This window comes from Panicum virgatum, chromosome 4K (genome assembly GCF_016808335.1).
Source record: "Panicum virgatum strain AP13 chromosome 4K, P.virgatum_v5, whole genome shotgun sequence".
In the NCBI taxonomy this organism is placed as follows: domain Eukaryota; kingdom Viridiplantae; phylum Streptophyta; class Magnoliopsida; order Poales; family Poaceae; genus Panicum; species Panicum virgatum.
Genome location: NC_053139.1, coordinates 24478771 through 24548202, shown reverse-complemented (window position 1 = coordinate 24548202; position 69432 = coordinate 24478771). Strand labels below are relative to the sequence as shown.

At 44.6% G+C, this 69432-nt stretch overlaps 1 protein-coding gene and 1 pseudogene across 1 annotated transcript; one reads left to right on the top strand and one right to left on the bottom strand.

Annotated features, from left to right (window-relative positions):
• Positions 1-23685: 23685 nt before the first annotated feature.
• On the top strand, positions 23686-27670 carry LOC120703541 (annotated as a pseudogene).
• A 20869-nt stretch (positions 27671-48539) lies between these two features.
• LOC120703540 (ATP synthase protein MI25-like) lies at positions 48540-49667 on the bottom strand. Its single transcript, XM_039987656.1, has one exon. The coding sequence runs from the start codon at positions 49430-49432 to the stop codon at positions 48812-48814; it is 621 nt and encodes a 206-aa protein (XP_039843590.1). The 5' UTR covers positions 49433-49667; the 3' UTR covers positions 48540-48811.
• Positions 49668-69432: the final 19765 nt, after the last annotated feature.

Below are 69432 nucleotides of genomic sequence, written 5' to 3'. Positions count from 1 at the left end.
CATAATAGATTCATTTGGATCGTCACCACCGAGTACATACCATCGACGACTCCAACTAGCTCATGAACTCCACCATGACACAACCACGCAGGGAGGCCATGGTGGCTAGGGGCGGCCTAAGCCATCTCCTAGACTTGCGGCGGCCGTCTTCTCCCTCCGGTCTTGGCCCTAGGTTTTCGTCAAGTTCTGGGTGGATGGATCCTGCGAGTTGAATATGGTGCGAGCTATTTATGAGCCGAGGAAGCCACCAGTCGAAGGGGAGGCCGAATCACCTCGGAAACGGGCTAGGCCGGCTGGCTCATGGACCTAGGCCGGCCGGCCTACCCTATTTTGGGCCCGCATCGGTCTCATCTTTGGAGTGTAGACTCCTCGCATCTTCTAGAGTTTATGTCCTTCACGATTGCACCCCTTTGGACGTCATTATCTTGGAGATATCTTCGAGGAAATGATAGGATAGGGAATCCTTCCTTAAATCTTCATTTGCTTTGCTTAATCCCGAAGTATCTTGATCTCATCTTCGTGGGCTTGGTCCTTTGGGCTCTCTTGGAGGATGGATGTGCATGAATGAGCTTCGAATCTACATGGGCTTTGGTCCTTCCTTTGGGCTTTGGACTTTGTATTTCTCTGTGTTAGCGCTCGATCACAGGCCTCGTCATTTCATGCTCCAAAATAGGCCAAAAACCTGCAAAAATGAAGTTCCTCCAAAATATATGTGCAAATATGAAAATGACCAATAATTAGGCCGGGGTTAGGACGGTTAGTGATTTTGATATTAGATTCATGCCATTATCAAGGATAAACAAGCGATAAAATCGGTACTTAAGGAGCACCAACACTGGGCTCTAGAGCTTCAGCAGGGTGAGGCGAAGCTCGTGGTGGCCTTGGTTTGGGTAATGAGGGGCGGGATTGGGCCGGCCACGGTGAGCTCGAGCTCGCCGGCAATGGCGGGCAGCGGAGGGAGGAGAAAAGCGGCTCGCGAGCGAGGGTGAGGCCTGGGTTCTATTTATAGGCTGAGAGGACTTCGTTTGCTTCGCTTGGGAGGCAATGTAGGCGCCGGGGGAGGTCGGGACCGGGACGGCCGATCGCCGGTGGCGCTGGCGGAGCGAGGGGTGCCTCCGCGACGGCGGCCAGGCGGCGTGGCGTCCTCCCAGCTGTTCTGGGACGCATGGAGGCACGAGGGAAGACAGGGCGGACGCGGGATGGCAAAACCGGGGGCGCTACGGTGTCCACTTGGCCAAAAACGGGCTCGCGCGGCGCACGGCGCGACCGGCGGCGTACGGTCGCCGGTTGAGAGGGAGAGGAGAGAGAGATAGACTCAGTGGCAGTCTTGTAAATATTTCGAAGTTCTGATTTCAGTTTTCTATTTTCAATTTTTCTCCCTCTTCTTTGCATCAAATGAAAAACTATTGAATACCAATATTACTCAGTTTTTCGAGAGCTACAACTTTCGTTTTAGGCACCTTTTCATTTGAGCAAAGGTTTGTGGGTTAATTTAAAAGATTCCAAAACTACACAAAAGGCTTCAATTTGATTTGTTTAATTGGGCTGAATTTGGGCCCACCTCCAATTGAGCACATGTCACTAATTGTACCAGAATTTTGTGTACTTTATTTTGGTGAGTTTATTTGTACATGAAATATAGTTAGATTTTGCTCTATTTGCCCTCAAATTGTGAAACCACTGTTCGAATTTGAATTTAAATTGCCTTTTGTTGCTTTTAATAAATATTTGCTCTCACATTAGCTCTCTCCTTTGTTCTAGTTTTGTCCACTAATGACTTTTGAACACCTAGGGTGTCACAACCTACCCCCCTTAAAAAGAATCTCATCCCGAGATTGGATAAACAAACGGAGACGGATATGAAGGTACCTGGGGTAGGTGGAAGAAAATCCGGATAGTGTTGATTGAGATAACTTTCAGTCTCCCATGTAGCTTCCTCTTCAGTGTGATGGTTCCACTGAATTTTATACATTTTGACCATCCTTCGATGAGTACTCCTTTCTTTTTGATCAAGGATCTTGATAGGATGCTCCTCATAAGGAAGATCGGGTTCCACGAAGATCTCTTGCTGTTCAATAATTTCCGTAGGAACTCGGACGCATTTCTTGAGTTGAGATACATGAAACATGTTATGGATGGCGGCTAGTTGCGAAGGAAGTCGCAGTCGATAAGCCACTGGTCCACATTTTTCGATGATCTCATAAGGTCCGATATAGCGAGGAGCTAATTTGCCTTTGATTCCAAAGCGTTGAATGCCTTTGGTTGGAGAAACCCGTAGGTAGACATGATCACCCACATTAAATTGCAAAGGCTTCCTCCTTTTATCAAAATAGCTCTTCTGCCTCGACTGAGCTGCCTTTAAATTTTCTTGTATCACTTTAACTTGTTCCTCAGCCTCGACCACTAAATCAGGTCTGAATATTCAACGCTCGCCTGTTTGTGACCAACTCAAAGGAGTTCGACACCTGCGACCGTACAAGGCTTCGAAAGGTGCCATTTTCAAACTGGCTTGATATTTGTTGTTATACGAGAATTCTGCCAGAGGTAAGCATTTTTCCCAATTCTTGCCATAATGAATGACACAAGATCTAAGCATATCTTCAAGAATTTGGTTTACTCTCTCAGTTTGACCGTCAGTCTGAGGATGATAAGTAGAGCTTCGGATCAATTTGGTTCCAAGAGCTTCCTGAAGTTGTTCCCAACAACGTGCAATAAACTGAGCACCACGATCAGAAATAATCGTTTTGGGTACCCCATGTAGGCATACGATACGGTCAAGATAAATCTTGGCATATCTATTGGCTCTATAGGTAGTATGTACCGGAATAAAATGAGCTGTTTTTGTGAGCCGATCAACAATAACCCAAATAGAATCATGATGCTGCGAGGTATTGGATAAGCCCACAATGAAATCCATGCTGATGTCATCCCATTTCCATAATGGAATAGGCAGAGGTTGGAGAGTTCCAGCAACTTTCAAATGACTGGCTTTCACCCTCTGACAAGTGTCACACTCTGCAACATATTTAGCAATTTCTCTTTTCATTCTTGTCCACCAAAAATTTTGCCAAAGATCTTGGTACATTTTGGTGCTACCAGGATGGATTGAAAATTTGGAGAGATGTGCTTCATCAAGAATTTGCTTTCTGAGTTCTTGATTTTTAGGAACGACCAAGCGACTTTCAAACCACAAAATCCCTTTGTGATCTACACGGAAACATTTGTATTTCTGTTCACCTTCTAACACTTTCTGTTTGATAATCCCAACACCTTTATCATGTACTTGTGCCATGATGACTCGGTCATAAAGGGTTGGTTCAATGGAGATATGATTCAAAGTCCCTTTAGGAATAATCTCCAGATTTAGCTTCTGCATTTCAGCACATAATGTCTCGTTGTATGATTCAACTGAGAGGCAGTTACAATGAACTTTTCGGCTGAGAGCATCAGCTACAACATTGGCTTTGCCGGGATGATAATGAACTTCAAGATCATAATCTTTGATTAATTCCAGCCATCTTCTTTGCCTCATATTCATATTACTCTGAGTGAAAATATATTTGAGACTTTTATGGTCTGTGTAGATGTTGCAATGAGTGCCCATAAGATAGTGTCTCCAAATCTTGAGAGCATGAATAACCACTGCTAGTTCAATATCATGAGTTGGATAATTGATTTCATGAGGTCTGAGAGCTTGGGAAGCATATGCAATAACCTGATTTTCTTGCATGAGAACACAGCCAAGACCAGTACCCGATGCATCACAATAAACATCGTACGACTTACTGTTGTCAGGTTGAGCCAAAACTGGTGCTGTGGTCAGATGTGCTCTTAAGGTGTGGAATGCTTCATCACATTTCACATCCCAATTATATTTCACACCTTTCTTCCATAGCTCAGTCATTGGTTTAGCAATCCTGGAAAAGTCCGGAATGAATTCTGTGGTAATATCCCGCTAAACCAAGAAAACTGCGGATTTGATGAACGGAAGTAGGAGGTTTCCAGTCCATCACTTCTTGCACTTTGCTGGGAACTACTGATATGCCTTCGCTGGAAATAGTGTGCCCCAAAAATTTCACACTGCTTAGCCAAAACTCACATTTTGAGAATTTAGCATATAGTTGATGGTCCCGTAGACGTTGAAGAACAATACGCAAATGCTGCTCATGTTCCTTTTCATTCTTGGAGTAGATCAAGATATCATCAATGAAAACCACAACAAATTTATCGAGTTCTGGCATGAATACCGAGTTCATGAGATACATGAAGTAGGCAGGAGCATTTGTGAGACCGAACGACATGACTAGATATTCATATAACCCATATCTTGTCGGGAAAGCGGTCTTCGGAATATCACAAGGTCTGATCTTAATTTGATGATAACCCGAACGAAGATCGATCTTGGAAAAGATCTTGGCTCCAGCCAATTGATCAAACAATACATCAATACGAGGAATAGGATATTTATTTTTTATAGTAACTGCATTGAGAGGCCGGTAATCAACACACAACCTCAAGCTATCATCTTTCTTCCTCACAAACAAGGCTGGGCAACCCCATGGTGAAGAGCTTGGGCGAATATAACCCTTGTCTAGGAGTTCTTGCAATTGGATTTTCAGCTCAGCTAATTCTTTGGGTGGCATTCGGTACGGCCTTTTTGATATAGGAGCGGTACCGGGCTGAAGTTCAATGACAAATTCTATGTCCCGATCTAGTGGCATTCCAGGCAAGTCATTCGGAAAAACATAGGCATACTCACAAACTAGTGGAATATCTTCGATACGGACATCTTTCATGGCATATGCACAAGAGTTGATGCATTCTTGATGAGGTAAATACAGTACTGAGTTGCCATAGGTGGGAGGATTTAGTTCAATAGCCCGGGAAGAGATATCCAACACTGCCCCATGTCTATTCATCCATTCTATTCCCAGAATAACATCCATTCCTTCTAATGCTAGCAGGATTAAATCAGTTGGGAAAATTTTGCTACCCAATTTAAGTGGTACACCTCTAATGATTTGATTAGATGCAATTTTACCACTAGGAGTGGATATCATGTATGATCTTTTGGTGTGACAAAAATCTAATCCAGCTTTTGCTCCGAATTTAGCACTAATGAAACTATGAGATGCACTAGAATCAAATAAGATAACTACGGGGTGATGGTTGATAGAAAATGTACCCGACATCACCGGTGCGCCCTCAGGGAGATCAGCCAAGCTGGTGGAGTTAACTCTGCCCTGCCTGACTTGCATAGTTTGTTTCTTGCCCTTATTTTGATCATTCTTGCCCTGGGGGCATGCATTTGCAAAGTGGCTCGGGCTGCACACTTGAAACAGCGGTTGTTGTTGTTGGGGCGAGATGATTGCTGCATGTTTGGCCTTGGGCCATTTTGCTACTGCTGAAAAGGTGCTAAGCGATTCTGCTGCTGCTGCTGCTGAGGAGGCCTGATAACCCAACGCCCTTGCTGAGGGGCCTTCTGAGAGGGTGTAGCTGGAGTGTTCTGCACTAAACGATACCTCGGTGGCTGAGCACTCGAGGGTCCAACTGGGGCCTTCCTCTTCTTTTCAGCTTTATGAGCCATGATACAATCTTCCTGAGTAATTCCCATGTTCACTAGCTCATAATAAGAATCAACTCGAACAAGATTAAGACGTTCCTTCAACTTAGTATTGAGTCCCCCGATGGAAGCGATCACGCTTCTTAGCGTCGGTATCAGCATGATAACCCGCATATTGGCACAACTGATTGAAAGCCTGAGCATATTGCATCACTGTGCGAGTACCTTGAGTTAAGGCCAAGAACTCATTCAACTTTCTATCCATAAGACCTTCAGGAATATGACGAGCTCTGAAAGCAATTTTAAACTCATTCCAAGTGACAATATGATCAGCAGGAAGCATGCCATTGTAGTGATCCCACCACAAACGTGCTGAGCCACGAAGCTGTTGTGCGGTGAAGCGGGCTTTGTTAGCCTCAGAGCATGGCACTATCAACAAGTCAAACTTGGACTCGATTGTATTAATCCAAGTGTAAGCATCAAGGGGTTCCTCCGTCCTATTGAACAAAGGAGGGTGTGTCCCAAAGAAATCCGGGTACGTTGCTGACTGAGGTTGGTTGTCATTGCGTCCGCCTCGCTGCTGCTGCTGCCCTTGGACAATTTGGCGAAGCAGCTCGGTCTGTGCAGCAAGGACCTCTGCAAGGCCGGGTGGCGGAGGTGGCGGTGGCGGTGCACCAATACTACTTGCTTGGAAACCACCCGGGGTTCCACGAGTACTGCCCACCATCTGAAATATAAAAGTTCAAGCATCAGCGATATGATTCATATAGCCTCCAAGATACAATGAACAAGTATGAAACACAATAGAACTCAATACATGCTTTGAAAACAGTTTGTGCAGTGTCAGCCGTTACGGAAAAATTCATAACTTCTGTTTGATTCATCAAAACGGTCTGAAATTTCATAAACAGCTAGATAATTTCACGTTCTACAACTTTGGTATTCAACGCGAAGTCTGATTCAGGAGTTAAGATGGTCGAAAAATTCAGTTTCCACTTCTCTGGAATTCCAGTTTTTCAGAAAATGGAGCGGCGATATCTTGACTATAACTTGGGCTATACAAGTCGGATAAGTCTGAAATTTTATAAGAAGATAGTTCACAATATTTGGAATAACTTTGGTATTCATAACTTGGTCCAGATTTGCAGGTAAACATAGATAGAATGATAAGATAGCGAATCAGATTGCTGAAAATTGCTAGACAGATTCTGGATATTGCAAAGAATAATATGTATCTGCTAAAGTTTTCATCTAAAAATTCTAAATTTTTTCCAGAAGGTGCCTAAGATAATTTTTCACAACTTTCCTAGTCAATCGGAAAGTCTAAATCAGAGCGTAAGATGATCCTAACCTTAAGCTATTGACTGTCTGTCAACCCAGAAAACAGAACTTCCAGAGAGCTAGTATTTTGTGCACCAGATCCTAACCACTTGTGTAAAACTTCTCAAAATTTTACTGTAGTTACTTGGTTCAGTTATAAACAACTTTCATGTTGAACGTTTTCTCAGGAAGTGCCTCTATTTTTGTCGAAAAATTTAATTAGTCAGACTGCTACAACTAGACAGAAAAACAGGTATTTCCAAACTCATCAGGTTCTCTACTGCAGATTGCTCTAAAAATTCCCAAATTTTAAAGCATAAAGGAAACTTGTTTTGCTAAAATTCTTCTCACTGTCTCAACTTCATATGAGTTTGTTTTCCAGATCTAAAAATTCAAGTTCTTCAGTTTACAGCAGAATATGCTTTCTCATCTAGAAGATCCTTATGGAATTTTCTTTCCAATTGAATCATTGGAGTTTTCCTTTTTTATTTCGATTTCGAATTTGGAATGCATGTACGTCCTATTCGTCCTCACAACTTGAAAGAATTGCCAAATACTTTTGGTCTTACGCTTTGACTCGGTGGCATACGTATTATGACTCTCACTATTTAACTAGCCAATTAACCAGCCGTCCTAAGTTTATTGGTTCGTGGTTAGCGTACCTACAGAAAAATTGACAGAATATATATCGATGAACCTTTCGTGCCAGCACTCAACAAAGTGTTCCCATTCATTACCGATCACTATAGAACCGGCATCCATACAATTCCCGCCGTATGGACAACGTTAACATACGCTACGAAAGCAGCGTATTTACAAGATATCGTCGTAGACGGGGAATTTATTTCCATTCGAAACCATTACTCCTAAAATAAGCAACTGATGGTTGGTATATTGGCAGCAGCTCAAATAGGCCACTGCTTGAGCTCAGCGTTCGGTTCGCATCACCGACGGGAAGGTCAGACTCCCTCAGCTGACTGAGCAATCATACCTTCACGGCGACGATGTCGTTACAGAATTTAAATACTGAATTTAAATGTTGAAAAGTAAGTGCTGGAAGTTAGCCATACTATATAAGCCACCTTTAACATTCCCTTAAATCCCTAGGGCTTTACGTTCTAGACTCTTCCTTAAGAAACCAACGCATTTTTGCAAACTTAACATTTTGAAGTCAAATTTTAAAGATTTCTTGTTAGAAAACCTTGTCGTAGTCTCTGGTAAACTGCTTATTTAGCTCTAATACCAGCTGTGGCGGAACCACACAAAATAACTTGGATTAGTGCACTAACCATCGTTGCAAAGGCAACTCTGATCCAACTCGCACGTACCTCGGTAGTTCCTCGAGTAAAATTTTGATTAAAGCCACGAAAAACCGGGATCGAATAAGCAAACCTCACATGAAGGCGAGTCCAGAGAGTACAACAACAAGCATTTCATACATTACAGAGTCTTGCAGCGGAATTTAAAATTATTACAGACCAGTTCTGAAAGTAAAGACAACAGTACTACAGAAGTCTTATCTACAACAGTTCATCAGAGTTTATTATTGCAATGGAAGAATAAAAACATGGTAGCTAACGATAAAATGAAGTCACGATGAAGCCCGTACGAGACATCAATGTATAGAGTTAGCATTGGTCGGGGAAGCAACCCACTCCACAGACCAACCCGGAGGTAAAGCAGTTAAATCAGCAAACCTATCTTCAAAAGTAATACCTGAAAACAAAGCCACAAGCAAGGTTGAGTATACTAATACTCAGCAAGACTTAACCATCAAGGGATATAACTTAGTCCACTTAACTAGACATGCAAGGCTTTTTGGCTAGAGGGGTTTATTTTGCCGAAAAAGCGACTAAGAGTAGATCCTTAATTTCAGATTTTAACTTTTCCATATTCTAGTTCAATTAACCATTCTAGATAAGCATTTATTTCTAAACAAGCATGGTAGTGAAAAACATTAATCATACAACAGTATTATCATCATCAACATATTCCACTTGTTACTCTATGTAGCAGAAGTGTTAAGCAGTCTCATTGTCCGTGAGCGGCGGAACGATTCGAATCGAGTTTATTAACCTAGCCAGGGGAACCTAACACACACATATGGGAACCAAGTCACCCACACAACTTTTCCCTTTCTTTCCAGTCCGTGGATCTGGGTCATCCCCCTCGGCTACAGAGTAAGTCTACTCTAGTAGCCGTGTGGCGCGACCACCCTGGACAAGTTCAGAAGAGGATGAATGATCGTTCCACTCGCCGGTCCAATCAGGTACTAGAGCTTACCGATTACCATATTCCTCGGCATGTGGTCAGTACTTTCAAATGCTTAACAACCACTACCACACACTGTGACCTTATCCATTTTTCTCTCTACGACGGGGTCCCATGATCCCGTCCATAAGCCTTATATTTGCAGTATGTGGTAAAACAGTCAGATCCTATAATCTCGCGAGTAGAAAGACCACTCGACTTTTACCTATCCTAGTTAGCAGAGCATCTAGTCGAACTTAACCTCTAGTATCCAAAACATCGGTACCTAGGATCATGCATCTATGGTTTCAACCAACGCCTGAACGTAAATGCACAATAAATAATAGTACAATATAGATTGCATAGATTAAAAATATAGGCATTAGATGCACCGGGGCTTGCCTTCCCGGGTACTGCTAGCCTTGGGCTCTTCCGAACTTTGGTTCGGGTCTTGGATTAGTTCAAGCGCGTTCACTTGTGCATCAGCGATGTCAGCCTCGTGCGTTGGCACCAACTCGTAGGTACCTTCAGCGAGATTGGCAGTTTCTATATGAATGCAACAATGAATTTTGTTACAACATGATACAAACACATTTATTTCCTTCACTATAAAGTTGTAGTCCAACAAAAGATGGTTTGTTGTTGTGATCTTAGTTAACTTTATTTACTGGGCAATTGTTTATAGAGTAGTAATTATATTTACTTTACTTCATAAAGTGAACTGGGTGGTAGTTTTTAATGCGAATTAAAATACATGAAGTAATTTGACTATTTTAACTCGTAAGCTATGAACAGTTTCTGCAGCTACAAAATTTATACAAGGTAGTACATCTAATCAGCAACTTGAAGTAAAAATTTCAGCTAAAAACAGTAAGGCATGAATCCATAAAATACTCAACACAGATCATGTTTAAAAGAAGATGAATTTCCACAGATCAAACTATAACAGTTATGAAGCACAATTTGTTACAGAGAAGTCTACAAATGGTCCTAAATATAATGTAATTATTATAGAATTTTTCTAGTAATACAACAGAAGTAATAAATTTGAAAAAATTAAACCACATATAGTAAAACTAATTAGTACGGAAAGTTCTATAGTTTTTCTGGATCTTAAATTTTGCAGACATGCGTATGTGACCAGGGTGAAGTTACATTAATTTTTCCAGATTTTTCTAAGCAAGTAAACTATTTATCATAATTAAAGCCTACTTAACAAGCATCAAATCAAATATATAGTTAAACAGATCTAAAATTTCTCAAACTTGCGCAACAGTAAATTTTTAGTGACATGCACACAAGAAAAAAGTTTTATACACAGAACCTCAATATTTCTACCAGTATTAATACATGAGCAATACTAGTAGATCTAGGAATCTTGGAATTTTGACTTAGTTATTGATGTCAAAATGGGTTCAAATTTTTACCAGACCCTAGTAACAGTATGACAAACATTTTTCCCAAAAATCACATAAAGTTACTCAGTATAACTCCTAGAACATCCATATCCCATTTAATCTAATCTTTTTCCTAGATTAAAAATTATACCGATTATGAAGATGTGCATGTAACAAACTTTGTATCCCTTGTTGCAAGGATTCCAAAACATTTTAGTTTGCATTTTTCTAATTTTTCTACGATTTCCTAGGCATTTTTGAAGTTCACTGATTTCATTTCTAAAGTTCATGTACATTTTTCGCTCAGACCCCTAGAAAAGATTGCAAGCAATGCAATCCGGCCCCTGGAACAGGGCCGGCGGCGACGGCGGCCAAATCCGACCGGCGGCGAGGGCTAGGGGGCGGATGGGCAAGAGGAACTCGAGAGCTACCTGCGGGTACCTCGGGTTGGGGCTGGGACGGCTCGAAGCGGTGGGGCCACGGCTAGCGGCGGCGGTTCGGGGGTCTGCTCGCCGGCGGCGACGCTCCGTCGAGTTTTGGAGGGGTTGGCCGGGCTCTAGAGCTTCAGCAGGGGGAGGCGAAGCTCGTGGTGGCCTTTGGTTTGGGCAATGTGGGGCGGGATTGGTCCGGCCACGGAGAGCTTGAGCTCGCCGGCAATGGCGGGTGGCAGAGGGAGGAGAAAAGCGGTTCGCGCATGAGGGTGAGGCCTGGGTTCTATTTATAGGCTGAGAGGACTTCGTTTGCTTCGCTTGGGAGGCAATGTAGGTGCCGGGGGAGGTCGGGACCGGGACGGCCGATCGCCGGTGGCGCTGGCGGAGCGAGGGGTGCCTCTGCGACGGCGGCCAGGCGGCGTGGCGTCCTCCCAACTGTTCTGGGACGCATGGAGGCGCGAGGGAAGGACAGGGCGGACGCGGGATGGCAAAACCGGGTGCGATACGGGGTCCACTTGGCCGAAACCAGCCTCGCACGACGCACGGCGCGACCGGCGGCGTACGGTCGCCGGTTGAGAGGGAGAGGAGAGAGAGATAGACTCAGTGGCAGTCTTGTAAATATTTCGAAGTTCTTATTTCAGTTTTCTATTTTCAAGTTTTTTCCCTCTTCTTTGCCTCAAATGAAAAACTGTTGAATACCAATATTGCTCAGTTTTTCGAGAGCTACAACTTTCGTTTTAGGCACCTTTTCATTTGAGCAAAGGTTTGTGAGTTAATTTAAAAGATTCCAAAACTACACAAAAGGCTTCAATTTGATTTGTTTACTTGGGCTGAATTTGGGCCCACCTCCAATTGAGCACATGTCACTAATTGTACCAGGATTTTGTGTACTTTATTTTGGTGAGTTTATTTGTACATGAAATATAGTTAGGTTTTGCTCTATTTGCCCTCAAATTGTGAAACCACTGTTCGAATTTGAATTTAAATTACCTTTTGTTACTTTTAATAAATGTTTGCTCTCACATTAGCTCTCATTTGTTCTAGTTTTGTCCATTAATGTCTTTTGAACACCTAGGGTGTCACAGGATCCGCCGGGGACGAAGCGGCGGCGCAGCGAGGACGACGCAGATGGCGGCCGGGGACGAGGATCGACGGCCGGGACGGTACGGACAGCGGCCGGGCGAGGATGGCGCCGACGACGGAGCTGTGGCATGGCGGCGGGGACGAGTGACGATGCGGACGGGATGGGGCATGGCGGCGTCCGGTGCTGGGAAGGGAAGAGCGACGTTGGGGAGGGGCGACGCGATTTGGGGCGGTGGGTGATGGGTGGTGGGTAGGGGCGATGAATTTTGAATCAGCACGGGTGTGAGCGACGTACGATCGGGGAGGGGCAACAGACGAAGGACGAAGTACTACTGAAAAAATGTCACCCTTAGCATCTTTTTAGTAGTAGAGATTTACCGGTCATGAGGTGTTTAGAGGATAACATATGACCGGATTGATAGGATAAAAAGTCGTACTATCAAGAGGGGTCATTGTGCCCATGCTTGACTGTTCTTTAGTGCCATATTTGCTCAAACTTATGTTGCATGCATAAGGGTTAACTTCATTTGAAAAATGGCAAGATCGGTTTGAAAATGAGTGCTGAATGCTGGGGGCGGACGGTCCGCCCCTCCTTGGTTTGTCTGGATAGAAACTCTTGTTTCTGTGTTGTGCCGAAGTATATAAGGGCGGACGGTCCGGCCCTCACAGGTGGACGGTCCACCCCCTAATAGTCCAGTTTGGACAGAAACATCACATCTCTAGTGGCTCGCAAAAATTGACTGGCGGACGGTCCGCTCAGTGGGTGCGGACGGTCCGCCCCTCATTTTCTATTTTGTCTAGAGATGTTGTCTCTCTGAGTTGTTAGAGCTTTTGAACGGTGGACAGTCCGCACCTAAGGTGCGGACAGTCCACGAAGTGCTGTAACGGTAGACTCTGACATGTAATAGTTGCGAATCTAGCCATGGGTTTTGAATGGTGGACAGTCCAGTTTGTTTAAAGCGGACATTCCGCAAATCCTCTGTTTCCACGTGTTTTGAGTGTAACAGCTAGATCCCAAGGGGTACTCTATATATATCACATACCCGGCCGTGGGGGAGCTCTTTTGACCTCTTGGAAAGCTTTTCTAACATACTTGAGCTAGTTTCCCCCTCTCTTACACACTCTTTACTTAGGAATTGCATTCTTGTGAGTGTGAGAGCATCCTAGTGTATTGCATCAAGAGTTTGAGCTTTGTGGCACTAGAGAATCTTCAAGCAAGCGTCCTTGACTTGTTACTCTTGGGAGTTGCCGCTCCCTAGACGGCTTGAAGAAGGTGATTTCGTGGAGCCCTTCAAAGAGATTGTGGAGGAGCCCCGAAATTGGTTGTGAGAGGTCTTTGTGCTCAACTCGCTGGTGTGGTGCAGAGCAACTCTAGTGGAATCGAGGTTTTGGAGAGGTTCATTGATTCAAGCCAGCTCAAGATCAAGGGGAGCCTTGATAGAGGAGCGGTTGATTCTTTGAATCCACCCCAACGTGGATTAGGGGTGACTGGCAAGTCATCGACACCACGAGAAAAATTCTTGTGTCAAGCTCGGTTATCTCTTGGCTCTTTTTGATTCTTGCAATTTACTTTGAGCAATTTACTTTCCTAGTGCTTAAATTGTCTCTTGTCATCCTAGGTTGCAAACCCAACTAGTGATAGGATATGCTAGACATAGGAGCTCACTTGTTTTACTAATTAAATTTCTCTATTATTTGTGTTTGAACTTAAAAACCGTCTATTCACCCCCCCTCTAGTCGGTGTTCTTGAACCTACAAGTGGTATCAGAGCTAAGTACTCAATTAATAAGGATTTAATCATCTCGGAGTAGGGACAATGACTAGTGAAAATGAAATTCACGTTGGAAAGCCACCATTCTTTGATGGAAATAACTATGATTATTGGAAGGTTAGAATGATGTCCTATCTCAAGGCTTTGAGTAGAAAAATGTGGACAATTGTGATGGATGGATATGTTATTCTTGATGAGAAGAATTTGACACCTCGTGATGAAGAGAATGGCATACTCAATAATCAAGCCGTGAATGTGCTATTTAGTGCTCTTAATGTTAGTGAGTTCAACCGGGTCAAGAATCTTAAGGTTGCAAATGAAATATGGAAGAAACTTATGGAAATTCATGAGGGTACATCAAGTGTGGAAGATGCAAAATTATATGTGCTCAAGGAAAAATTTAGTGAGTTTGCCATGAAGAAAGAAGAAGGTGTGCCTGAGATATTTAACCGGTTGAATGATATTGTGAATGAGCTCAAGGGTCTTGGATTTGAGGTGCCGGATGATGATTTCTCTCACAAGTTCCTTAAATGTCTTCCAGAGGGATATGATTGTTGATGCAAAAATCAACACACTAAGCCTGAGAGCACCGTTCGCCAAGCTCAGACTGCAACTCCTTCGAACCAGGGCGTGCCAGTCAATTTGACCTGTAAATTGACAAGAAATTGGCAAACGTTAAATTCGAGAGCGTGTCGGCTGGATTTATGAATATCTCTCACACAGTATATCGGCAAACCCTGCCGATACAGAAGACAACAAAAATGGTCGAAACGACCGATACGATCGGCAGACTCAACCAATGCAGAAAACGACAAATCGGCTAGATCAACCGATGTACACGTGGAACGATGTGAAGGCTATCAATGCATAACCTAAACAAAGTTACTCGAATAACGACACTTGGAATAGATCTAATCGGCTTTGTGAATATTCTAACAATATAATAAGATTAATAACCGATCTAATCGTTGCTCCAAGTTGGATAAATTTGATAAAAGCTAAAACAATAGGAAAAACCTATAGATCTAGTAAATATCGGTAGATTGTGAATAAATCTTGATGAGACTACAGCGATGTGCTTGAAGTCAAAACCTAGATAAAATTCGATAACTTTTGGATAGATCTTAACGAAGCAACAATGATGCGCCTGTAAACTAAAGCTTAGATTTACTCGGTAAACGAAAACTCACAAGCAAATCAAATCGCTCGAATGTGAAGCGTCCTTGATCAGCTCGAAAGAACTCGCAGAAAAGAAAATAGCGAAGTCGCCAATAAGAAAGTAAATTGCAGAGAAATTGTAAAGGTTTGTTTGATTTGGTGTGTACCAACCTTTCTTAGGTCCCATACAACTGCTATTTATACCCCTAAACTAAACGACTCCTGGCCGATTACGGCAAATACATAACTTGACGCAAAAGAAAAAACTTTCTAAATAAAACAAACCGAACTAAAATAGGACTCCACCGGAATCTAAGCAAATCTGGATATCCCTCCGGCTAAAGGAATCCCCATCGGCAACGGCATCATCGGCCAATCTTCATATCAGATACGCTGATATCTTCCAAATCGGCAACCTTTCTCCATTCCATCGTTCATCTTGATGCATGTCAAAAAATGGCGTCAACACATGCCCCCCAGTTTCGGAGTAATATATCTTTTTTCTTCGAAACTTACTCCAGTCATGATTACCTTTCTGAACCAACGCCTCAAACAGTGTTCAAACCAGTTCTCATACCCCGTGCAGGCGGCGCGTCAAATTTCCATTATGCCCCTCAAGGCAAACAATATAAATATCCCATTCCATTATTCCATCTTCTTCTCCGTCGGCACTCCTTAAGCATTTTCCTTCTTTCTCTCTCCTCAAGAACAAATCCGTTCCACCATCCCCAAGATTCCAAGCGGGCTGCTTCCTCCAGCGGCAGGAACTCATCCCCTTTCTGCACCAAGAACTCATCCTCCTCCAGCAATGGCGTCTTTCTCCGAGAAGTACACTTTCTATGGTAGAACCGTCGGCCCAACATCCAACACCTTAAAAATGGCAGAGACACTAGCAGATGGCAACCAGATCCTGCTTGGGAAACATCTCCTTGGATCAGTATATTACCAACTGCATCAGGTGTTAGTTAAACTCAGAGCTGATCAGCCGACTGGCAACCTTGGAGGGCCGTGGTGGTTCATTCAGCTGTGGTTGAACATGTACATACACAGAACCATGGGTATGAATCTGCGACAGATATCCTTTCCATCAGAAAATTTTGCAGAAGGGGAAACACTCCGGACTCACCGATGCACCTCCTTTGGCGAAACAACATTAACGACAGCAAATGATCCTCAAGCTTTCGGTGTGACCGATTTCTTCAGATGCTTCTACAATGGCTTTTCTGAAGAATCCATCATCTAGTTTGCCTACTTCGATGAAAACCATAGCTTTGAGTACCTAATAAAGTTTCAGCTCGACATCTGGAGAAATGACGAGTACACAATCAACAGCTTGAGAGAATTCCTCGCCCCAAGAATTCTACCTGCCAACTTCATTTTGGGACGAGGTTAGCATGGCTTTGAGTTCTACTATCCATCGGAGGTACCACGACAGCTAGGGTTTGGCCAAGTACCGATCCAACTTTTCTTTGCCGGTAAGGTTCAGGCCAAAGATGCTATCAAGAGTGCTTTAGCCTACAATCGCTTAAAGAATCTAGAGCCCAATGCAAGTGCTATCAACTTGGGTGATTGGCAAATTGCCCCCTTCACAACAATCCCTTTCAAACACTGGTGATCAGAATGGCAAGAGCACTTGTTCTGCGTATCGGCAAGCATTTACTGCAAAAACTTCGATGCCGATTACCAAGAACCTAAGAAGGAGGTATATAACTCCAAACTTTCCAATAGTCAATCATTCATTTTCCTTCTGATTGATATTAAAAAATTATTTGATTGGTTCCTAGCACAGCTCCCCCAACCATCAGTAAGAGCAACCGACCGATCGCATATGCTCCTCCATCGGAGAATTCCTTCATCGGTCATGGCGCCCCAACCTTGGATGATATCTGAGCTGGGAAGAAACGCAAAGCCTCCAGTACCAAGACAACATCGCACAAGGTACTTATCCAAGGTTCTTCAAGCCAACAGATTGACTCATCGGCAACACGATCATCGGCACAGGCTACCGATCCACCAATCGTAGAGATCTTGGATTCTCCATCAACAGGTAACTCACTCATCCTTGACGCCAAGCTGGAATAGATTTAGCATTTCCATACTTAATTTTAACTACACTGTTAGCTGAAGAACTCACCGAGAACGTGCACGATATCGCTGGTGACCGAGCTGTGAGTACAGAAGAAAAAGAAATCCAAGACAAGACACCACTATCTTCCTCTTCAACTCAGGTAACTGTACTCCAGCAACACTTTTCTTCTTGTAAATCACCTTTAAATTACCGAAATCTGTCAATTATTTTCAGATCAAGATGTTGTCTCCTGCATCCAAAAGGGCAAGACCGACTGTATTAACTTCTTAGGTAAAAATTCCGATCTTTCATTTCGCGATCCGTTATTCGATTCTAATAATTATTTTCAGGATACTACTTCCAAGCAAGCATTGGTTGGAACTTCCGATCAGTCAATTACTTTACTCCCTGATGCTCCTGATGCCGGGACCAACATTATTCTGCCGATAACTGCACCACTACCCCCTCCTAGTTCAAATTTTGATGAGATAAACTTGAAACAAGTAAGAATTGCTTTTAGCCGATTTCATAATACTCTAAAATTCCCATCGGCTAACTTTATTTTTTCTTGTAGGCACAAGATACTCCAGACAACAGTATGTTTTCTTTTCAAATTGGAGTCGCCTCACAAGAAGAAGAAGTGCAATCGGCTGAATTGGCTGCAATGTCAGAAAATGTTAGAACCAAGCTTCAAGAGATTCTTCAATTCTTGAATCGAACCATCGGTCAATTGGTTCAGGATGCTGAGCCTATTTGTGCCATTCTGAAAACTTTGAAAGGCCAGCTCCTGGAACCGATCGAGGAAGCATTGATCCCCGCAGCCTTCATCGAGAGTCATCGGGTGCAAGTCCTCAAGGCTCAGAAATGCCTTGCCGATCACCTCCAGCAAGAGCAAATCATCAAGCAGAGAGATGACCTCAAGGGCCTTGTAGATTCAACCCGTAGTGAGATTGATTCGTTAAACCAATCTCAAGCCGGTCTGGAAAAAACCAAAGGCGAACTGGAAGCCAAGCGGGACCTCCTTGTCCAGGAACTCAACCAAATCAACCAGGAGATTGCTATCATAGACAATGACTTGTCCCAAATTCAACCAGCAATCGGGAAGCTTAAAGGTGAGAAACAGGAACGAGCCCGCCAAGCTTATCAGCTTCACAAGAGCCTCCAGCCGATTCCTGGTTCGGCCGATGATGACAACAAAGCAATTCAGGAAGCTGATGAAATTCGCCTGTGTGCGATCAACGTAATCCAAGACTCTCTTGGGTTACTGTAATAGGTTTTAGACACACTCTTGATTCGTGATGTAAACACTCTGGCTTCACCGTGATGCAAACTGTGGTGTGAACAATATTCTGCTGTGTATATGTAAGCATCGACTTCCCAAAATAATGGCTTCTCCTTGTTCGTATTTTTCTTATTGCTCTAAGGTCGATGCATATCGCATCGGTCATATAGTAACCGATGTATTTAAGTTACGATCGGTATTCTAATCTGTTTCTGCATATCTTTTGCACTAAAGGCGATACTTCTCAAATCGGCTACAGCTCATAACCCAACCGATGCAATTATTCATCGGCTATGCGTCTACCCAAATACTAGGGTAATATTTCTTCAAATACTTCCCATTAAGGGCTCTAGAATATTCTTCTCCCTCGAGTGTTTCCAAAATATAAGCATTACCAGGAGCACACCGATTTATTTTGTACGGTCTTTCCCAAGTTGGTGACCACTTGCCGAATTTTGAATCTTTAGACCATATCGGCAGGATTAATTTCCACACTAAATCTCCCGGGGCAAAATTCTTAACCTTCACCTTTTTATCATACCATCTGGCCACTCTAGCTTTGTTCACTTCAACATTTATAAGAGCATTTAACCGATGACCAGCTAAATCTTCCAAGCCATCTTTCATCAGAGCTGAGTACTCATCGGTTGTTAGTTGATCTTGAAATGTCACACGCCTAGAGCCCATTTTCAATTCCCAAAGAAGAACAGCTTCATGCCCATACACCAATTGATATGGAGACACCTTGGTAGCACCATGACAAGCCATCCGATACGCCCACAAAGCCTCATTAAGCGTGTTGTGCCATCGCCTTGGCTGCTCATCAATTTTTCTCTTAATCAACTTGATAATTCCTTTGTTGGACGCTTCTGCTTGACCATTAGCTTGAGCATAATATGGAGAAGAATTCAATAATTTAATTCCCATACTGGTAGCAAATTCTTCAAATTCTCTAGACGTGACACTCGTCTTCAAAGTTCACAACAGCTTTGGCAAGCTGCTGCTTCTGCTCAGCACCGAGCTGCTCCTTCTGACCTTGACGGTGTTGTTGGCGTGGATTTCTCCATGGGTGCCATCATCAGCAGCTTTTCCTTCGTCGGTCAATTTGACCTCAACCATGTTGATGTAGCCGTACATGATGTTGTTGTGGATGTTGATGACGCATCGCACAAGGCGTGCCAAGAAGCGTGTTGACGCGAAAATCCCACCCGATGGATTCTCACGCTCCACGTATGCTTGGGCTGGGGAAATCTGCTTCACTCTAAGTACCAAACCAAAACTCGGTCCATGTACGCTCGAAGTACACTCGGAGGCGGGCAAGCCGGCGGCCCGACACGATTAATGGTGGTCGGGCTGCCGGCCGTGCAACCGCCTCAGTTTAAAGATTAACCAAGGTGGGCAACTTAAAGAAACCGCCTCGGGAGGTGGTTGCTTTACATCGACCGCCTCGGTTAAGTTTGAACCGAGGCAGCACATTGTAACACAACTGCCTCGGTTAATGGATGATTAACTGAGGTGGTTTCTTTAAGTTGCCAGCCTCGGTTAAGTTCGCTCTATATAACAAGCACCTAGACCCCTTCTTCCCATTGCTGCTCCCCCTTCATTTTCGTGTGTTTTGAGCTCAAAACACGAAAATTGGCCATTTTAGATGAGGGGAGGTTTTGCTCTTGGATTTGGTAAAGGGGGGCACCGCAAGAGGTTGATTTCTAGTCTCCAACTCTCATCTTCTCTCTTTTACATGATTTTGGTGCTTTTCTTCTAGATCTAGATCTTGATCTAAATGGAGGAGAGAGAAACCTAGATCTTGAGCTTATATGACTTTAATTTCTCGCTGTGTGTGCAAGGTCGCGTTTATGGACAAGAAAGAGTGGATGTACAAGTTACTGAGGGTAGGTAACGATCTGCCTTTCCTGCATCATGTGAGAAAATTTGTCGCCGCTGCGAAAAAGCATCGTGTGAGTCTGGATCAGGAATGCCCCATTTGTTCATGCAATAGCTGCAAGAACAAACTTCTCCCAAAAGATAACATGGTGCAATCTCACTTGATCCGCCATGGTTTTGTAGAGAATTACACCGTCTGGAAGTTTTACGGCGAAGCAGAACCTAGTGTCACCGGTGCATCTGAATGAAACTCTTCCACGTCCTTGTCGGTGAATGAAAGAGAACAACAACCCTCATCAGCAACAGCAGGCGGCGATAGTGCGAATCGCGATTACATCAACATTGATGAACTTCTTCAAGACATGGCAGACAATGATGCTGATGGGGATGAGGGTGATTTGTTGGGACCCGAAGATGCAGAGATTTCTGAAAACCTTGCTAACCGTATGGACCAAGATGATGTTCTGTTTGGGAATCCGAAATGGCTAGAGAATTTCAAGGAGATGAAGCAGGCCACAATTGATCTGCTGTATAAGGATTGTATGAAGCATTAGACGGTGTTGCATTTTAACCTCCAGTTGCTGATACTGAAGTCTCGCCATGGGTGGTCCAGCACTTGCTTCAACGACCTATTACATGCTTCATCATGATGTCTTGTACTTGTCATACCCACTACTAGTTGGCCGGTGGAATGGGATGCGTCCCCAGCCAATGATGATAATGTTGAATGATATCATGTACTAGCTTTATCATGATGTCTTGTATCGTCGCTAGACTTTTGTATGCTTTGTTTCGATCATGATCCAATGGTTGCATCGGGATGTTACCCGACATACTGTTAGATTACTCTGTTTGAAGTGCGTATTAATCCAGATTGTCTTTATGATGATAGTTAGCGCACTTGAGCTGGATTAATTTAGGCGGTTCTACCACACCCCTGCTAGCAGCCCGCCCGCCTGTCACCATGTGCACACACGTCCGTAGGCCTTGCGCATCCCCGCATAGCTGCCTCGTGCTCGTGTGCCTCCACGCGCTCGAAGCTCCGGCTCGCCCTATCGGTGCACTCGCAAAACGAAGTGGGTACCATGGGTGTGGGCAACGGGTACAACTGCAGAAGGTGAGAAAAACAATAGGATTTTGGCAGAAACATCTCCTAACTCGCGATTTCTTTGGGTCTACCCTTCCTCCCACCTCCCTAAGCCCCGACAGGTGGGTCCAGCGTGGAGGTACCGCGTGCACAATTTGAGTGAGAAACGTCTTTAATTGTCTTCGATCTTTATAGTATGAATAACGTTCTCTTCGGACGATGGTTCACAGAACCATCACCTCAAATGACGCATAATCGCATCCTGTAGCGGGCGTTGGATTGCCTAGGCTTCTACGTGGTATCAATCGAAAGCCGGTATGCATAGGCATAGGTTTGCATACTGGCTCCATCAAATTTTTCCCACGCACAGCCGCCCTGTGTCAAGAAATTTGGAATTTCGCCATTATCGGAAGTGGGCTTTGTTGTTTTTCCATCCCGCAACTGGGTTTCGCCAGCTTACTATTATGAAACCACGTCGCACCGCTGGAATGCCTTTTCGAGATTTTTCCATTCATTTTATGTTTTGTCCTTGATTTAATCAAAGTAGCTGACCATTATGCCCTTGTGGTGGTCTCACGCAGCCTTATATCCTTTTGGTCACGAATATAGATGATCACTTCTTCTTTCTCGCGTTCCCTTCCCTTCTCTCTGCTGCTGTGTGGGCATGGACACCTCCCTGCTCGGCGGCCGCCGCAGCCTGAGCTTCCCCCACGCCATATGAATGTAGGAGTCGATTTACAAGAAGGTTGAGTGTGGGGAGGCGATGCCTGCCGGTGCCGTCCTTGGCGCCGCTGCTCCAGACGATGGCGATAAATGCAAAGTGGGCTGGGTTCGATGCAGGGAAGGACCGCGCGTGGGCGCAGCTCCTGGGGATCAAGGAGATCAGGCATAAAGCCAGGAGGCAGCAAGAAGTCGGTGTCCGAGGCCCGTGCACCCACGCGCCCGCGAGCGAGAGGCGAGGCGGCGCCACGTCGTATCCAGGGGCGGAGCTACAGCCAGCCACCGGGGTCCGCCGACCCTGACGACCAACGGCACATCCCCTTTAAATCACTGTTGTCTATACCAAATGACCCCGTAGAAAATCAAGAATACTACATGTCGACCCCGGTGCTGAAAATTTCTAGCTTCGCCCCTGGTCGTATCCTGGACGGTAGTGGGGGGCTCGGAGGCGCGGTGGTGGCGGGAGGGGTGCGGGGCCTATCCGCGCGGGAGCGTCAAGCAGATTTCGGAGCCATCGACATCTAGCGCAACCTCCTTGGCGGCGGCGGGGGATAGGAGTTGCGCCATGGCTTGAGGCAACGGGAGGGGAGAGGCGGCGGCAACCGGCAGCCAAGTGGTTATGGGTTTTGTTCTGTGATGATTCGTGCCTAGTAGAAGGTGATGACCACCGACGGCGTCCTGGGCGGTGCTGCTCCAGACGACAGCGAGACAAGAACCGGCGGTGACAAGAAAAAAAAATGCCGATCTCGTACAGCCTGTACTGGAAGAGGATTTCGATTGAGAGGTCGGGGGCAATTTGGAAAGTTTCATTCAAAAACTGAGTGAATAAACAAAAAATGAATTAGAAAATTTCAAAAAATTCAAGCAGTGCGACGTGGTTTCATATATAACTAGATGATTCTCCGCACGTTGCTGCGGGATTTGAGAGAGTTTTTTAATAAACAATAATAAAAAATACAATAATTCTTTAAATAAAACACTATGGAGAGCATGTATAGTAAGACAAATAAGAACTTAGATCGAGTTTGCTAAAAAACAAAAAGATGATAGATTTTTTTAATAAAGAAAAGCTCGTATAAATGGTGCATTTGTAGAGATTACGTTGAAAGCTATATGAGAAATCTCTTGGATGAAAAATAATAGATTTTTGAGTTATTCTTTAGTTAGAGAAGAAAGAAACGGATACGACATGCATTTCATGGATATAGGACATGCACGAAGTTGATTGGATGGTTGCAATAATAAAGATGATGTGGCTGATTCAAAGAACACAAAAATAGTAATAAATCTTTATGGACCCTAATAGTGATGCACATGTTGATGTGGATAAATGAAGTAATTATATATATTCTAATTACTTTTATAAATGAATAAACTATTATAATTAAATGTTACTGGATTGCATGACATGTTGACGTGGATAACAAAATGCTAGTGGGTTTTAATTGTATGTAATAGTGCATTGCTAAGGTGGATAGCTTGCATGTTGAGAAAAATCTCTAATGAGGACTAACTATATAGGTTTTATAGATGTCAAAATTAAATGGGCGAAACCCAATTACCAGACGGTAAAATGCGAAACCCACTTTTAATATTTGCGAAATTTCAAATATCTCCACCTGCGCCTCCCCGCGCCCCCACCCCAACACCCAAAAAAAAAACCCCAAACCGGCGACGGCCGATCTGCCTCCACCCATCCCACAGCCCCTGCGCGGCTCTTCTCTGCCGGCGACGCAGCCCTCCCCTCACCCTTCTCCCACCAGCGACGCCGCACTGCACGGCCCTCCTCTCACCGGCGACGGCCGGCCTCGGCCTCCCCCCACCGGCGACGCCGCCCCTGCGGGCCAGCACGGACAGCGCGCGCGGGTGCCCTCCAAGCGCGCGTCTGCAGGGCCGGCAAGTGGGCTCTGGCCACCGCGTGCCCCTGTCGTCTGGCTTCTTCTCCTTGCTGGAGGCATAAAAAAAACACAAGAAGCATGGCCAGGCACAAAGAGCCATCAACCCCGGCTGCCAGCGGGACGCCATGGAAGGGGCGACTACGCTCGCACAACGTGACCCCTCAAAGCTTATTCTCGCAGAGGCACCCTTCCTGTGCCAAGACCCGGGGCGAGGCGGAGCCCCAGACGACGAAGAAGCCGGCCGCCCCCAAGAACACGCGGAGATGCGGCGGCTGCCGGGCTGAGGGTGCCGGGGCTGCGCGGGTGCTGAGAGCGCCCTCCCGCCGCTCGCCTCGCCTCGCTGGCAGGGATCCGGAGCACCCGATTGTGATAGACGACGAAATAAAGGTGGGTTTTTTTTTGGGGGGGGGGGGCGGCGTCTCGATCGTTGCGAAATAGGTTCGGATAGGGGGTACGATATGCGTTATTTTTTTTGCTTGATTGGTTCCTGCTTTTTAAGAATTAGAGGGGGAAACAGTTCTATGATTTAGGCTCTCTTTTAAATACGATTGAATATGAATAGTAAGTAGTAACGCAATAGAAAGGGTGTCATGGCTGTCAAGAAAAATCTTATTCTGTCTTATTTGTTGCCATCTAAAATTATTTTATCTCACTGCTCACTAGTAATAGTTCGTAAGCTGTTTCTTGATATCTATATCTTAATATCATTTTGATCTTGTTGATGTTTAGCTCATCCTAATACTAGCATGTTCATTAGTTTGATATCTCCATCCAGATCACATTGGATTTGTAGATTGTAAGACGTGGCATTATAATTTCGGCTCACCATTTTAGGGATGTGAGGTCAGGGATAATCAATCAGCAATCACACCACTGCGCAGATCCCCACGGTTCCATCCAGCTGGTAAGAGTTTGGGCAAACAACTGCTGCCTCAGAGGCCCCTTGTTACTCATAACAGAAAGACTCCAAATGCTTCAGGGAAAGATAATAATATAACGAACCTTAGGAGTAGCCAGAGAAATGCTGCAGCAAAGGCTTTGCCAAGGATGAAAAGCGACAAGGCGCCACAGCCACTGTGTTCGAATTCCCCGGATATTCCTATCAGGAAAAAGATTGCAGATCTATCTTGCAAAAAGAAAGAGAAGAAAGAGCTAAACGCCAACCCTTGTGAGGTGCTTACTAGAAAGAGGAAGAGAGGCACTGAAGGCAGATCCTCACCAAAGAGACCAAATTACCAGGACCTCCAATCACTGCCTCCAGATAGCCAAGAAATTGCAACTAGCAATGAAACCAGAAAAGTTAGCCACCAAAAGCCCAAAATTGGGGATGATAGACTGATGAACACCGAGGAAAATAATGAAGAGCCATCTGGGACTGAAAGAGAAAGAAAACAAAATTTTCATGGTTCAGATGATTGGACAGAAGAGCAGGATGTCGCATTGCGCAAGGCATACTTCAGTGCCCGACCTTCCCCGCATTTCTGGAAGAGAGTTTCCAAACTGGTAATTCGAGTCCTTATGATATTTGCTTTAGTGTTTTCATCATTTTTTCATAATTGCAACAGGTACCCCAAGAACCATTATTGTATATCATTATCTTGTCTTATTTTATCATAAAAATTGAACAAGAATGATGCAGTTAATGTATTGTGGTCTGACATGATTTTACATCTATTTAGGAAATGCCCACGCAAGCATGGATTGTTCATGGTTTTTTGTGCTACTCCTTGTAGCTTAGTTGGTATTCCTCTTATGAATGATGTACAACAGAAACAGTAAAGTGCAAGGCTAGACACTTGTCCACAATTTTGTCATAGTCCAACTCCAACCTAACCTAAATAATAATTAGTAAAATGGGATGAGTAATTGCAAGATGTATGGTCAACTATAACGGGAAAAGAGAATGCTCCACTCCAAAGAATTAGATGGTGTCATTTTTCCGAACAAGAATGTCTATTTCCCAAAACTGTTCACTGTTCACAGTTAGCTTTTTGACTTTTATATTTGTTAGGTCGGTTCTTATTTAATATTATTCATACATAATTGTTACTTGTTAGGAAAGTCCTCTTTACAAGTAGGCTTATTATAATTTTTATTCTCAAGCAAGGGTAGTCCAAATAAGTTCTTTTATCTCAGCTTCTCAATGTCTTCTAGTCTTGGCTGATGGCATGGAAGAAGAGCTCCTGGCTCGCCTGCTAAAGGCAGATGCCCAGTCGCCCATGTAATATCTCCTTTCCATCTGGTCTTGGATCCTTGGCAACAGCATGGGCATCTGCCCCACCCTTTACCCACCTGTGCAAATTACACAGGAAAGCAGTAGTTGTGAACCAACTCTGCTGGCCTGCCAAGGATGAATGCCCTATCCTTGGTCATCAGATCCTTACCCACCTGTGCAAATTACACAATAAAGCAGTAGTTGTGAACCAAATGCTGCCTGTTTGTTTATGAAACATATGGTCATATGCGCATTGGGCTACTTTCCTCTCTAAATGTGTAATTCCTGACATATTAGTAAATTAAAAATAGGCAATGGTATCTAAATACTTTGTAGATACTAGCTAGTAACACATGCCATACATTATGAACAATAGCATTTACATGTATTGCTTTCTGTCTTCTCCGGTTTTTTCTGACACTAACTCAGAAGAGCATTAGTGTTGTTAGCATTTATTGTCTAAGTACTTTTGCTGGCGCCAGTTCTTAGCATTCCTGACAGTTAATTTCCACTATTATTTTGACTTTTGACATTTTAAGGCAAACCTTAGTTCTATTTATTTGCAGGTGCCAGGGAGATCTGCTGAAGAGTGCTTCAACAGAATCCATGCTAACCTCTCAACACCTACTCCTATTGCCCGTCGTTCTAGGATATGCAAAGCAAAGTTTTCTCCTCTAGCAAATTTTTCATTATCCGATCCTGAACTTCCAAATCTCTTGGAACCTGCAGTTGGGAGGCAAAGGACTTCTAAACAAAAGAGCCTAGCAGCACAGAAGACAGTGAGACACTTGCTTCAAAAGCAGTTCCTCATTGACCATGCTCATGAGGCTGATCACTTCTCAATATTTGAATCCTCACCAAGTGCCTTACAATTGAACATTTCTTTTGAGGATTCTCCCGGGACTCCTCACAGTAGTGTGAATTCAGGTTCTATGCCCAGGTTCAGCGCAAGTGTTCTTTAGGACAAAAGAAACCATTTTCACGGTTGAAAACTAAGCCAGATGAACCAAGCCCAGGAGTTTTGAAGCCTGTGAAGAATGTTATCTTGCATGAGAAGTACATTGACCAGTTGTCTCGCAGGCAAGGCACAAAAAGGCCTCGTAGAAAGACTCCAGGTTCTAAAGCTGCTGATTCTGTGAAGGCTCATTCTGAGCAGAAAGCTGGTGATCTGAAAGCTGCCAAAAACGGTCTCATCTCGGAAGCAACTGACTTTATAGGCCATTTTAAGAAGCTGCAAGCTAATTCCCTTGCGCATGTCATCGAAAATAGTGAAGATGATGAGATTGATGGTTCTGAAGGTGACTCATGCCAGTGACCATTGCCATGATGATAACACAAAAATGGAGCCTGACTATACCAAAGCTGCCGCGTTTCACGAATATGTTTTACCGTGAGTATACCAACCTGCAAGGGGGAAGGAAGGGGGGTGGTTAGCAGTTTGTCAACTAACCATAGTCACTAGTGCATGACTGACAATAAGGCTAGGCAGTTTCCAGTACAATGTCTATATTCGGTTTTGTTCTTGTATTCAGTTTTGTTCTCACTAGTTCCTTCATGCTCGTTATGATAATGTTACTACCTTATGCATGTCAAAAGCACTTGAAAATTGAAATAAGGGAAGGAAATGATGCATTCCTCCATAATCTTTTTCCCTGTAAGTTTTGCCAAATTATCCAATTATTGACAGTGATTCAATTCATAAGAAATCATCGTATAATCGTATCCTTCTTCCTGCAGGAGTAACAGCTTAGGTGCGTTTTGTTGGGTACGAGCTGGAAGGTGTTTTAGCTCACAAATGACACATGTACATACAACTATTGCCAAATACTCCCTCCGTCCCAAAAAAATAAGTCATCCTAGAAATTGTAGAATAAATTAACAAAAAGGTAAAATGATCATGTTTGTCTCTATTTATTATCCATATTTGACACTAACTGATTCTTGCAAGTGTACTTTCAAAATAGGGTAGGATGACTTATTTTTTGAGATAAATTTTGAATCGTAGAATGATTTACTTTTTGGGACGGAGAGAGTAGAGTCTAGAGGTATATATTTGTAGTCCCTTTCGCCGCGCGTGGCATTTTGGCATTTGGCCATTCATTCTAAGAGCATCTCCTGTGGATCCTCATTTCCCAATCCAACTATCATACTGGGAGAGTTTGTGTAAAGATTATGCTCTAACAAATTTCTTTTACCTTTTCTTTTTCCTAATAATTACTAGGACAAACCAATATTGCATCCTAGCTCTTCCAAAATAGAAGACTAACTCTTCCACGGTAGTTGGCTTGGGATGAGATTATTGGGGAGCTGCAAAAGCAACTCTTCCAATAATCATAAAAGAATTATTGAACATCTCCATTAGTTGGTGTTGGGGATCGCTACCTTCGGGTATTCACCCGAAGGCCGTAAGCTACGGCGGTAACCTTCGGATACTCTAGCACTAAGGTAATGCGACCACATCTCCCCCAGCTTGGCTACAAGAACCTAACCAAAGGTGATTCGGTTCCACGGGCAGAAGCACCAAGTACATCGAAGGTGAACGCGCTGGCCTTCGGGAGCACACTGAGAAGACCGGGCGTCCCCGAATGAGGAGACAAGAATCAACCGAAGGTCTCCCTCATGGTCGACTAAAGGAAAAGCACCACGTGGCATCAGAGCGCTGCGAAGGTGCCGAAGGCTTCGGAGGTGGCATGAGAAACGTGATCATGTAGACAAATCCGACTTAATATACCCCCTGAATGTTAGCAGGTGAGGGATATTCTGGGAATTAGTAGGAGAAGGTCCGGGGTATAAATAGCCCCCCTTTTCTACCTTGAGACGGGTTGATAACTTTTTACCATTTGAGAGATATACTTCTGTTCTCCCTCCTTGTCAACTCTGTATCCTTCACATTGTATGTTCCCTGTCTGGTCGATCACTAAATGAAGATCCCAACAGTGGCGCCCACTGTTTCAGCTCGAAAAGCAACCCTCGATGGCACCACAGAAAAAGAAAGCTCCTGCCGACCCACAAAACAACCAACCCCCACCACATAACACCCTCGGCGACCAGCCTATACTCAAACAGACCAAAGATCCCGAACAAGAAGCAGAAGACACCGAAGCTTCGCGTGTGCAGTTCGATGAGCTCACAGTAGCAGCCATCAAGCTCAAGGCCCGGGAGAAACAACTAGCCACTAAGCAAAGAGCTTTAGACCAAGCAAACAAACTAGCTGAAGCTAAGCGCAAGCTCATGGCAATGCAAGAGGAGGTCGCAAACCTACAAAAAGCTTATGAAGAGACCCCCGGAGGGTCATCACAACAACAGGAAAACCACAGTTTCCGCCAAACCAACCACCTTCACTATGATGAGTAGCCCCCTCAACCTCCGGTCAATCTTCCTTTCGACCCCACCTCACCACTCTCTGCCACCTTACAGCAAACTCCATGGCCGTTAGGCTACAAACCCACATAGCTGCCCAAGTACAATGGCTCCGCAGATCCAACCCAATTTCTCATGGCTTACGAAGCAACTATCGCCTCAACTGGTGGAAATGATTCAATCATGGTGAAATCTTTCGTCATAGCCTGCGAAGGTCCAGTGGCCAACTGGTACTCCTATCTCGCCCCGCAGTCAATCACAAGCTGGTATCAACTCAAAAGCAAACTTCTGCAAGATTTCCAAGGTTTCAAGAGACTCAACACAAACACAGTGGCACAGTTCGAATGTTACCAGTTTGACACAGAACCCCTATATGATTATTTCCAAAGGTTCGTCCAAAAGAAGGCCCAAATCCCCAACTTCCCAGAAAAGGATGCGATTGAGAAATGCATCGAGGGATTATTGACGGGGTTGGCTTCTCATCTTTCGAGAGAACCCCCCAGAACACTCAACGAGCTGTACACAGAGGCGAAGAAATATGCCAAATCAGATGCTGACCATCGCAGGAGAGTCAAGTAGAGAAAAATGATGCGCCAATCAGATAGATACAACCAGCAAGCATGGCAGTAGCAAAAACCTCAAACCCAGCAACTTATCTTGCCTATTGAACCCTCGCAAGACGATGAAAATCCACTAGCACCCGGCTCCTTTATGATACCACCCCCAAGCCCATCCAAAGCCCAGCAATACTCAAATGACAATCAACCATCGTCCAGAGGCCATGGCAGAGGTCGCGGCAGAGGAAGAGGAAGGGGTCGCGGACCCTCGAGGGACCACAGAACCAACAAGTGCCCAGAAAAAAAAGAAAACCCTCGAAAGAATGAAGGCTGAGAAAAAAAGCCAAGCTAGTTGGACATACTACCTGGTCTCAACCACAACAAATCCAATATTTACCTCCCACAACAAATCCAATATTTACCTCCACCTTAACCCTTTACCCCAGCACACCGACCCCCCATCTACAACTACAACCCATATGTTGGGTATTTTAGCGTCACGAATAAATCCGCAAACGCACGGATACCGTTGTAGCTTTCACCCCAGAGTATTCCAAGGGTTATCGAATCCACAGGGAACATCTGTGCACTCTCTTCTATTCTAATCGGTCCAAGGACACACCAAGATAGGTAGAAGGGTAGAGAGAATTCCTAAGATAGTGCTACTGTTGAGTTGAAGGTCGATCTCTCAGGCACAATACTCACTTCGGGCACCGGCTTACAACTGCTCTGCCAGTCGACTCCGGCCAACAGCTCTACGCTATATCCGAACGTGGTGGATTATGAAGGACCAATAGAGCTGTCACCACCTACTGCCTACCTCTACTAAACCGTGGGATATAAGGCAAATGAAGGATAACCCTTAGCCTAGACACCACACCTACACTACTGATTACTACTACAGTCTAACTACGTATGATATCCCGTAGCAAACTACAGCACTCTGTATGAATACAGAGCGACGAACCCGCGAGTAAGAGAACTGATCTCACTCAACTACAAGCACTACTAGCCTATACTATACCAAGTATAAAACTAGAGATAGGAACCACGAATACTTACTAAACCCGAAGAATGTAGCAGCATCCGTAGAGGTACAAGCTGGGAGCAGAGAGCCGACACCCCGGCACTTCTCCCGAGCTACTCTCTCACTCTCGTAGAGGTACAAAATGGAGAAGAGCGCCGAAGACCGGTGCCCCTCCTGAGTACCTCTACCCTCTCCCTAAGCTAGGACTACTCTAAACCAAAGAGGAGGCTTGGAGTTGCACTTGGTGGATGCCTTCATTTGGAGCCGCTCCCCTCATATATATAGGTGGGAGCCACGGCCAGCAAGGTCGGTTTCAGCAGGTGATCCTCCCAGAACCAGCTTCTAGGACCAATGGGGAGCTGCCACGTCGAAGGTTGAGGTCGGTTGGTGCTGTGGGCAGGTCGGCCGACCTCCAGGTCGGCCGACCTACAGCCGGCTCCGAATCGGCCCAACTTTGGCTGGGTGACTGCTAGGTGGGCCCTCATCACTAATCCACTGGTAATAGCTCTTGTATAAGTCGGTAGCTTACTCAAGTGGGCCCATGAATCCATGTGAGGCTGAATATCGTGCTCTGATTGGTCGACGCCTTTTGCCTTGGATTGAGGAGTGTGTTTCCATGCTCTTGAAGTATGTTTTCACCCTTATTTCACCTGCATACAAATATTTACCAACACTCGTGGAAATGGTTAGTAATAAACCCCTACCACTATGTTGATGATTACATTTTATGTATGTATGCAGGAGTTGACGGTCTAGATTTGGTACTTAGGAGCCGTCAACAACTCCCCCACACTTAGCCTTTGCTCGTCCTCGAGGAAAGCAGAAAGGAGTAAGGTGGAACATGACTTCCAAAGGTATGAAGCGAGCATAAGAGATATTCCAAACCATACCTTGCACTTGTGAACTTTGAAGTGTCTATCATGTCATCTTGGGTAGTTGAGGAATGGAATGGTCGCGAATCAAATCACTTCTACTCCTCATGTCAAGTAGCTTGGGGGTTTTTCAATAAGTTTTCAAAACAAACCTTGCTTAGCTCCTTATTTGATTCTCTCGGATCGCTCAATGTGTATATGTCCTTACCAAGGCATTTGACTTGCCTTTTCTTCATCCTACTTCTAGTGAAGGCAATATGTGGAGCTCAAGGTAGGGTGTGAAGGATAACGCATACTTATATCACATGTATTGCAAAGTCAAAGACCGGATCCAAAGAGAAAAGCAAGTCATACAATCAGATCAAGATGTGCACGTGTATGAATTGTGATGGATGGAATGGAAACTCATTTTGCATGATCTCTCTCCCTATATAAATTCTTTTGAGAGTATGGCTATCTTTTTTTCTTTTCTTTTTTTTCATGGACCTTCATGTGCCCACATTTTTTTTCTTTTTTTTCAATACTTGGACCTTCATGTGTCCATTTTTTTTTCTCGATAGCCCATGCCTGTCTTTTTTTAAACAAAAACTGGAGAGAGAGACCAACACATATAGTGGAGCATTTATTTTGTGGAATGAGTGGATGGTACAATACTAACTCCTCAAAGAAGCATAGCAAGGGGGTATGTGGTGTGCACATGAATCTTGATCATGAAAGCATGAAAAGAATTCTCTCAAGGGTCACAACAATTTGACAAAGCTCAATGCAAAAACAAGCAGCATATGTGTGCATGGTTTTCAAGAAGTATCATCATATGGCTTTGGTAGGACTTTGGCATATCAAAGAGGAGCTTCGCAAAGGGTTTTCTAAATTTTCAAATAAATTTCCCAAGCACTTAAACAATAAAGAGAGAATATCATATCATTCAAACCATATCTCAAACGTCAACTACTTAGATGAGCATGCTTTCCTAAATATTTTGGTTCACAAGCATCAAGGCGATAAGAATGGAATAAAACATATGCAAGCCAACCATAGGAAACATGTAGAGCAGGAGCAACACACTGATTCTTGAGTTTGATTTTAGTGAGTAAGATTTAAAAACCAATCAAACTCATGAATCAAAGAGAGTTGAGAGGTAGAGGATGCACAAACCATCGCTTTTGAAGAAGATGGGGATCAAGGCAGTGGTGATTCGGCCAAACCACTAGGTGGCTGGCTGAATTTGGTGTCCTTGCCTTGTCTCTTGTCATGTTGGTGCATACGATTTTGTGCGATGCATCTGTGAGAGATCTTGAATGTGTATGTCAATGACGATCTTGAGAGATCTCCCCGTAGCAGCATCCGTAGAGGTACAAGCTGGGAGCAGAGAGCCGACAACCCGGCACTTCTCCCGAACTACTCTCTCACTCTCGTAGAGGTACAAAATGGAGAAGAGCGCCGAAGACCGGCGCCCCTCCTGAGTACCTCTACCCTCTCCCTAAGCTAGGACTACTCTAAACCAAAGAGGAGGCTTGGAGTTGCACTTGGTGGATGCCTTCATTTGGAGCCCCTCCCCTCATATATATAGGAGGGAGCCATGGCCAGCAAGGTCGGTTTCAGCATCCTCCCAGAACCGACTTCTAGGACCAATGGGGAGCTGCCACGTCGAAGGCTGAGGTCGGTTGGTGCTGTGGGCAGGTCGGCCGACCTACGGGCAGCTTCGAATCGGCCCAACTTTGGATGGGTGACTGCTAGGTGGGCCCTCATCACTAATCCACTGGTAATAGCTCTTGTATAAGTCGGTAGCTTGCTCAAGTGGGCCCATGAATCCATGTGAGGCTGAATATCGCGCTCTGATTGGTCGACGCCTTTTGCCTTGGATTGAGGAGTGTGTTTCCACGCTCTTGAAGTGTGTTTTCACCTTTATTTCACCTACATACAAATATTTACTAGCACTCGTGAAAATGGTTAGTAATAAACCCCTACCACTATGTTGATGATTACATTTTATGTTTTTATGCAGGAGTTGACGGCCTAGATTTGGTACTTAAGAGCCGTCAACACCATACAATCCTAATTGGCAACACCAGCCAGTTCAATCCCAAAGACAATCTTCCCAACCCATAGCCGAAGCTCAAAACCACAAGGAACTCCCTCCACTGCCTGGCCCACCACCAAAACTGTGGCAGAACCATTTTGAATTACACCAGTTCGAGTGCGCTAAACATCTAAACGCACTCAACCGGTATAATCATTGGTCTGTCGGGTATCATCCCGATGTAACCACTGAATATCCGATCGTAACACAAGTATACATCCCGCATGAAGGCGAGTCAGAGATACAACATTCCACAATATTTTACATCACATAGATAAAGGTGTAACTTACATCAGAGTTTTGAAGCTAGCAAGCCGAAGCTCTAGCTTTTACAAACTTATTCCAAAGGAACTTAGAGAAGTTTAACAGGAACTAAGTGTAACAGAGAAGTTCTGCAGCAGAAAAGAAGACACAACTATACACAAACATCGTAGGATAGGTGCCATGGTAAGGCCAAGCATGACATCATTCAGCCAAGTCATTGCTGGTTGTGGATGGTTCCCATTCCATAGACCAACCAGTAGGTAAAACACTAGGCCAAGTCAAACTAGTGTTTGGGTCTTCCAAAGTCATTCATTAAAAACAAGGTCACAAGCAAGACTAAGTATGCTAATACTCAGCAAGACTGACCCGACTAAGGGTATATAACAGCCCTTTAACTAGACATTCAAACTTGTGAAGGCTCTGGGATTTCTTTCGCTGAAAAGCAACAAAGAGTAGGTCCTTACTTTCAAATTTTAGCTTTCAGATTCTAGTTGGATTAACCAGTCTAGATAAGCACCTATCTACACAAATATGGTTGAGAAATTAATTGCATCCAACAAAATTGAGTATCATAATTGTTCCACTTCTTACTCTATGTGACAAAGGAATCAAGCAGTCTCAATATCCGCGAGAAACGGACAATTCTGAATCTAATTTCCAACCTTGCAAGGGTAAACCTAACACACACGCTTGGAGTACTGTCGAGTCACTCCCAAGCAACCGTTTGCTTCTCATTCTGGTTCATGGATCTGGGCCACTCTTCCCGACTACAGAGAACCACCACATCTCTATACCCGTAGTGTTGCAACATAAATTTAACTTCTTATCTCTAAGAGAGAGTGGGAGGTATGTCCATTTGCCGGGCCGATCAGTTACTAGGCTTACCGCGTACCATATTTACGGCATGTGGCTAGTACTTTCAAACGCTTAACCACCGCTACCACACGCTGCGACCTTATCAAGTTCATCAACACAGACGGACTTTAACAAATCCGTCCATGATCATTATAGTGATTGCAAGAAAGTAAACAATCAACTCCTATAAAGCTCGCGAGTGACAGGCAATCACTCAACTTTTACGGGTCCTATTAGCATAGCAGCTATTTCGGACTCAAAGCTAGTATTCAATCAATAGGAACATAGAATTATGCATCTAAGTTTTTCATTCAACTCCAATAATTTAAATGCACAAGTAAATAATAATAATAAGTTGTATAATTTAAAATAATAGGATTATGCACTAGGGCCACCCTTCAGTGGTGTCTAAAGAGTCAGTAGGCTTTGGCTCTTCCGAATCGGAGTGCGGAACTTCAATTAGTTCAACAACATTTGCCTGGGCTTCAGAAATATCCCCGTCGGGTTCCTGGATGAGCTCGTATGTTCCGTCTGCTAACGATGTTGTTTCTATATATAATGCAGTAATTGGAAATTAGTGAAGTGCTTGAGTATAGCTTTCCTTCATTAAAAAGCTGTAAACCAATAAAGTAAACATTTAAGACTAAACTTAAAATTTTTACTTTACTGGGCAATTGTTTATAGAGTAAAAGTGAACACAATAAACTCCATAAAATAATATAAAAAAGGTTTTTATTTAAACAACAAAAAAGGATTTTTAAAAAATAAATCCTGAAGAACATAAACAAGACACTAACAAGTAATTTTAAAAGTACAAACTAGAGTCTACTAATGGTTTAAAAAAAATTATATAGAGTTTAACATACTCTAAAGAGCATATGGCCAAAAGCTCACTCAGAATATAGCTCTGGAACAAAAGATATAAATAAAAAGAACTATATCCTAACCCTATTTTTAGAAATAGCTACAAAAGAAAACAACTTAAACTCATAGCATCAAACTGTAGAGCTAATCACAAGGAACATAACAAAATTGGTTTGACATTTTTCTAGGATTTTTCAAAGTTCACTTGAAAAGGAAAAGATCTTTTTGTAGAAAGGACCATGGAAAGTTTTAAATCAATGCAATCGGGTCCTCAGCCCAAGGAAGAAGAAGGCAGGGGAGGTTTGGCCAGATTCCAGCGAGGGAGGTTGCCGGCGGCGAGGGTGCTCCAACGATCAGGGGCGAGAAAAGGGTGGCCGGTGAGTTGCGCTGGAGCAAGGCGGAGCTACTGGGGTGCTTGGGAGGGGCAGAGCAGCACTGGAGCGGTGGTTCCACGGAGGGCAGGAGCTCGTCGGAGTTGAAGGAGGGCGGCAGCGGTGGATGATGGTGAATGAGAGGTGTGGCCGGCCAATTTATAGGCCGAGGGAGGGGAGGATAAGCGTGCGGGGTTCCTTGGGGAGATAGACTCGGCCGGGGGGGAGGGGAAACTGGGGGCGGAATGGGGATTCTATGGCGACCGGCGGCGGCGGGAGTTCCTGTGCGGCGTGGCGCTGAGGAGGAGCACCAACGAAGGCGGTGGAGCGGGTGTAGGAGCTTGTGGGCGACACATGGGGCTCCAAAGGTGGTGCGGGGAGCCGGCGGGCAGGCGAAACAGCGGCGGCGCTATTCCGGCCAAGCGGGAGGTAGAAGAAGGGGTTCCAGGGACTAAAGTAGAAATTGTGAAAACCTCAGGGGCTTCACTGTAATCTAAAATTTTCTATTGTTCTAGGGCTCAAATGAAAAAGTGTCCAAAATGAAAGTTGTTCAGTTTTTCAAGATCTACAACTTTTATGTTGCGCAAATTTGCACTAGATCAAATGATTTTGAAATATTTTCAAAAGTTCGAATGAACTTTAATTAATAAAAGAAAAGTACTTTTTGGTTGCAAATTACAAAAATTTGGGACTTATTTGCAATAAAGCTGCCAAGTAATGATTACTAGCATATTTGCAAGAAGGCCCTTTACAAAGTTAAAATTACACCCTAAGCCAAAACTTTTTGCAAAAGGGACTTGTAATTTTCCATAATTACAAAAATACCCCTAATTTTGCATTGAAAATTTAAACTTTCATACAAGAACAAACACAAATTTCACACATTATCCTACGTTCTAATTACCAGACAACTGAAGTGTCACAAAAACAAGAAGCCCTAACTTCAAGCAATCAACCCTCGGCCCTACCAACCTTCGGGATGATAATGCCCATCACCGGAGGTTCATCCCATGAGTTCGAAAACAAGAGGCAACGCAAAAACTATTGTACGCAAGTCCACTACATCGTAACCGAAGGTCCTACCAAGAAAACACAATGGTCTCATGTTCCAATCACCTTCTCTGAAGAAGATGTCAACCTCATTGTTGACACAAATTTGGTAAACACACAGGTGGTAGAACGTGTGGATCGCAACAATCAATTCACCAGCGAGCTCAGATGGCGACCGGTCAGACCGGTCACGCCAACCAGTCAGACCAGTTGGATGCAGAAGCAAGCGAAGACATAGAACCTCAAGCTCAGAAGGGACCCCGTCGGAGCTCGAAGATCTAGGGTTGTTCTAGGGTCGGCAGGCCACCTAGAACACCCTCAGATGCCGTGGAGACGCAAGAAGAACAGCAAAGGAGTTGGAAAAGCTAGGGTTTGGAAAAAAAGGTAAAGTGAATGTATTTGATTCGATTGTGGTTAAAAAAACCCTCAATCGGTCGTGGCCTTTATATTTATTGGTCGGGGAGGTTGTACCCCTTCCAAATCGGGTTACAAAAGGACTCTATATTACAAATCTTAACCAACTCGGACTAAACAGGCCTAGACTGGTCTGATCGGTCGGCCCGACCGGTCAGACCGGTTGGCCTCGGTGTTTGCCAATTTTGGCTGCGAACACTCATCAGCCACCCTCACACCGATGTCCTTGTCATTGAGGCAAACATCCAGGGGTGGACCATACGCAAAATACTCATCGATACAGGCAGCTCGGCGGATATTCTATTTTCAAGCACCTTCGACAGAATGAACATTGACACAAACCTGCTACAACCTTCAGAATTTCCACTAATGGGATTTGGGGGAAAGAGAGTGAATGCCTTGGGCAAAATATCACTCCCCATGTCCTTCGGCGATATAACAAAGCAAGGACCGAACACATCACCTTCGATGTGGTCAAAATGCCATACCCTTACCTCGCAATACTCGGTCGAGGAACAATTAACAAATTCAAAGCTGTCATCCATCAAATATATCTCTGCATGAAGATGCCAGCATTGGGACATCACAGTCCATGGGAACCAACAACTTGCAAGAGACATCGAGTGTGGCGTAACCCTCTGACAAAAGAATGTCCACATCCTCCAGACTAACCGAAAGCCAACACCATTCAAGGAGCAACCAAGAGGCAAAGAAAAGATAACCTTCAAAGAGGATTGCGAAGTCAAAAAGGTACCTCTGGACGAGCACCTGCCCGATAAGCTAGTAACTATAAATGCAACCCTACAACCTGAAGAGGAAAAAGAGCTACTTGAGTTCCTGTGTAAGAATCAAGATGTATTCGCATGGTCTGCTAGTGACCTTCGCGACGTCATCAGGGACATCATCGAACATCGTCTCGACATAGACCCATCCATAAAACCCAAGAAGCAGAAACTCCGCAAAATGGCCGATGACAAAGTCGCAGTTGTCAAGGCCGAAGTCCAAAGATTGCTAGATGCGAGGGTCATACAGGATGTCAAATATCCCGCATGGCTGGCAAACACAGTACTGGTCAAGATGAAAAATGGCAAATGGCGCATGTGTATTGATTTCACTGACTTGAACAAGGCATATCCGAAGGACGATTTCCCCCTACCCAGAATAGACAGAGTGGTCGATGACGCAGCTAACAGTCAGCTCATGTCACTTCTGGATTGTTTCTCCGGTTATAATCACATCTGGATGAGGAAAAAGGACGAGGAAAAACAACCTTCATCACTCCATTCGGAACCTATTGCTTCATTAGAATGCCCGAAGGTCTCAAGAATGCGGGACAATCTTTCTCCAGAATATCTTCAGTAGTCCTTGGACCTTAGCTGAGAAGAAATATCCTGGCTTACATAGACGACATTGTTGTCACCAGCTCTGTTAAAAGCAATCATGTGGCAAACCTCGCAGAAACCTTCGCCAATTTGAGAAAGGCAAACTTGTCCCTCAACCTGGAAAAGTGCATCTTCCGCGTTCACAAAGGAAAGGTTCTGGGTTGCTTAGTCTCAACCAAGGGGATCAAAGCTAACCCAAATAAAGTCAAAGCCCTCTGGAACATGGAGGAGCCCAGTTCCAGCAAGGATGTGCAGAAGCTAACAAGGAGAATTGCCGCCCTCAACAGATTCATTCCACGCTCGGCTGACCAAAGTTTACCTTTTTTCAAGGTGCTCCGCAATGCAAAAAAGTTTGAGTGGGGTGATGAACAAAGAGAAGCCCTTCGCGCACTAAAAGAATACTTACAAAACATGATCAAGATGACATCCCCAATCCTGAAGGACACACTACTACTATACATTGCTGCTTCACACTCCGCTGTCAGCGCTTCTCTCATCCTCGAACGAGAAGTCGAAGGTCACAAGAAATAGTTGCCATTGTATTTCATCTCTGAGGCTTTGGCCGGCTCCAAGCTCCTATATTCAGAACTTGAGAAAATAGCTTACGCCGTGATTATGTCTGCTCGTAAGCTACATCACTATTTCAAAGCACACAAGATAATTGTGGTGACAGATCAACCACTGCATGATCTCTTCAACAATAGAGAAGCTTCAGTCAGAATTGCCAAATGGGCTTCGGAACTCTCAGAATTCTGTATTGACTTCGCAAGAAGAACAGCCATAAAATCCCTAGTCCTAGCAGACTTCATAGCGGATTGAACATCACCTGCCTTCAAAGAGGAACCTCCGACAGAAACCTGGATTGTACATTGCGACGGTGCTTGGTGCAAGGATGGTGTTGGCATAGCTGCAATCCTAGAGTCCCCCTCTGGAGAAAAAACAAGATATGCAGCCTGTCTCAGCTTCGCGCATCCTGATCCATCAACAAATAATACAACAGAGTATGAGGCTCTACTTTAAGGCCTTCGCAAAGTGAAAGCTTTGGGTCATTAGAATTTTATCATAAGATCAGATTCCAAAGTCATCAGAGATCATGTTGAAAAATATGCCGAGGCCAGAAAGCCAGAGCTTATTGAGTATCTAGAAGCAGTAAGAGCAATGGAGAAGCATTTCAAAGGCTTCGACATCGTGCACATCCCAAGAGCTCTGAATGGAAAAGCTGACAAGCTAGCAAAGGCAGCAGTCAGAAAAGAGTCATTACCTCCGGATGTCTTCTTCGAAGAGATCATATAACCTTTGATCAAAGCAAAAAAAAAGAAGAAAAATGAATCGCCGCCATCTCCATTGAAGACTGGAGAACCCCCATAATGGCGTATCTTCGCGGCAACCTTGAGCCAGCAAATGAGATAGAAGAAAAGAAAATGTTCCAAAGGACAAGAGGCTATACAATCTTTGAAGGTGAATTATACAAATTGGGTGTCACAACTCCATGGCTGAAATGCATCCCCGCTTCACAAGGCATAGAGTTGCTTAAGGAGATTCATTCTGGTCTTTGTGGCTCACATAGGAGTCAGACAACTTGTTTCAAAAGCTTTCAGACATGGTTTCTTCTGGCCTTCGGCATTAAAAGATGCTCAACAAATCGTAAAAACTTGTCAAGCTTGCCAAATGATGGGACCGAAGTCAACAAGACCTTCGGAACGTTCACAACTCATTCCACCAACTTGGCCCCTGCAAAGATGGAGAATTGATCTTGTCGGTCCACTCCCTACAGCACAAGGCAATTACAAGTACGCCGCTGTCGTGATCGAGTACTTTACAAAATGGATCGAAGCAAAGCCATTAATCAACAAAACCTCCGAAACAGTCCGCAAGTTCTTCTGGCAGAACATCATCTACAAATTCGGAGTTCCCAGAGAGATCACAGTTGACTATGGCAAACAGTTTGACTCTCAGCTATTAAGGGAATTTTGCCATAGTCTAGGCACGAAGCTCATATTTGCCTCTGTCTACCACCCACAATCTAGCGTAGCAGTCGAGCGTGCGAACGACATAATTTTCAGCAGCATAAAGAATTGTCTGTTTGACCAGAAAAAAGGAAAGTGGGCAGAAAATCTCCCGAAGGTCATATGGTCTCACAATACTTCAGAGTCTAGAACAACCAAATTCACCCCATTCAGACTGCTTTACGGTGCCGAAGCTATGACACCAGAAGAGCTTAAGAATCGAAGCTTAAGAACAACTTCTCAGAATAATGAAGCACAACCTTCGAACGAGGCAGAACTCTCCGAACTGGACATTCTCCAAGCTTTAGAAAACCTTAAAAAGTACCAGCAAGAAACTATCAAATGGAGAGACAAATACATAGTAAAAAAGAATATCTCTGTAGGTGACTGGGTTCTGAGAAGAAAGCCAAACGCCAACGGTGTAGGCAAGCTCCAGTCCAAATGGGATGGCCCATTCCTTGTCATCAGGAGCAACAGGCCTGGATCTTACTGCCTATCAGACAGCGAAGGAAACGAGCTGCAACATTCCTGGAATGCTGACAGCCTCAAAAAAATCTACATGTAATATAAGCATGTAAAAGGGCCAGGCCGCAAAGTTATAAGCGACCTTGCACCTTCACAATTTATTTTCTTTCATTTCAAGGGTTGTACTCTTTTCCTCACATAGGGGAACTCCATACTAGAGGTGAGGTTTTTAATGAGGTGGACCTATTGTAAACTTTCCAATTTAATAAAGTTTTCCCCCTAAATATCTCACCGCCGAAGTAGCCTAACGGCAAACTTCGCCACGCATTCGTCGTATGCTATGCAAAAGTAAGTTAGCGAAGTTTGCAGTATCCGCAAACTTAGCATACTTATCCAACAATGCACAATAAGTGCTACGAAGCCAAGGGGCTTTCGACCTAACAAAGGATCGAAACAAAAAAAAACCTTTGGCGAAAAAAAACTGCACAAACAAGTGCAACACACCCAAGGGGCTTTTCGACCTTACGAAGGTTTGAAGCCAAAACACCTTCGGTGTTAAAACACAAATGCCAAAAAAACCAAGGGGCTTTGGACCTAACAAAGGATTGAAACAAAAACGCCTTTGGCAAAAAAAAATTGCACAAACAAGTGCATGCCCAAGGGGCTGTTCGACCTTACAAAGGTTCGAAGCCAAAACACCTTCGGCGTTAAAACGCAAATGCCAAAAAACCAAGGGGCCTCCGACCTTACGAAGGTTCGAAGCCAAAAACACTTTCGGCTATAAGACTGACAGCACAAACAAGTGCAACAAGCCCAAGGGGCTTTTGACCAAACAAAGGATTGAAACCAAAACAAAGGCTCAACCCCACAAACGCAACAAAGCCAAAAAAAACACAAACAGAACGCACAACAGGTGCCACCAAACCAAGGAATTGCCAATCTCGAAAAGACCAAATACACAAACACCTTCGGCATTATCCAAAATCCCGAGCAACATGAGCTAGGAAGGGGGGAGAAGTTTTTCTCACCAAATCAGCAGCACACATTGCTCGGGACATCGATAAAAATACCTCCGACGACAGTGCACAAGGAAGAGGGGAGACGTTTTTTTAAAAAAATTCTTGCGCACATCGCCTCAGAAGATAGTCCAACACTCCCCAAAAATGGCCTGAGCAATATGGCCTAGAAAGGGGGAGATGTTTTCTCCGCAAAACCTAAAAGCCCATATCACTCCGGTCCCAGCAGCACAAACACAAAGGACCTCCGATCCTAGGACAACATGCAGCGAAGCTGACAGCTTCGGAAAGTAAGCGCAAGGAAGGGAGGAGATGTTTTTCGAAAATTTTGTGCACACCACCTGAAGCTGCATCCGCTTAATTCTAGCCCATCCCGAAGCTAAAAGGAGGGGGAGACGTTTTTCAAAGAGCACTTAAGCCCCCACCACAGGAACGAGAAAATAACAAACAACAAGCCATCTCGAAAGATGAGCACAACAAGCCATCTCGAAGGATGAGCACAACAAATCACCTTGAAGGACGAGCACATATCTTGCATCGAAGATTCAACAAACATGTCATATGGAGTCTCTCCCAGACCAATCAAGAAACTCAGCCACACTAGGCCCTGGATGGGAGAAACAGTACACTTCCCACAGAGTACAAGCTGCCAAGTCATCGCCCTAATCACCCTCCACCAGTCGAAAAGTTTTCCAAAAGATAATTAAACTTCGAGCCCTGAAACAAGGAGATGTTTACAAAACCTCACTCGACATCATATCCCAAATAACACTAGCATAACTCTGCACCTCCTGGTTTGCTTCGCCAGAGCCAGCTTTGTCCGCCTCCTCCGCTCCACCACCCTCGACCGAAAGTCCTGGCTCCTGTATCGCTTCTGAATTCTAAAAGACAAAGCATAATGTGAGATCAAAGAGCGAGGTCAATAGACCAATACCCCAAAATCCCGATCATATTACCTCCAGTTGGGCAGCTGCAAGAGCACGCACGGCTTCTTTTCTAGAAGTATACCAAAACTTTTCAAAGAAGGCTGCCTTCACAGGCTGAACCCCCAAAACTTCACCACTCAAGTCGCCATACGGCACAAACGTAAAATCATCCTCCGCAAGCTTCGCAAGATCAGTGCATCCCCCGCGCACTTGATGCCCGAGAAGACCTTCGCAAAACAACGATGCAGCATTATCACTTGCAACGTCCATAATCTCTCCAAGTCCCTCAAACTCAGAAACCAGCCAATTCATTAGGCGAAGCACTCCCTCCCCACCCTCTGCTGGCTCGGGTAGTGGCAACGGCTCAGCACCAAGAACTGCAAGAGCTTTCTTGTACTCTATGTATACAGCATCGGCCCACCCCGCAATATCCGCAAAGACCTGCTCAACCTTCGTCAGCTTGGCGCCAAGATCCACCGAAGCATCGTCCTTCTTCTTAGCCTCTTCTTCCAAAAAATTCACTCTCTCCTTGAGAGATGCCATTCTATTGGCATCTTTCTCCATAGTGTCTCGAAGGCTCTCCAAAACCTTCTCGTTATCCGCCATAGCCAGTTCCATCTTCTCATTTTTCCCTTCAACAGTGTGTTCTCCTCCTTCAACAAGGAAGAAAGGTTGGTCAAAGTCCAAACCTCCTCTTCAGCCTTCTTCAGCTTGCTCACCAGTCCTAGCATCTCGTTGGCCTGTTTAAGCCAGATCTCTTCGTCTAAGGAAAGTTTCTTCACAGCGAAGCGGCTCGCAACTGCAAGTTTTCTGCTGAGATCTTCGACAATTCGAACCACCTCGGAGGTTCCACATTCGGCCAAAACTGCATCAAATTCTGCAGGTCAAAACTGTCACCTCCGGGCGATAAAACAATAAAGCATACACACATGATCATACACGCAACTTTATCTGGCGGTAGCACACCCAGCAAGCTTGGACCTTCGATCAAATTCTGCAGCTCCAGTATGGACATAGCTACAGCTGCATCAAACCATCCATCAAGTCACTACAGCGATAACAAAACCAAAAAATGGGGGGGGGGATCGAAGCTTACCAGTCTTGTCAATAGACGCTCCCATCTCAAGCGCATCATCACCTTTCGGGGGACCCTCAAGCAAATCCGAAGGTACTTCGGAACTGCCCCAGCACAAGGTGCAACAACGGCCTTCTCCCCTAAAATCTCCCCCTCCTCCACCTCCACAACAATGCGCACACTCAACGCGGCCGTCACCTTTGGCTGCAGCACCTTCGGGACCGCCACAGCCTTCTTCTCACCAATATTAACGATGCTCTGCAGCCTCCTCCGCTTTCGAGAAGCTTCAGGGGCATTGTGCAGAGCAATCAATGCCTTGGCAACCTCCACATGACGGCCAGAACCTGCGAGCATAGTGCCATATTCATCACCAAGATCATGGCGAGACAACCATAATGCTCCCTCGGGAGCAACAATCTCCCCACCCACAGTTTCTAACAGCTCCTCCATGAATAGGGGCATACCGCTATTATGAGGGAAAACCTCTTGATCCAATGCCTTCCTTTTGATACTCTCCGCCTTTTTGACATCAACCTTCGCAATCGAAGGTTTCAAAGACCCTCGGACATGAGTACCTACAGCAGCACTACTCCCGAAGTTCCCACTTCCTCTACTTTACCCTTCCCCTTTGAATTTTTTAGGAGAACCTCCGATCCAACATTCTCAGGCTCTATCATACGCTTCAGCACGCCCGAAGGTAAAGGACGTGCTTCGTATTCGACACACATTTCTGAAAGACATCTGTTCAACCGAATCTTCCCCCCGCAAATCTTCACCAAAGAATTATACTCTTCACGATTCCACGGGCCAAGCATCTCCGAAGCCTCCCTCTCCAGCTCCTCAACAATAACCTCATCACTTTTACCCTCCGGCTTCCTCAAGTCAAACAGGAGCAGCAATCTCGTAATCCAAGCCTGTAAACTTTTTGTGCACCAACTCCCTCGGGGCCCACCCAGAGGTTAATGGCCACACCCTTGCTGCAAGAAACTCTTCGACGATATCTCTACCACCACAAGCCTTGCAAGCCGCTCGAAAGGCTGCAATGCAGGACTATAATTCAGCAGAGTGCTTGATGAAGCCCGGCTGATAAGTATGATCAAAATCCTCAATTTCCGAAGCCAGTGGATATATCTCCTCACTAGATCCTTCAGGATCCAGAAATCCAATCTTGGCATAAAACCAATACCTAAGCCAATTCCCCTCCCACTTGTTCCTTTGGGCCACGGAAAGCATGATCTTCTCAAGCCCCACCTTCTTGTTCGGCTTGCGGGGCACGAAGGTGCAATAGCCTTTTTGCACCTCGCTCGGATCAGCGTCGCTGTCCACATAAACCTTCTGAGGCTGGCAGTGCAGCTCGAAAAGCCTGCAAAAGGCATCCACTAATACAACACATCCGAAGGTCTGCACTGCCCACAAAAATGTGGAAAGTGCCACAAACCCATTTGGGGTGAAGTTATACAACTTCACATTAAAGGGCTCCAAGGGCTTCGGTACCATCGGATCCACCGGGAACCGAAGGCCAACAGTAAAGAAATCCTTGAAAACACAACCTCGCCCGCCTTTGGCACAGGATGTATCTCCCCTTCAGGGGGACAGCACACTCCTTCCTCAAAATACCCTTTTGAAACATAGAAATCTATGGTGTTCTGCGAGACAAGAGACTGCTCAAAAAGCAAGGTCTTACGTTTCTCGGGAGCCATCAACTCCGAAACACTAGCAGAAACCTCCGACAAGTTTTCGCCGGACTGCTGTTGTGGTTCCGAAGGGCGTGAGGAACCAGCCCCTCCACTCGCAGGGTCAACCTGATCAGGGTCTGCACGAAGAACCCTGCATTTGATATTAACCATATCTACACAAAAAAAGGGGTGGAAACACAAAGTTAGCAAAGAAAACAAAGAGAAAGAACAAAACCTTCGATTGGCCTCGCTTTAAGCTTCGTGCAAGCCATCCTCAGCTCAAGAGTACTCACAAAAACAAAAATGTCCTCGAAGGTCCGAAAATAGTAACAATCAGTGAGGATGCGACAGGTGTACAACGCAAGCAAAGAGCGAAGGCTCACAACCCCACCTCCGCTTATATAGGGCCGGAGAAAGCTACAGTGCACAACGGTAAAATCGATGCAGAATACCAAGAGTCACCAAATCAATGTTCGACACGTAAGCCTAAACCTTCCAACCTTCGAAACAGCCCCCATGCCAACGCTTCGGGGAGACATTTTCTGGAGGCGAGGCCTCACAATCACAAGATCGTGGGTTCGAACCGTCGGCGTCGGACCTTTCCCTTGAGGGGCTACTATTGGCTTGGGATGAGATTATTGGGGAGCTGCAAAAGCAACTCTTCCAATAATCATAAAATAATTATTGAACATCTCCATTAGTTGGTGTTGGGGATCGCTACCTTCAGGTATTCACCCGAAGGCCGTAAGCTACGGCGGTAACCTTCAGATACTCTAACACTAAGGTTATGCGACCACATCTCCCTCAGCTTGGCTGCAGGAACCTAACCGAAGGTGACTCGGGTTCCACGGGCAGAAGCACCAAGTACATCGAAGGTGAACGCGCTGGCCTTCGAGAGAATGCTAAGCCGGGCGTCCCCGAATGAGGAAGGGGTATCCTATGGTGATTCTCTGGTGTAAAGCGAATATGGGTGTCTCCGCTTTTCAACAACTCATAGAAAAGTGTAGTTTTCGTTATTCATGGAAAAAGTACTTTTTGTGAATATCATATTTAGTACGATTTCTTTATAAAGAAACGATTGGTTCGGAAGCTGGGCATATTCACTTAATAGAAAGAGAAAGAGCATAGATAAACGTTTATAACAAAAGAAAGAGATACCTGGACAAAGAGACATGCTTTGCCCTCCCGGATGGATGAATCGGTGAACTAAGAGATAAACAAGAGTTTCCATTATTAACGTTATGATATTATCGATATCTGCTTTTGTGTGCACAGCTTCGTACACAATTTTATTAGAACTCCAAACCAAATCCTATCGGTAAGTTTTGAAATCTACATATTTTCCAAGAAAAAGAAAGCGGCGGAGCTGCTATAGACGCTTTGATTGGCTGGAGACAGAGATCTCTCAAGTGTGCAGTGATAGATCTTTAGAGATAGCCATACTGATGAAGTCGGCCCAAGCAATGCCCAAAGAATCCCATTTCTTTCTTGGTTGGACTAACCCAACCGGCAATTTCCGTCTTTTTGAATTGGGATAGTCAGATTCAGTCTTTCTTTCGTATCAAAGTCAGTTCTTTCCTTGATTCATTCTTTTCATGCATGACCTTTCTCGAACTTTCGAAAAATGATAGAATTGACTTTCCGCAGCCACTATTTGGACTTCTCCTTTTAAGCTAAGCAATTATGAACGGAACGGGCAAGAGTGATCTTTAAAAGCCCAGGTTGGCTTTCCCACTTCCAAATCCGTAATAGTAAAGTAAGAGTAAGGTGCGGATAGCGGACAATTTCCATAATAGATAGCTAAAGTGCTTAATCCTGAGAAGATGGGAGACGTCGATTGTTAGAGTACTCTTGACAAGTGCATTTCTCAAATTCTAAAAGATTGAAAGCATGCCTGCCTGTTTGTTCTTTTCAGTTCCAATCAACCTTCTTTTTCTTTTTGAATCCAAGCAAGAGGATGCGCGTTAGCGCAACGGCTTTCGCGCTAGTTGCTCAATCCGTTGCTTGTTTGGTAAGATTACCGAAATTGGATTTCCTATGCTTGCTAGATTGATAAGCCAGAGAGGTAGTCGGGGAATTGGTAGTCAGGGTCGGAAAATCATCTACTTGTAAATTATTTTTGTAAAAAAAAGTAGTACTCGTCCCGGAATAGGCATTATGACAAAGAACAAGAAGAAAAAGGGGATGTTTTGTTAATGGGAACAAGGAACTGTTTATAGCTGTCGCGATATAAATAACTATACTCATCCGAGCCACAGGAACATGTACATACGAAATACGAGAATTTCCACCTTGTTGAAGATCTGGTGGTGCTACCCGAAGACTTAAATGAATAGCCATCACTGTTAAGAACAACCGATGCCTTATGTGTATTGGATCCGCTCTTCTGTTAGCATGAACACATGAATGAGATTCTATTCCTCTTCCTTATTCAGCCATAATATCACCCCCCACCCTCACCTTTCTTAGGACTATCAAGCCTTCTCGAATTAGGTCTATGGGTACGAAGGCCTCTCGAATTTTTTCTACGGTAGAAGCTTTGAACGTAGACCCGGATACAAATCTTTCACTCACTGAAAAGTGAAAACCTGTGACTATATCGTCCTGAAGACGGATGCGACGGGAAGAAGTGGCATTTAGAAGTGTTGCTGACTTTACATTTAGGTTTCGGCATAACAAAGCTTGCACTATCTTTTCGCACTTAGGCGCACAGCGTGCCGTTGGTAATGATTCTACTACGGTGCTGCAAATTCGCAAGCTGATCCTAAGTAATCGTTGTTGTTCATTGGATTCCTCCGGAATGACTTCGTTAGGATTGAAGAATTGCTGCAATTCTTCCTGAATAGACTCGATTCTCCCGTCGAGAGTTTCTTTGAAAGTCTTACCTAAACTCTTCCGACTGAATATGAGAAAGCCTATAAAACAACGAGCTACTATCATTTCTTCATTATAGATTGAGATCTTCTTCGGACTTGATGCACAAATAGATGGAATAGCAGCAAATAGCATATTTCTATCCTTCATATCCGTTGAACTCAATCTCATCATAGGGTAACTACATCTTTTGAAGCTCTGCTCCCGAAAAGAGAAAGGAGACTGAGATAGGGGTTGTCCTTGGTTTTTCCAAGGAAAGCCTTCTTTTCTTTTGAGAACGTAAACATGAACGGAAGTAGCGTAGGACACCCACACTCGAAGAAATGGATCGATAAGAACAAACCGAACCTACACAGACAGAGAGATATTGACTTTTTTCACATCTGTAACTACTTCACATTTATTTATTTTGGAATTTATCATTTCATTTAGGATTCCCCCTCGGGGAAATGGAAAAGTCCTTGAGGCTTGGCGGCCCCGGTCATCAGAATATTAGCAAAACAAATTGCAAATTTTGCAATGTCCAACATTGAGTCAGGCCATGGTTGATCTGTCACCAATAACTCCTCAATGTCTAGTGTTTTTGTTAATAGAGGATTCTTAATAAGAATTTTATTGAGACTTGAAAGGATCTCACTATGATCAAATTGTGAGAACGTGAAATCTGCATCTACCAGACATCCGCGCTGACAAAAAAGTTTATAGTTCGAAATCACATGAAAAGTAGTTTCTCTAGTGTCATCCTTTAGAGGCCGCATCGCCCACCAAAATTGACATCCGACACCTTCCGTAAATTTCATGATAATTCGAACTCGATTTCCAAATCCTTCTGCAAATATATCACAATAAATCTTCGGACGCTGGAGGAATTTTATGCAATTCAATAGGCTTTGTTGCATTGGATTTGGACATGCAGAATCAACCAATGGTGGAGCCTTTGGACATTTTGTCTGTGAAAACAGCTCCCAAACCTCCCACCAGGTTGTAGGCAGGGAACTGCTGCCACTTGATTCACCGGAGCCTAATCCAATGCAATCATTGTCTTCATTCACGAAATTAATCACATAATGGAAACTACAATCTGCGGGCAGTAAACCCATATATTTGAGAATTTCGCTACTTAGCCATCTTTTTCTATCTTTTTGAGCTTTCGCTAGAGATTTAAGCATACATTTAAACAGAAAATCTTCCCCAGCCGAACGACTACTAAATGCTCGGCTAAGTGCTCTCCCCTTTAGGCTTTGTATCATTCTATCTCTTGTCATCACTCGATCAAACCCGAGACTTGACATTGTTTCACGCTTTTCCGATGTAGCCATTCCCAACTTTTTAATTAGTTTCATGCTTCGCATTTTACTTCTATTGACTTTTTAAGAAAGAGATTATTATTCCTTTTCTCTTCTGCTATGTCGAAGAGATTTACTTATTTGCCGCTCCTTGGCTGTCAAACCTTCCAATTCGAATTTTAAATTCCATTCCAAATCCCACCCCCAAAGACAAGCGGCGATGATCCGTACATCGAACGCCTGTTTTGAGAAGAGGGCATTGCTAGGATGGTTTGATCGAGGGTCACGACCAGACTAGACCCACACATCCTAGCAACGTGGACTATCCTACTGAGCTAATGAAAGAAAAATGACACGAAGATCGACATGAGCTAGACATGGATGTATCAAGCCTTTCCTTATGTTCTCTCATACAACCTCGCATAGGAAGGGATTACTTAACCACGTAACTATACCCACTCGGGATAGGTGTGAACGCATTCACACAATCCGGGATGAATAAAAGGAATATCTCTAGCAAGGGAATGTGCTTTCGCACTCAATCGAATTCCCAACACTAGCCTGGTGAACTAGTGTCATCATATGCATTTCCAGGATTAGGATTTGGAAGAAAAGAATAGGAACGGAACAAGCGGAACAGCGATAGCGAATCGGAATAGGGAAGGCGAAGTAGGTTTTAAAGCAAAGGGGATAAGCTGGATAAAAACCAAAAGGGCAGCTGCCCCGCTGGGCAAACGAACTGGCGAACTGGTTTAAAAACTAGGGAAAGTCCAAGTGGTATGAATCAAAGTTTGCTCTAAAGCTTAGTACCTGTCCTTTGCGGTCTAATCGGAGCTTAGGAATGAATAACTCACCCTATCCCTTCATATTGATAATCGTAAAGCGTATAGTACTTAGGCTTGAAATCGGAAGTGTTTAGCCATTCCGAGGCCCGTTTGCGATGGTCCAAAAGCCGGCCCTCAAGCCTCTCTTAGGTTCAAGTTTGAATCTATTCGCTCCGCCGTCTAGTTATCCACGAGCAAGGTCTCCCTACTTGAATGTGTGATGTCCATACCGTAGGGTATCATCGTAGTTCAAGCATGTGGGTGCCTATGTCTCGTTGTGTTAAGTCAAACATGAGAGTATAGCCTAGATGCTAGGAAGAGGAAGACTCTCGGGGAGGATAGGCTTTCTCGGAAGTAGGGTATTCTAGGGAACCGTACCTGTTTTCCGACCCGAACCCTTAGCCGCCTTCCTAGGAAACGGACTAGCTTCGCTCGAGGATAGGAATAGCTCTTGCGCTAGGAATTGATCGCCCCTCGCTATGGTACGAGACCTCCACCAAAAGCAAGTATTGGAACCTCCAATGGGAAACCGAGGAAAAACAGATACGAATCTTTGAACGGAAGCCGAGTAAAGGCAGTTCAGCTTCGACCTTTGCTTTGAACTGGGGGTAGCATTATCAAAAACCATTGCTCGTAAAAGGGATCTCTCTCCTAAAAGGCATATCTCGTACGCTAGGGAATGTGCTTCGGCTTCTGCCTTGTCCCGAGTGCACCCTAGAGAATTTTTTTAAGCAAGTATTGGCGTAGGAGGAGCTCGTTAGCGTACTAGTCCTGGGGCAAACCCTTTGCTTCAATTGATGATTCGTATTAATGCTCTAGCTCGTCTCTATCGCTAGGTCTAGGAATAGCTCTAGCGCAATCCGATCTGTTTGGAGGGGTGTTCCGTTATTTCCGTTAAGCCGTGTAGCAATCCGATGAAACCTTAGCTAATGTGCTTTGCCCGAGGATACGATGCAAATAGCAAGTAGAGGCAACCGTTCCTGTGTATTAATCCCTGGCCGTTGATTTGATTGGTTTTAGCCATTGGAAGTTGCCATTCCAACTATTTAATTAGATTTATTGGCGTACGTGGATAGCACTAGGTAAAAATAGCTCGTATAATCTCTAGCTCGTAGGCCAGAACTAAAAGGGAAAGCGACAGGTCTAGCTCGAATAGCGCTAATTCGTATTTAGTATTTACAACGTAGTATTTAACTAAATCGTCTTGTTCGTAGGATTCGTAGCGTCTTGGTTTCGATCAATGTCATTTCTCAAATCTAGGATGGGCTTGCCATAGGAGAGGTGGGAGCCGTTAGCCGTTCTTGGGATTACCGGTGCCCAGGAAAGAATGGATGAAGCAATGCCGGTACTAAATTGATCAAACATGATGGTGATCTGCTACCCACCTACTCTAATAGAAGCACTACAGGGGTATCAACTATTGAAACAAATGCTCAAACCAACTATTCAAATAGCAGGCTTTATCTTTCTCACTCGTCGTTTCGTTGGTCTTTTATTGGTCATTGATTGTTTAGTCTCGTGGAAGCAACCGATGCTTTGGTCATTCGACTCCTTGATGCCAGTCTGTGCTTGCTGTCATGCTGGCAAAAGCGGGGGTTTCGGCCGGTTTTACCTACTATTGGATTTGAACCAATGACTCTCGCCGTATGAAAGCGATACTCTAACCGCTGAGTCAAGTAGGTCAAGCTGAGTCAAGTCAGAGAAAATCGAAAAAAAGAGAAAGCCAACCAAAGTGCAACCAGAGTTCCCCGCGGGGTGGAGCGCTAAGAAAGAGAAAGCGTTATCGCTATACGAAATGAAGCTGCGGCTAGCACGCTAAGATAAACCACTTGGTTTAAGCTCCTGCTTAGTGGCGTGTGATTTCAACACTATTCCAGAGGTATATGACAAAAATGGTGGGAGAGACCTCTATGTTCCTCAGCTTAAATCATTCTAAGATTGTTTACAATTCTGTCATCTATTTGACATGAGGGCTAGAGGGTGGTCTTGGAGCAAGAAAAGTGTTGAGTCCAGGCGCATTATGGTACGACTGAGACTGAGTTGGGCAGGAGCAAGCGGTTGGATTGGCCTGACTCTTCAAGACCAAAGATACTCGGCTTCCTCTTCATCAAGTCACGAAATTCGACCCTTAGTTAGCTGCACCAAAACTAGAGTAGGGCCAAGCAATGCCTAGGATGAATCTCTCTTCTAGTCTAGCTTCCGCTTACACTGAAGCTTCCACTCCCATATGGGCAAGAAGAGCTCCTTCTCTTTTTGCCAAAGCAAAGACTCGCCTTTCTTCTTTTCTGGCGGGATATGAAGATGGAAGCATGAGGACTGAGATGAATAGCCCATCCTTTAGTGAGCTGCTGAAAGACGTGCTGTTAGCCAACGCGAGTCATCAGTATGCAGGGAATAGGGTAGGTTAGCATATATAAAGGACGTGAGATTGAAGCAAGAAAATCTCTTCCTTCCCCTTCCTATGCAAGCCTGATTAGCTAATGGAGACAGAACGGAGTCATTTTCCCTATAGAGCGATAGACAGAACCAAGGCGAATCTCTCTGTTAGACATGATGACTACGTCATGTTTTCTTTTGCTGGAAAGCATCCACTCGGCCTTCTTCCCCAGTCTACCACTGATGGCAGACTAATCCCTCAATATGAAAACAATATCGAAGCGAGGACAGAGTTTTTGATCTCTGTTTTCGAACCCGAGACCTTTTGCTCAACCGTGAAAGGCTTTGACCATTCCCAAGAAAAAAAAGAAAAATCTATCATCCAATTTGATCTCTAAGATAGACAAAGTCTAGTTCACCAAAGAGCCTTATCCTACGTCACTGCCTGACTTCCATCCCCTGACATCGGTACTTGTTTTCTAGTTTGCCTAGGAAAAGTGGAATTGAAACCTGCCACACGCGTTCAATAGTATGCGCTGCTGCTGGTCTTTCACTTGGAATGGAACAGGTATATCTCTTTGGCCCGGGGAATCCCAAACAAAATGTCGTCGGCGTATCGCGCATAGTAGATCCTGAGTGACCATTAGCAGCCAGCCAGTGCCATACCAACTCTGCCTCACCAGCCAGCGAGCGTAAGAATGGAGCGAGCGAGCAGCCTGCAACTATGTAGCGAGCCTATTTGAAATGATGCCAGACATTGCAATGAAAGAAAAAAACTTTCCTGTCTGTGTTATAGCTAGGACTTGGATGTTCCGGAATCCTCTTGCCAAGCTGGAACGACCCATCTCCTATTTCTGCTTCCAACGCCTACACGTTGAGTCTCAGTTACTCGAGAAAGACTTATTCATAGTGGAGATAGTCAACCTCCACCAGCAAGCAGCACCGGAGTGAATCCTTTCGATCTTTTTTGAGAGGGAAAATGATAATGAAAAAGGAGAAAAAAAACACTGAGAGATGGGACCTCCACGACTTCTTCTAACGCTAGAAGACCACAGGAAGAAACCCGGGACCAGAGCATGTCGTGAAAGACGCACACGGGGCGGGCGTGCTTCGACCGTGTGTCCGGGGCACAGTTGAATGTAGATATCATGAACGCGAGGATCCGGGAGAAGAATGCCAAATCTCAGGAAATAGGAATTAGAGGCTCGAAAACAAAGTCTGCTTTCTGAGCAAAAGGCTTTGTAAGAGAAGTTGACCCAAGTTTTGTCTACTCGTGAGAAGACGGAAGAGGAACTTTCTGAACTGCTCGGGCAGGGTCACCAGTTGGCAAATAGCATTCGCGCCTCCCATCCGCACGTGAGAACTTGGAAAGCTCAACTGTCATCGGCTCAAAGCACACTTTCGCAGACTGATCTGCTTAGACTTCGGGTGTTGAGGCTTAAAGGGAAACCACGCAAAGCTCCGGTGATCCACTCTATTCTATGGCAACCTCCACCTCCTGGATGGATTCAAGTTAATATAGATGGATGCTCGAGAGGTCAGCCAGGACCATCGTCATGCGGAGGAATCTTTCGAAACAGCAGAGGTACATGGATGCTTTGCGCTTTCGTTGGGCAGCGGATTCGCATATCAGGCAGAGTGGGTTGGGGTTATGACGGCTATCGCTATAGCACACTCCAAGGGCTGGAAATACCTCTGGATCGAGTCAGATTCTACATATGTTGTTTTTTTATTAATATTAATAAGTCAATGGCATCTAGGTAAATTGCTTACTCTTGCTGTGACTAATAGTTGGCCTATTCGCCAACTCGATGTAAATAACGCGTTCTTGCAGGGTTCTTTAACTGATGAAGTATTCATGGAACAACCACCTGGGTTTGAAGACTTTTTGACTCCTGATTATGTTTGCAAGTTGCATAAGCCTATTTATGGCCTTCGGCAAGCCCCTCGTGCTTGGTATAACGAGCTTCGTACCTGACTTTTTTAGTATCAGAAGGATTCAGCATCTCACATTCCTCATTGTTTATACTTAACTCCCCATTTTCGGTTATTTATATACTAGTTTATGTTGATGATATAATCATCACTGGATCCGCAGCAGCTGAAGTGAATGCTTTTATCTCTACTCTTGCCAAACGATTCTCTATAAAGCCAGCTTTCTTATTTCCTTGGAGTTGAAGCTCACTACACTGCTAATGGCTTGTTCTTATCTCAAAGGAAGTATATCAGTGACCTCTTGCATCGACTTAACATGGCTGATGCCAAGGCTGTCTCAACGCCTATTGCTACTACTGAAGTGCTTAAATTATCAGATGGCTCGCCACCGGCTGATCAAAAATTATACCGTCAAGCTCTTGGGGTCCTTACAATATCTCTCTTTGACTCATCCTGACGTCTCCTTTGCCATCAACAAGCTCTCTCAGTTCATGCATTGCCCATCCACACTTCATTGGTGTGCTGTAAAACGCCTCCTCCGATATCTAGTTGGCACTCTTGACTAAGGTCTCTTGCTCCGTAAGAATTCTCCTCGCACTCTTCACGCATTTGCGGAGGCCGATTGGGCCGGTGATCCTAATGATCGAACTTCCACTTCAGCTTATGTTGTTTTCCTTGGAGAAAATCCTATCTCTTGGAGTTATAAAAAGCAAAAGACAGTTGCTCGATCCTCCACCGAAGCCGAATATCGGGCCATTGCCTCCACTGCCGCTGAAGTCAATTGGATCATGAATCTACTTCAAGAGCTGAAAGTTCCAATCTCACCCACTCCAGTCATCTATTGTGACAATGTAAGTGCCACTTATGTTTGCGCCAACCCCGTGTTCCATTCTCGTATGAAGCGCATTGCCATTGACTTCCATTTCGTTCGAGATCAAGTTGCTACTGGTAAATTGCGTATTTCTCATGTTCATACTTCTGACCAACTTGCCGATTCACTTACTAAGCCCGTGCCTCGCCGGCACTTTCAAACTCATCGGAACAAGTCCTCAATGGCCAGCCAATCTTGCGGGGGCATGATTCAATTCTAAGCTAAACCCATTCAACTGCTGTAAAAAGGTCTGAGCCCTGCGTTGATAGAAAGAGCGCTCTTTTCATGAAACTAGAAATCTCGTAAGAGAAGAAGTGAGAAATCGGATCGACAAAGCACCATTTCCTCCGCTCAAGGAAAATCAATGCCGAAGACTGACAACCAACATAGATTTAACAGTGCCTCTGAGTTATCTCGTACTCGCGGTTTGACCTACCCAACCAGCAACTGAAGTGGAAGACTGACTGACTCAGGTGTTGGCTTTTAGCTCACCTGCCAGTCAATATTCTTATTAGACCCGTGTGACAATGGTGTTTCCAACACAAAAAGTATGGTATACTCAAGTAAAGTACTAGCTTCACCGGAAAAACAACTGTAACTCATGTGTGATCGCGGATTCCACGGTAACTGTTGTAGTTCCAGCTCTACATTAGGAGGATAGGGGCTCTATCTACATACAGAGTTTGACCCACGGTACGATGCAGCTGAAAAAGGTAAGCCGGTTAAGTGCTTTAACCATTTAGTACGAGCTTTCATAGAAAGCATACTATATCTTTTACCGCGTACAAGGACAAGTGGTGGGTAATCACGACACGGAAAGTAGCATCCCTTCTTTTCCATAAGGATGAATTGTGGGTTCAAATCGGATAATCAATCAATAGGGAAAAAGGAAGGGATTACTGTAAGATGGAATGCTCGCGTCGGAATTCATTCTTATCGTTACGGTAGCCTAAGAGCATTCAAGAGCTCAGTTAGAGCCTCTCAATTGATAGAGGCATGTTCATATGAAGCGCTACGCATATCTTATTTTACCAAAATAGGGTGGCACTTTTGGGGCTGGTAATTGAAGATCTGGGATCTATCAGTCAAAGTGGACTACTAAAAAAAACTTCTGTTGCAAGGTAATTTTTTTTAAGTCTATTTAGCTTCTTCGTAGAAAGAAGGGATTTGCTGCTTTCTTAGTAACAATATTCTTATGCTATCTGGCTATCGAGAAGAAGAATGGTTCAAAAAAAGGGAAGATAAACAAACAATTTCTCTCCCTTCCCCTAATCTAATGGAAAACTTTCCCGAATCTCAAGGAACTAGCCGTAAGATAAAGAGGTGGTCGAATACGGCCACTCATCCGCTTCCTAGCCGTAACAGATGGAATTGGAATCTCACTTAATGAAAGATGCACTATGCTTCATTCAATTGGACAGCTTTGCCCGTCTCTGGACTGTACTCTTTCAGATTCGGCAATGGATCTTTTTTTTACCCTTCTGGGGACTAGTCTAATTCTTAATTAGGAATCTAATCTTGAATAATATCAAGCAGTGTTCCACAATAGCCTGTGCCGTGACCCATCCTCCTGTGACACTGACAGTAGCAGGAATTGTTTTCAGCACCTGGAAAAGGTTTTTAATCGGAGTCAGGCAACTCGAGAGCTCCAAAGGACATAAGAACTTCAAACAACTTTTCAGTGTGAACGAGATAGAAATTGTACTTCTTTTGCTCTTTATGTTCTTTGCCCTTATTTTTCATCTACTGTGGTACAAACTTTTTTGAAACGTCTGTCACGACTTAGTTTGAGCCATTCTTGGGAATGAGATAGCTTTCACCTCTTTATCCTTAATAATATCCTTCAATTCTGAAGCTCGTTCTATTAACTGCGCAAATGTCGTTATCCCGACAGGAGCAAGAGGAATTCAAAATTCATAACGCAATCCTTTTAGGCAAATAGAGACTTGTTTTTTTTAATGGGAATAGGCTCCGTGCATCGCCAAGAGTCTGAATCGAGCAATGAACTCCTGGGCTTTCTCTGTCGGTTCCTAGATGCATTTCCTCAAGTCGTCAGTAGTGACTGACTTCTTTCTTTAGAAGGTCGGAATCCGCCTGAATAAATCGCACATATGCTCCCAGGACTTCACGGAATTAGGAGGCACAGAGGTAGGTATACCAAGAGAAAGCTATGTGGGTAAGCGACGAGGGTTAAACCCAAATAACAAGTTTTTGTTTCCAGAAGTATCTCCACGCTGAGCGATGAACCTCGCCAAATGCTCTTTTGGTCCATCTTTTAGGTGAAATTTGGGCAATATGTATCCCGCTGGGTATGGCTCGTAGTCAATCTCTGGAGGATATGGAGGATCATAGGCTAGGTAACCTTTTCACTATTCTTTTATAAAGCTTCAAATAACCAGGTCTCTTCATCCTTATCGGGCACTCCCACAAGAGACAATTCTTTTTAGCCTCTAAGAGACAACAAGAAGAGCCTAACCAGGACCTTGAGATAACAGCCCATAGGGTAGCCCCTACAGAGCAAAAATCTAAGGTCGGAATACCGGAGTTCTTTCTTTGCTTCCAAGAACATAGATTCCTTCTTCAACCCAGGTCATGACCGAGGGCGGGTATCTCACTCGCATATCTAGAGCCCAGCATCTCTCCTGAACGACACCTTCCGCAGACTCTACTGGTGGTATTTCCCGAGGCGAGGGTAAATATGTGCATCCATATCGGTCAGGAAACGACAATGACTCTTCTTCTTCCGGGAAGCTATGGGCACCTTACAATTCTTAGACGACATTAGTGGAAGCGAACATTCATAGCATTCATTGTCACCGATCATTGAAAAAATAAGCCGTACGAAAACTTAAGGAATCTTTAGATTTGGCGGCTATAGACTCAAAGGGCACAGACAGGCTGTTGGTACAGTTTTTTTAGCTAACTAAAGTCCAACTTCCTTTGCCGAAAGAGGATGAAATGGATCAGCCGATTCAACTTAGCATTACCCGACTCGTAACTTCAAGCACAACCATCCATCTCAATCCAAAATCTCCGATCGTCTGTGATCCAAACCCTCCTCCGGTTTTGGATATATAGACAGTGCCTGCTCTCAAACCAACCAAGATAGCAGCAAGTTCCTATCGAGAACAAGACGACAGATCAATATGACCAATTTATCTAATATCTCGGGTGAATACGTGAAAAAGTGTTGCTTAGCTCAGTTAAATGGAATAAGGAAGAGAAAGTGTAGTGTGATAAGGGAAGATGCAAGTCAATTTTTAGGTTTTCAAGCAAGGGCTGAGATAGATATACAAACAAGAAGAATTCACATCAGAACCCTTTCCTGCTTCCCTTTTTTACCCATCAGACTCACATTTTGATCTCCTACGCTTGCTTTCATAGTCCCCCTACGAGCAGCCCGGAATCAATGAAGGAGTTCATTCAGCACCGAGCCGAGCGAGCGTAGATTCAATATGTTGATTGTACCGAACGAAGGATTTGCCTTATCACGAAAGCCACATTCGTTTCGTTTGAGGAAGTCACACGTCCTGTTCCCTATAAATAAGGAGATTCATTCTTTTTTTCAGAAATCCTCTCTTCTTCCTCCTCAAGCCCCTATCACAAGACCAAGCGGATCTCATCCTGCAGAAGACTCAGAGCGGATCTATCTAATGGCATGGCTGGCTGTCGGATGTGATCTATTCTCGTGTCACATCGCTTTCTTTCTTCTCCCTCCATTTTCTTCACTACTACCGCTCCTACACATAAATCAAAGAAGCATTGTGGAATAGTGGCATTTTGTTAATGGCGAAAATGTTCTTAGTGAAAGGGTTGCCGCAAAACCGGCAAACTTAGAGCGGTCTCTGAAAGTGAATAGGAGCATAGCGGCATCATCCAAGCCAAACACGTCTCCTCAGTCAAGGATCTTCTCGCGCAAAGAAGATCAAAAACATAACAACTGATTTCGCTTAATGCATGTCACCCACCCGCTCTCAATACAGCAAGTGACTCTCTCTCACAAGACAGAGAAAGATTACCGATTCATCCAATTTGATCAGAAGTGAGTTCATTGTTGTTGTATAGCGAAACCTTTCCTTGACAAAACCATTCTCAGCTAATAGAAGCCGAGCTATCTATCCAGATCAGGGTTGAACGAAGCGAATGGAAAAGCCAAAGAAAACAGAAATCCATTGCGATTAGAAACCTGTGACTCTACAGCCAGGGCTCGATGGCGATGTAAGATAGAAAGAATGGGGAGTTAGGGCTTCAGTTTCCTCTGTGGCCAGTTTAAATTCCAAATCATTTGCCGACATGCGGACTCACTTCTCTTTTATGGGATGAAAGCCCTTATCCCAGTTGTCTATTTACGTGGGTGAATCAAGTACAACAAGTCAGGTCAGAGCTTGTGGTAGAAGATTGGGCTCTGCTACGCAGATCCACTCAACTAGGAAAGAAGTACGCATTGCTGACTGACTGTTTGAACGATCCTAGTTACTAGTAAGTAGCTAATCAAGTCAGAGTAGGGTGGCCGAGAAGCTTCTTGCCGGTGCCCCCCAAAGCAAAGCACAGACTCTACTCACCCACGCGTTTTCCACCTACGGAGGGAGAAATCATCGAAATATCCTCATCCCCTGAAAGGGAACCCGAAAACAGGACGAGAGTGGATAGGGTGACTAAGGAGGGCTTGCTTCCATTTGGATTTCGTAGTCGTAGAATGCCTTTATCTTGATCCATATCTGGATCATTAAGATGAAAGTAAGGACTTCCTTGATAAAGTATATCTTCGTTCCATTGGAATGATCTTTTTTTTATTTTCAGGTGCTCCCCCTCCCAATCAACTTCCAGCCCGACTCCAGAGGAACAAATCCTGGACCCAGCCGAGAATGCTCCAGATTGGCCAGCCGAAATTTCCCCTGCGAGTTCCTTTTTATTTGATTGAGCGAACGAGTTTGAGTTCCATGTCGTCCAGTCGAGCTTATTTCTCTTTCAGGCCAGAAGTGTCCTTCTCCCTCGAAGTCTTAAGCACTTCTTTCAGATTTTCTTATGTTAAAAAGTATAAAGTGGGGGAATCTCGGTTAAAGTAGAAGTGGGTTTCCTGTTGACATGTCTAGTAGGAGTGCTTCTTATTGCCCTTGTAGCAGTAGTTGTATAAATTCCTCACCCAGTATAATTACCAAGTCTAATTATGTGTCTCCCTACCACTATAAGTCAAAATACCAAGGGAGTAGAGTCGTATCCCCCTTACGAGATAGTGGAAGTAGCATTAGCAGTAAAAGTAAGCTCCTTTTCAAGCCTTGTTTCAGCCCCTATCTCTCTGGCAATAAGTAAAGATATTTCAAGCTTTGGATAGGCCGAGAAAGCCTTCAAACTATCACCAAGAAATCTGTCTCCCGAGCTTTAAGAGGTTACCGTTCAAAACAAGGTAGGTCTATACGAGCCAATTGCAATTGATTTTTCCCATTCTTTCTTTTACGTTACTTGTCTTGACTACGTGTGGGCTGCATATTTTAAGTGAAGCGGTAGCCATTCTAGTTCATCTAAAATTTGCATATATAGTGGATTTTCTCTTTGATGAGAATCTAATTAATTTAAGACTGCCTTGATTTTCCCAGTTATTACTCGAGCGCGCTGAGGCAACTCTGAACTAAGCACAGGGGAGGGGTAGTAGGTATGCTTCAAACCCTCCAGCACCTTGAAGAACGATGGCACTAGATCGGGAAAGATGAATGACCAATGAGGACAGGACAATGAGGGGAGTTGGTAATAGAGAATCCTCCCTTCTTCTTTGCTTTCTTGCCTGAACCTGAAAAAATCCAAAACAAAGATAGACGGTTTCTAGCCACTACGGTCTACCTTTCTTAAGGCCCTAAAACAACTTTCTAAAGAGCATAGGAAGGGCGGTTGATCTTCTTCCGACTTATCCTTTAAAGTCTATAGTTCTGTTCTTTCTCACTCCAGCATCTGCAAAATCTAACTGAACTGTCTTCGCGACTTCGTGCCTCAACTTGGAAGTCTAGCTACCTATCCGTCTCTACCTCTGACAATAGATCTATCCCACTCTGTCCAAGCAGTCGAGTTTCGCTTCTTTCCAGTAAGTCAGTCGATCTTGATTTGTTTTCCTCTCCCTTTCGGTAGAAATCCGAACTCTATGATTCGATTCTTTATTCTATTTTTTCATTTTCAATAATTGAGGTCAGTTTGCTGAATAAGAGAGAGCGAAAGACTTTCCGCGTAAGAGCTCTTCAAACCTTGTCCTATCAAAGCAGCGCTGATACTCCTGGAAGTGCAAAATAAAAGGGTTTCAAAGAAGAATCATATATGCGAGACCCTTGATTTGGCCAAAAGGAAGGATAGCCAAGAAAGATGCCTGCTTTGGCACAGGGTGGAACAGTTTTCTTTATGCCTATTGGGCTTGTGATTGTGGGCAAAGGGAGCCACAGACTGGGAGATAAGAATAAGTGGGCTTAGTATGAACAAGAACTTCATGAGGTCCAGAGAGCACGGGTGTCAGCATTTTCTTCATTAAATAAAATACCGGCCGGCTCTATATCCTATCTTCCGGATGAACGAATCATACTTTTCCACTGTAGAATTCTAAGCTGCTGGCAACGGTTCGAGATAGAGTCTTTTTCTTTCCTGCTGGGCAGTACCAAGGAAAGGAGTAAGCAAAAGCAGCTCCAACCTGTTTGGATTTTGATTTTGAGCCTGTAACACCCTAATTTAAATTTCAGCATTTTTTTAATAAATTTAATTGGCTTTATTTAAATTTCTAAGGTTTATTGTGTTTAGTTGGCACTTAATCTAATTTTTGTTCCTTAAGTAATTAAAATTTATCATAGGTTTAATTTTTGTGTTGCATTCATGCTAGTGCATAGTTTCAATGATTTGAGTGTGGTTGAATTCAAATTTGTATTTGAATTCAAACCTTGTTTGAATTAGGAGAAGAAAAGTTTAGAAATAGAAAGGAAGAGAAAACCCAACCCAGCCTGAAACCCGGCCCAAACCCCAACCGCCGCAGCCCAGCCAGCGCGGCCCAGCTCTCCCTTTCCCTGTGCCGGCCCAGCACCCTTTCTCGCGGCCCAGTTCACCCGCACGGCCCACACCGGGTCAGCTCCTCTCCTCTCCTCTCACGCTCGGCCCGGCTCCACCAGCTTCACTCCGCGATGGCCCAGCTGCGCGCACGGCCCATGCCCGCTCCCGCTCTCCGCTCAGGCGTGCGCGCGCTGTCCCTGCCAACTGGGCCCCGCGCGTCAGTCGCCTCTCCCACGCCCGCGCGCGCCTCTCTCGCTGCGCCCCCGGGCCCGCCTGTCATCCCCACCCCCGCTTTCCCCGCGCTGCAACAGCCTCGCCGCAATCCCCGCCGGGATCACGACGGGCGCGCCTCCCCAAGATCCCCGGCGCCTTCTTTAAACCCCCGCAGACCCCCCCTGCGTCCAGCCTATCCCGCAGCACAACCCACAAACCCTAGCCGCCGCAACAGCGCAGCTCCGCCGTGCCGCCGCTCTGCGCCGCCGCGGCTACGCCGCTCCGCCACACCGGAGCTCCGGTCGAGCAGCGCACCCGCTCCGCCACGGTGTCAGGAGCCTCCGCGGACCTTTCTTCTCTGACCCCGACCCCCGCAACACCCTTCTCCACGTGCGCAACGCCGACCTCGCCGCCGGAGCACGTCGTCGACCCCCTGCGCTGGGCTCGTTCTTCAATCCAACCCCGGTGAGCATCTCTTGTTCCCCCTTGGTTCGTTTGCGCTAGTTGTGTTAGCCCTTATCCGCTCCCGAGGTCAGCACATCGCACGCCGACGAGGTGCGCCGCCCAGACCCGCCTTCGCCGTCGAGCGCCCCGCCCCGAGTCCTAATCCACCATGCTTTAGCCTCAGGTGGTTTACGCGTATCACACTGACCGCCCCAGAGCCAAACCCCGGCCGGATTAACCCCCGGAACGCCGTATACGGCGAACTCCGGCGAGCTCAGCCCGCGCCACCGCAAAACAGAGCCGCCGGCGTTGAGCGCCGCCGCCCCCACGCGCCCGAACCGCCCTGGCCGCCCGATATCGGATGGACGGCCACGATTAGATCCCGCGCCGATCTATTGCTAGCCCTCAGATCTAGATCCAGCGGCCAGAAACCGCGCATAACGGTTCGGCCTGGCTCTTTTTCTAAAGAGACCCTAGCTTTCTTCTAAATCAACCCGCGGTCCACAGCCTTTCAAAAATAATTACAGATTAGGCCTGTTTTATTCACTTAAGCCCCTGAGCTTTCCCAAATTAGTACCCGACGTCCAGCCCTGGTTCTTTTATGAGTTAGACCCTGGAGTTAACGTTTAATTACATTTAGGTTCTTGGTTTTTGCAGAAAACCCCCTGGAACCTTAGTTTTCTTGTAGTTTAGCCCCTGAACTTTGTTTTTAGCCTAGATTACGCGTTTTAGCTCCGTTTTAAGCGTTCTTTATATCCACGCGATCGTTGTAATGCGTAGAATAGTTTTAGACTAGTTTAGTGTGCTGTTTTTATGTATTGATGTACTGTTTCTTAGTTTTTGTTAGTGTTTGCTTGTATGCTTATTATTGTGCTTTGTTTTGGCCATGTGTTCGTGAGTAGACGTTGATCCATCTGAGGAGCCCCAGTACCAGTACCCGGAGCAGCCGTCTTCCGAGCACTTTGAGCAGCAGCAGGAGCAGTACGAGGAAGGCTAAGTGTAACTTGAACAACCTATCACTTTTAAATACATTTTCATACTGCATTTTAATACTGTATGCCTATAAGGACTTTCCTAGCCACTTTATATCCTTTATATATATACCTTTGGGTTGCATTTTGGTTAGTTGTGCTAGGTTGCTGCGCTATAACACACTCTGGTCCTTTTTAATTAATTTGATTAATGGTTTACTTGAACTTAATTCTGAGAGTGGCCCACTGTGTGGATGAGTGGCTCATGTCTCGTTAAAATATGGTTTTTGTAGAAACATGGTTTAGGGGGCCAGCATGGTGCTTAGTGCTTGGTTGGCCACTCTCCATAAGGACCGGTTCATAGAGCGACAACCTGGGACAACAGCGCTACCACAAGGCTAGAATGGGATAGACTTGGCTTACTAATTAGGTCTTTTTGGTTTGGAGTAACTTACCTGCGGGGCAAGAGTAGTAAGCTTCAATGGTCCCTGCTCCTCCGGCTTGGTCTGTGCTTGGATTGCGCTCCTGTGCTTGTACCCCCGGAGGTCGGCCCCATCGTCGCTGACCTAACTCTCGCGGTTACGCCTTACCAACGAGATTCTTTGTAACGGCCTCGTAGTGAGTCGCTAGTCATCTCACCTAAGGAAGTGTGATGAACCTCTGGCGTAGCTCACGACTTGTGGGTAAAGATGTGCAACCTCTGCAGAGTGTAAAACTGGTATACTAGCCGTGCTCACGGTTATGAGCGGCCCAGATCCTCCTTTTGATTAGTGGGGTTGTCTCCTTCCGACGAGGGAGGTGCCTCTCGGGGTTACCTTGGTGGCTTGGTTTTGGTTTGGTTCTCAGTAGTATCATGAGTAAATTTGACTAATTACTATGTAACTGGGTTAATGGTAATTCATCAACTCGTAGTAAATAGCTTTAATAAAATTTTGCCACACTTAAAAGCTAATGCAGTTGAGTCAGCCAACCTTAGAGCCTCATAGTTTGTGTTATACTTGTTGAGTACAAGTTGTGTACTCACTCTTGCCTCTTCTCTATTTTTTTCCTCTTGGCTACGCTACTGCTGCTCAGTTCCTGCCGACACGAGGGAGTTTGTCCAGCGCTACCAGGACTACGAGGACTTCTAGGCGTTCGTCTCCCAGTCGACGTCCCTGTGGCGCCCTGCTCAGCTTCGGAGAGTTCTTTTATCGTATTTGTACTTCGCTTCCGCTGTATCAGACATTTTGTCATTTATGTAATAATTAACATTCGTATTCGCTTTATTATGTCTTATTCGTGATATGTGCTGTGATATACTGTTCATTCTATTGTATATACGTGTGACTTGATCCTGGCACGTATATGATTGCTCGGTTTATGTCCTTTTATAAACCGGGTGTTATAGAGCCTGTCTCAAAGACCTAAATATAGACTCAATCGAGTTTCAAAAAAGACGCGTTTGTAGATTTAGATTCCATCTATAAGTTGCCGGAAGGGAAGATGGGTTTTTTTATTGTAGATAAATTGCCGCGCTGTCGTAGGCTTTCCGAAGATCTACTTTGAGGCAGGTCTTGGCATCACCAGAAGAAAGATGAAAGTTCCGAACCAGCTCAAAACATGAGACCTCATATTAGACCTAATCCCTCCACCACCACAACCAAGACCCAATTCAATACCAAATATCCCTCCCAACCAAGACTTTTGCCCTATGCTGGAAATTCCATGAAACCAGAAGTGCCAATATATACTTACCTTAACCAACTGCTTCCAACTCAACAGCATGACCCGTACCAATACCTGCACAAAGGCCGCAAAATCAATATCAATATGGGCGGCAGATACATAGAGTTTATTTTCCAATATTTGAAGGGGCCAGGTCACAGGAATGCTTCTTCGGCTTACAATTCAGAGTCCACAACCGTAACTCGAGCACTTTGCCCTAGCTCTTGCTCTTTCCTTCCTTGCAACGGGCTGCCTACTAATATTTACTTACCTCAATGAAAAGAATGGTGCGCTAACTTGAGAACTAGGATTTGCCAAATTCGTATTAGGGGGCGGGGGCTATGCAGCAATTCAACCACAGTTACTGTACTAGATATCTCTGGCTTATCCTAATGAAATTCTGGCTTAGCTTCTTCCTGGTGATGGATATAGTCTCGATGGCTTTGCCCCTAGTATGGCTTAAAAGTAAAATAGGATATCCTGAAAAAGGGAATTTCATGTGTGAGCACCTTGCCTCTTTTAGGGAAGGCTATTTACCAAGTGAGTCTGTGCTGCATGCTACGAAATAGAAGAATCATTTGAAATCCCATTTGCACCCAGATTCAGCTTCTTTCGAACTAGCAAATGCACTTTCAGAGCCAACAACGGATCGGAGTTCGCCAGAATACGACGACATGCTGAGTTCTCAACGACTAGCATGAATTGAAGGACGTTGATTGCCAGTTGTACCTATTGATAAAGGATTGGACAACTCGACACGGACTATGCAACGGGCTTCAAGGAATTGAAGAATCAACTAGTCACTACGCTGCATACTCGTACCAGGGAATGTTGCAGACCGACGGGCACTTCGTTGCTGGGCTAGAATAGAAACTTACGTATGGAGGACTTGTGAGATCTTTCACTCTTCAACAACGAAAGCCTTGAGGACGTCAGCGATGTGTTATAGGGACGTCTCGCGATCTTGCTTCTAGAGTACGTACGGGAACATCCAATCGAGTGCCTAACCTTGGGTGCTCCGATCTTGTTCGTGAGGAAGAAAGACTGCCTTCTTCGTTCAATGAATCTGCATACCACCAAGGGCTATTTGAAAAAAGAAGTCTGAATCCGTGTCTTCTCTACCATTTGATTTCCTTCACCACTAGCACTAGCCCCGCCAGCTACTAGAGTATAGCTACTTTCGCTACCTTGACTCTTCTTGTTATTATCCAAACCCATCAAGTCATTCAAAAGCAAAGAAAGAAAGATGAATAAGCAAAGCGAAGGCCAAGCCTGATCTCCCTTTCCCTTGATATGGTGGACTTCCTAAAATAGGCTTTCTTTGTTCGTATGATTTTTCATAATACTATAATAAGCCACTCCTGAAAATAGGCTGGCGGCTACTCGAACCAAATATGGAACTTGCTCTTTAGCATAGGTAGACTTCACTACCTGGCTGGATAGGTCAGCCTCTAACCCATTTCTCTGGTCCTATATGTTTTTTTTGCAAGTACCATTCCTGCTATTCGCATTGATTGAGTACTTTAGAGTTTTCTTCTTGATGGAAGTGTCAAATACTTAGTAGGAAGTCCCGGTGGGTAATCACCAAATGTTCTAGTACGAGTACATCCAGTTCCGGGTGGTCATCTAGTATGGGACCTAAGAGAAGCCCTTTTTGAATCCTTTTATTAAGCCATTGCTAATCCCGTAAGGCAATCCTTCAACGTTGTAGAAAAGAGTTCAATACAAAAGCACACAAAGGCTTTGGACTATGAAAGGCTACCTTTATCATGCATGAATAAGGCCGGGAGATTATGTCCTCAACAAACCTATCTACTACTAAATGACAATTAAAGGGACGCCAACCATTGGAGGTGATACTGGTGATGGTAATGGTGAAGATTCTTCTCTTTTTCCTAGGTACATAAAGATAAGAAGAAGGCAACGAAAAGCACTTAGAAAAGGCTATTAAGAAACTGATCCACTATTTGAAACCTGTCATCCACGTTAGAAAGAGAGCCATGAAAAGCATAGATCCTCAAGGAAAGGAAAAAACACCACTTCGTCTATTTACGATTCCCATAAACCAGGCCGTGCTTTCTTTTATTTAGTAAGCTCAGCCGAAGAGCCCTGGACCGGCAGCACCTGCAAATGAAACATGCATGCCTTTCGCTGCGCGCCTTTACTTGCTTCGGAAATCAAACAATGCATTTCTTCTCAACATAAACATATACCGGTCTTTCTCTCTAGCCTATACTTGACCTTGCGTACAAGCCTATTATCCTATCGGTATGCCTATGTGACCCATATGTGCTAAACCGGTACTTGTTACTTACTTCTATCTATTAAACGTTACCGGTACTTAGTTACCGTGACTTAATAATGCTTAGTACTAAACCTTACTACTGTAGTTCAAGCTATACTGACCTTTCCATGTTTTGTACTCATCACTTGCCTATGAGCTTACCTGTGAATACTTTGTCCAGCAGCCCTTGTTTCTAAGCACCCATCTCTTGCTTTGCCTCCTCCTTGCAACCAGAAACCTATCGCCCCTCTC

Coding starts and splice junctions, on each gene's coding strand:
- LOC120703540 (XM_039987656.1), bottom strand. CDS start 49,432: ATGATGAGATTGAGTTCAACGGATATGAAGGATAGAAATATGCTATTT.